We start from the raw sequence: 72,089 nt of genomic DNA on the forward strand, positions 1-72,089 counted from the left end.
AAAACCTATTAACCATACAGCCTCCACCATTCATATATGCATGTAGTGATAGCTTTACATTGTTCATTACTCTCTTGTGTTACAATTGCCAGCATATTCCATGTGCTGACCCGTTTCGGGCTGCAACGTATCATGTTGCGGACTTTTCAGATGACGAGTAAGGAGCCTTAGGTCGTGGTCTTTCACTCAGTGATGCCGGTGGAGTTGATGGACTCACTTTATCTTCCAAGCCTTCCACTGTTATCGTATTAGATGGCCTTAAGCCATATTTATTGTAATAAGTTATCTTTTGAGACATTCGATGTAATAAGTGTGTGATTGCTACTCTGTTATAAATCCTCAAGTACTGTGCGTGTCAGCATTACCGATCCAGGGATGACACTGATGCATAGAGATCAGGCTGTTTGAGGTCTGGTCGCTACAAGATGGTGTCAGAGCACACGCTGACTATAGGACACGACCACTAGCTAAAGCCCTAGATCACTACTCTCTTCTCATTTCTGACTTCTCTCCATTTTCTACTCTTTAGGATGGCGGACGCAAGGAACAAGTTTGCACAACCGGATGAAGAAACACCCTTTGGACGACACTTGAAGGAAGTCACTAGGTACCTGAACATCGGAATACCAAGCTTCACCGGGACTTACAACGCCACTTTACCAGAAGAGGAGCGCTGGATGATTCAAATTCAAGTTCCAGGAAGGACATTTTCGCCAGTCACTGAGCCCATAGAGTTTTCCTTTGATGCACCAACCTGGAGTCTAGGAAAGAGTATGGCAGCTCACATCACCATGGGACGCATTGGAGAAGTTTATCATAAGGATCTCAAGGATACTATCTACCAGATTTGTGGGCGCCGAGATGAGCAATGGGAGATGATTAGCACCAGGAAGGATAGATCAATTGCAGCTTTCATCCAGGAGTTAAACCAGCATATTCGCCGCCAGGAGAACCAGATGTGCGCAGGCATGATAGATCTGAAGAAGGCGATGACAAGGATCACAGAGCTTGAGGAAGAACTCAAGGCAACTCACGAAGATTACGAGGAGGAAATTGTTGTACTAGTGGAGAAGAATGACGATCTGGAAAGGAAGCTAGGAGTATTCATGGGAGACCCCGCGCCAGGAGGAGAAGATGATGAACCCAAGGAGATTCGTTCTGAGGACTACATCATCATCAATGACACCGACTCGGACCCCGACGATAGTGATGATGATTATGAAGACGAAGTTGGAGCAGATATCATGGAGTCTTCGACCGATAAATATATTTAGTTGACCACCAAAACAATAGTAGTAGTCTACCATGTATATAGTATAGTCCGAGCACTTTGTAACGACAAGTTCTAGACCGATTGTATGCCCTTGCTTGATTGATTAAGTGATATGATTGTGTTTGTCTCATGTGCATATGGGTAGTGTTTTCTCACTAGACCTCATTCTATTCTATTCTCTTCCCTCTAAACCCTCAGATGCCTCCGAGACGTGACCCTGGATTTACCTTTCCACCAGAGCTCACTCAGTTGATCCAGCAGCAGAATACCCTAATGCAGTTGTTAGTTCAGAACCAAGGCAACAACAACCCACCACCACCACCAGGTTACAACTTAGCCCGTTTTCTGAGGTTGCAGCCGCCGGTGTTTTCCAGTAGCACCGAGCCGATAGTGGCAGATGATTGGCTCCGCAGGATTGGAAGGGAGTTAACCACTACAGGATGCACAAATGCTGAGAGGGTGCGTTTTGCCGCGCACCAATTGGATGGACCAGCAGCCTCATGGTGGGAGAATTACATTGTCACCTATCCTATAGCCATTGTTACATGGGACCAGCTCCAGCAGGCTTTTCGCACCGCCCATGTATCAGCAGGAGCTATGGCCATAAAGAAGCGTGAGTTTCGCAACTTACGCCAAGGAGGACACACAGTTAGCCATTATGTGGATGACTTTAGCAAGCTAGCCCGTTATGCCCCAGATGATGTTGCTACGGATGCGGCTAAGCAGGAGAAGTTGTTGGAGGGATTGAATGATGAGCTGAGCATGCAGTTGATGGTAGCAACCTTTAATAACTATCAACAGTTGGTAGATAGAGCTCTCATGATTGAAGGGAAGCAGCAGCAGATTGATAACCACAAGAGGCAGTATGGACAAGGGAAGCATAATTCAGGAGCTCAACAGAGACCCCGTTTCACCCTGAACTCGAGAGGACTTGTGCATAACCGTGGAGGCCACACTCACAATGGAGGAAGTTCACACAACCATAGTGGCTCCAAGAATGGTAATGGAGGAAGCAACGGACAGAACCGTTCCAACCCATCAACGCCCGCCAAGAAAGATCTAAGCCACGTTACTTGCTACAAGTGCCATAAGACCGGACATTACCCAATGAATGTCCTGAAGCTAAGAATGGAAACGACAATGGAAGCTCTGGGAAGAAGCCCAACCCTTTCAACAGGGGACAAGTGAACCACGTTAATGTGGAGGAGATTGAAGCCCAGCCAGATGTAGTAATAGGTAAGTTTTTGGTTAAGTCTTTTACTGTAGTCGCACTTTTCGATACTGGTGCATCGCATTCATACATATCAAGGGGATTTGTGGATAAGTATATATAAACTGCCCACCAAAGTTCTTAGTACACCTATGTTAGTGAGCTCGCCAGGAGCAGAGTATATGGCAAGCCAAGGATGTTTTTAGATACCGTTGGCCATAGGTAGCCACGTTTTCCCCTCAGACCTGATAATTCTGGAGTCGCAAGGTTTGGAGGTGATTCTGGGTATGGATTGGCTATCGATGTATGGAGGAAACATCGATTGTGCTAGTAAGTCAATTTTGCTCACCGCCCCAGAAGGAAGAAGGATCAAGTATGTATCCCGGCATTTGCCGATTAGGACACAAGTAAATTCCTTAACAGGAGTTGTACAGGAGGAAGTACCGGTGGTAAAGGATTTCCCGGATGTATTTCCAGAAGAGTTGCCAGGCATGCCATCGGATAGAGACATAGAGTTTTTGATAGAGCTTTTGCCAGGCACAGGGCCAATATCTAAGAGACCGTATAGGATGCCCGCACAGGATTTAGAGGAAATTAAGAAACAGATTAAGGAGTTATTGGATAAAGGATATATTCGCCCAAGTTCGTCACCTTGGGGATCACCAGTACTTCTAGTGGAGAAGAAGGATGGATTGTTAAGGATGGTTGTTGATTATCGTGGATTGAATGAAGTAACGATCAAGAACAAGTACCCACTGCCGATGATCAATGATTTGTTTGATCAGCTGCAAGGAGCTAAGGTGTTTTCCAAGATCGATCTGCGATCAGGTTACCACCAGTTGAAGATTCGAGAGCAGGATATACCTAAGACAACCTTTACCACAAGGTACGGGCTATATGAGTATACCGTTATGTCATTTGGCTTGACTAACGCACCTGCTTATTTTATGAACATGATGAACAAGGTGTTTATGGAGTTTCTGGATAAGTTCGTCGTAGTGTTCATAGATGATATTTTGGTCTACTCGGAAAATGAAGAGGAGCATAAGGAGCACTTGCGTTTGGTACTTGGGAAGCTCAGAGAACATCAGCTATACGCCAAGTTCAGCAAGTGTGAGTTTTAGTTGAAGGAAGTTGGATTCCTTGGACATGTTATATCTGAAGAAGGAATAGTAGTAGACCCCAACAAAGTCGTCACTGTGACAAATTGGGAGGCACCCACGTTCGTTGGAGAGATCCGGAGTTTTCTTGGACTCGCAGGATACTACCGGAGGTTCATTGAGAATTTCTCGAAGATTGCAAAGCCTATGACGGAGTTGTTAAAGAAGGACACCAAATTCAAATGGACTGAGGAATGTGAGGCCAGTTTTCAGGAACTGAAGAAATGTTTGGTTACATCACCAGTGTTGATTCTGCCAGATCAACGCAAGGATTATGAAGTGTATTGCGACACCTCTCGTCAAGGACTTGGAGCAGTGCTTATGCAGGAAGGAAGAGTTGTTTCATATGCCTCACGACAGCTTAAAACCCATGAGTTAAATTATGCTATGCATGATTTGGAGTTAGTAGCCGTAGTGCATGCATTGAAGACTTGGAGACATTTTCTCATCGGAAACCATTGTGAGGTATACACGAATCACAAGAGTTTGAAGTATATCTTCACACAGAAGGAGTTGAATCTCGGGCAGAGGAGATGGTTGGAACTCATTAAGGATTATGACATGAAGTTGCACTATCATCCCGAAAAGGCTAACGTAGTAGCCGATGCGTTTGAGCCGCAAGAGTCATGTCAATACACTCATGACCGGAGAGTTACCCAAGGAGTTAGCAGAAGGCCTTCGTGAGCTACGTTTGGAGATAGTTCTGAGAGGTTATGTAGCAGCTTTGGAGATTCAGTCTACTTTGATGGATAAGATCAGAGAAGCACAGAAGACGACAAGGAGATCACCGAGATAAAGGAAAGGATGAGCAAAGGAAAAGCCAAGGGATTTCGGGAGGATGAACACGATACCTTATGGTTTGAGGACCGCGTATATGTTCCAAATGATCAGGAGATCAGGAAGCTGATTTTGCAGGAGGCCCATTGTCGGTGTCAAAACCGGCGGATCTCGGGTAGGGGGTCCCGAACTGTGCGTCTAGGCGGATGGTAACAGGAGGCAGGGGACACAATGTTTTACCCAGGTTCGGGCCCTCTTGATGGAGGTAAAACCCTACGTCCTGCTTGATTAATATTGATGATATGGGTAGTACAAGAGTAGATCTACCATGAGATCAAGGAGGCTAAACCCTAGAAGCCAGCCTATGGTATGATTGTTATTCGTCCTACGGACTAAAACCCTCCGGTTTATATAGACACCGGAGAGGGCTAGGGTTACACAGAGTCGGTTACAAATGGTAGGAGAACTACATATCTGTATCGCCAAGCTTGCCTTCCACGCCAAGGAAAGTCCCTTCTGGACACGGGACGAAGTCTTCAATCTTGTATCTTCATAGTCCAGGAGTCCGGCCGAAGGTATAGTCCGGCTATCCGGACACCCCCTAATCCAGGACTCCCTCAGTAGCCCCTGAACCAGGCTTCAATGACGACGAGTCCGGCGCGCATATTGTCTTCGGCATTGCAAGGCGGGTTCCTCCTCCAATTACTTCATAGAAGATTTTGAACACAAAGGCAGTGTCCGGCTCTGCAAAATAAGTTTCCACATATTGCCATAGAGAGAATAATATTTACACAAATCTAATCTGCTGACGTATTCCGTAGCATGACATCACACCACGACCAAGTCTTTATTTGAATCGTTTTATGGTCCCACCTCAGCGTGTTTAGCGAGGCAGTTTCCTTGGCATGCCTTGTCAAAGCAGAGACCGTGTCCCCTTATTCCGGGATTCTCATCAATACGGGCGTGGGTAACCCAACCGTACCTGTTGGTATGTTTTCTCGATCAAAGGCGAGTCCCAAACAGTCACGGGGAGGGCCCTTGGTATTCAACCTATTATAAAGAGACCAAGGCCTTACTCCTTTCTTTCAATCTCAAACGAGTTCGCGCTTCGCCTCGAGTTCCAACACCCAAGGCTCCAGATTTCAGGCGCTTCGGACCTTCGACAATGTCCGGTTCCGACCTTCGAGGCTGATGGATGCCCTCCTCCGTCATGGAGGAGGACATGCTGAAGTTGAGAGAGGCCAGGTTCTTGACCGGTGAAATCTCGCATAGGCTGCCTGCTCAAGGGCAGGTCATTCCCACTCCCAAGCCTGGTCAGAGTGTGGTGTTCATGTCTCACTTCCTTCGGGGGCTAGGATTCCCGACTGATCCCTTTGTGAGGGGGCTCATGTTTTATTATGGGCTGGAATTTCACGACTTAGCTCCAGAGTCCATCCTCCATATTTCCTCATTCATCGTCGTGTGTGAAGCCTTCCTCTGTATTACTCCTCACTTCGGACTATGTGTAACACCCTCGATGGGACTATATCTCCCACGTGTCCAGGCACGACTTAGAGGCATAATCGCATTGAAGGCATATGTCGCAAGTCAGGCAATCATCACAAACATCCCATGTAATATAGATGAATAAAAGGGATAACATAGTTGGCTTACACTCGCCACGTCAATCAAGTACATAAATAACATACATCATCCAAACACTCATGGCCCGACTACGGCGCCAAAATGAAAGATAACCCAACAAGCGACATGGTCCCGATCACCCCCAACAGGGCACCACTACTGATCATCAAGAAAAGAAACATAGTATCGCTGAGAGTCCTCGTCGAACTCCCACTTGAGCTCGAGCGCGTCACCTGGAGCGGAATCATCCGGACCTGCATCTGGTGTAATAGTAATCTGTGAGCCATAGGGACTCGGCAATCTCACACCCTCGCGATCAAGACTATTTAAGCTTATAGGTAAGGCAAGGTAAATATATATGTGGAGCTGTAGCAAGCGACTAGCATATATGGTGGATAACTTATTCGCAAAAGAGAGCGAGAAGAGGAGGCAAAGCGCGAGCGAGAAACTAGAGGACAACCTACGCAAGCATTACTCCAACACCGTGTCCACTTCCCGGACTCCGCCGAGAAGAGGCCATCACGGTGACACACTCGGTTGATTCATTTTAATTAAGTTAAGGTTCAAGTTATCTACAACCGGACATTAACAAATTCCCATCTGCCCATAACCGCGGGCACGGCTTTCGAGAGTTCAAATCCCTGCAGGGGAGTCCCAACTTAGCCCATGACAAGCTCTCACGGTCAACGACGGAATAGACCTGCTCCCGAGACGTTCCGATCAGACTCGGTACCTCAGTTCTTCAAGACACTTCGACAGGTTAAAACAAGACCATCAACACCGCCCGAATGTGCCGACAAATCCCGATAGGAGCTGCACATATCTCGTTCTCAGGGCACACTCAGATGAGCCAGACGTCGGGTAGGCCAGCCCAGAGTTGCCCCTGGTAGCCCCGGACATCGCTCGGTTGGACCAACACTCGGAGGAGCACTGGCCCGGGGAGGTTTAAAATAAGATTACCCTCGGGCTCCGGAAACCCAAGGGAAAAAGAGGCTAGGTGGCAAATGGTAAAACCAAGGTTGGGCATTGCTGGAAAAGCTTTAATCAAGACGAACTATCAAGGGGTTCCCATTATAACCCAACCGCGTAAGGAACGCAAAATCCGGGAACATAACACCGATATGACGGAAACTAGGGCGGCAAGAGTGGAACAAAACACTAGGCGAGAGGCCGAGCCTTCCACCCTTTACCAAGTGTATAGATGCATTAAGATAACATGGCAATATAATGATATCCCAACAAGTAAATAAATGTTCCAACAAGGAACAGCCTCCAATCTTCACCTGCAACTAGCAACGCTATAAGAGGGGCTGAGCAAAGCGGTAACATAGCCAATCAACGCTTTGCTAGGAAATGGTGAGTTAGAGGTTTGACATGGCAATTTGGGAGGCTGACAAGCAAATGGTAGGCATCATAGCATTGGCATAGCAAAAGAGCGAGCAAACTAGCATATCAAAGATAGTAGTGATTTCAAGGGTATGATCATCTTGCCTGCAAAGCTGTCAGAGTTGGCTGGATCCTCGAAAGCAAACTCAACAGGCTCCTCGTTAGCGAACTCATCTCCCGGCTCTACCCAAACAAGACAAACAATGAAACGGAACACAATCAACCACGTGCAAGGATCAAACAATATGATGCAATGATGATGTGCTATGCGGGATGCGATGCGGGATGCATATGCAAGACGTGACAGGGAATGCATGAACCTGGCCTCAACTTGGGAATCCAAGTGTGCCACTGGAAAGATGAGATGAAATCTCTTGAAAACGATATAAAGAACGCCGGAATCAGAGTGACGGTTTGGAAATGGCAAGTGATTCAAATATGACACCGGTCTGCGATTTACAGCAAGTAGCCATCTAAATGCAATGAGATGAACATGCTACAGCACCCAAACATGACAACAAAATACATGGCAGGGATGAATTCAAGATGCTTAACAAAAGTCTAGCACTGAGCTACGGCCAATTCATCCATTAACAGGTTCAAACAAGCATGGCAAAAATGCATATGGCAAACAGATCTCAGACTTAGTGAAATTAACACTTGTCTGGAATTTCAGACCAAGTATACCACTTTGGAGCAACAAAACAACATGCTACAGGACCTGAACATGGCAAAGTAAAACATGGCATGGAGCTACTCAAATAGCTTAACAAAAGTCCCTTAGTGGCCTTGAGCCAAAAGGGATCAGAAAATATACTAACAAGCATGGCAACATAGCAAAATCATAATCAGTTTTCAGACTTAGTGAAAACTGGCACATGCTAAAACTTATCCCAAGTAGGCATGTTTACGAGCTTGATGCACTCACTACGGTGCAAGTCATGAAAAGCCAAGCATACATCTATCAAGAACACACAAAATGCAAGCTATACATGGCAAGAACAATAGCATAGCATGCACGGATTAACTACAACATCATCGGCAAAATTGCAAACAAGTTGACAATCTGCCCAGATTCACAAAGTAGCAAAAGTAGAGCTCGATTGACTCAAGCTAGGGTTCTCCATAATTGCAAACAAAGACATGAATGTATAGAGCATCACAAGATTAATAAAACATCCTTACTGATCATCCTCAAAAGAGGCACGGATCTCTCGGAAACAACAAGAACATATGACAACATGAGATAAACAGCTCAAGGACTTAGTGGAAATGCTAAGTCCCTGAAAACAGAATTAGCAAGTGCACCACTATGCAAGCTTGCACAAGACACCACACACATCACAAAAATACATGGGTTGCACCTCTAGAAAGATGACAAAACCCTTAACAAAACATATGTAGAGCATCAGGGCATATCATGCACACATTAATCATGGCAAAAATGACAAAAGTCTAAATGGAGTAGCAGATCTGACAATTATCTCAAGTAGCCCTCTTCTAACAGCATTCCGGGCATCAAGATGAACTCAAATAAAAATGATGCAATGGAACAAAATGATGTACTCTGTGAGACGAACATTTTGATATGCTATATGCATGAATCGGAGCTATGGATGCAAAGTTACAGGGCTATGAACAGAAGCACTTGGATTTGCAATTCCGAGGACTTGGAAGAAATTTACCCCGCGCGGATCTAGGGTTTGACCCGGCGCGCGAACCGAGGCGGCCGGAGCACTGTAGACGCCGGAGTTGAGGAGGATCTCGCCGGAACTCGTCGGGGAGGAGGCCGGAGCTCGCTGGAGGAGCTGGCCGGCCGGATCTGTTGACGGCGGTGGCTGGTGGAGGCCTAGGGCGGCGCGGGCGAGGCTGGCGCGGCGGCCGGAGCTGTGGTGGCCGCGGGGAGAAGCAAGGCAGCGGCGCAGGCGGTCGGGCGGAGGAGGGAGAAGACCCGGGCGGCGGCAGGAGCGACTGGGCCACGGGGGCCCGGCTCGAGCCTGGCGGGCCCGCGCGGGTGGCGGCGCGGCGAAGTGGGCACACCCCCACGTGGCGGCGCGCGATTGGGCGGCTGTGGCGGCGCAGGCATGTCCGGTTAGGCAGCGGACATGTCCGGCGGCGGCGGGGAGATTTTTTTTAGGGTTAGGGGGGAGAGGATCCGCGAATTTGGAATGGGGGGTGTATATATAGGCATAGGAGGAGCTAGGAGAGTCCAAACGAGGTGCGGTTTTAGGCCACACGATCGTGATCGAACGCTCTAGATGATGGAGCAGAGATAGGTGGGTTTTGGGCCAAATTGGAGGGGTGTTGGGCTGCAACACACACGAGGCCTTTTCGGTCCCTCGGTTAACCGTTGGAGTATCAAACGAAGTCCAAATGATACGAAACTTGACAAGCGGTCTACCAGTAGTAAACCAAGGCCGCTTGGCAAGTCTCGGTTCAATCCGGAAATGTTTAATCCCCACACACGAAAGAAAGGTAGAAATGGCCACCGGAGGAGAACGAAGCGCCGGAATGCAAAACGGACAATGGGGAAAATGCTCGAATGCATGAGATGAACACATATGCAAATGTGATGCACATGATGACATGATATGAGATGCATGACAACGGTAACAACACACGGAGACAAAAACCCGAACCCGAGAAAATAAAATAACTTAACGCCGGAAACGGCAAGAGTTGGAGTACAAATTGGGAAAGTTACATCCGGGGTGTTACACTATGGCTCAAGACCTTCAAAGTAGAGTCGAAGATGATCGAGGGACGGCACGCGGAGTGCGGAGGTGCTTTTATAAGCAAGAATGCTGGTGCTCCATGGCCCGAGGGCTCTTTTCCAGGGGAGTCCAGCTTATGGCAACGAGAGTGGTTTTATGTCACAGCTCCCAGGAGCACCAAGTGGGTGGAGCTGCCTACTTTCCGCTCGGGTCCCCCGCCACGCCAGGCGTCATGGGTCAATAAGGGGCTGGACTGGGGGCCGGCAAAGGACGTGCCCCTGTTGCAGGGCCGCATCCGAGATCTCCTAGAAAGAGACATCAGTCTGGTCGTGGTGAAGCAGGTTATGTTAATTCGCCGAGTTCTGCCCTGCAAACATCGCCCCCTCCGCCTGTGGGAGTTCAACCCGGAGGGACCACGAGTTCTCCAACATTTTCTTGGCATGACGCCCGTGGAGATGTACAAATTGTTCTTCGGACCACAAGTAGTGTGTCCGAATTCTACGAAGGACGTAGGTCTGAGCTGCAATCGTCCGAATACTCAAGTAAGTAGCCTTGTGCCCGGACTCGCTATCCATATATTTATCATAAAATTGCCCCTAAAAGAGCTGTCCTTTAAATAGGAGTGGATAGCGAAAGCAAAGCTAATCAGGTGTCCGGCCCCCTCCCCGAGACCACGCCGGGTCCCGTGCTAGTCAGGATGTTGGAGGTTGTGCCTTCAAAGGAAAGCGAGGGAGGGGACAAGGAAGCTACAGCCTCCTCGAAGGAGGTTGTCCGGAAGGGAGGAATCAAAAATTCCTCTCCTCGGGGGAAGAAGAGGACCGCCTCTGAAGACCCGGAGACCATGGCCTCAAAGCGGGGGAAGAAATCTTCGCCAGAGGGTCCTGTGCTGGGGGATACTTCGGCCGAATTATGCCCTCAAGGGGATCAGCCCTCCACCAGCCGTAAGTAGGGAGGAGTTTTCCTTTTAAGGAACGAGAGAAATCCTTGCTTTATATCTTAGAAAAGTAATCGAAAATTTACCTTGTAGCTCGGACCTTAGCCCTTCTCAGCAGAGCTCGTCTTCGGGGGATCTTCTTCCGGAGATGATGGAGAGCGGAACGCCTCCCCCTGCCGTATCACCTCGCGAGGCGGGTGACCCTGAGGTATCGTCGCGGAGGGTTTATCCGAATCCGGCAGGGCCGGAAGGCAGTCATATGGCCCCCCAAAGTCCTCCGCGTCCGGCCTTCGTAAAGGGCCATCGGACGAGTCCGGCGCCGTCTGGTGTGCGGTCGGAGGAGCTGAAGGATCTGCTAGGGCGAGCATCTATCTCAGAGGAGCACCGTGCATTGATGGGTACGGTGATTGAGAGGATTTCATCCGCGGAGAGCGGATTGCATGAGGCCGTCAGGAGTTTACTGACAGGTTTTGAGGTACGCGAAATAATGTACCCTTTTTGGACAGTTGCACATAAATAAGATGCGCCCTGTGTAGATAGTAGCCCCTGAGACTCTGTGCGTTGTCAAAAGTGATGGCGCGCGGAGGATCATAATCCCAGGTCTAATATGCCTCCTTCATACGTAGGTGGCGAAGTGTCTGGTGGCAAGCCGGACTGATGAATTTGCCGAGCTAAAGCGGCAACTTGACGTGGCAGATGCTGACATCGCGCTTGTCAACAAGCGGCTTGACGAGGCGCAAGGTATGTAATTCCTCCGGCGGCACCTGGTAAGAGGAGCTTTATGCCAGTATCTTACAATGTGTGCACTTGATGCAGATGGTGCTGCCGCCATGGAGAATCTTCGGGCGGAACTTGCCCGAGCCAAGGAGCAAGCCAGGAAAAGTGATGCAGCTACCGGAAAGGCAATTGAAGAGCTGAAAGCCGAACAGGCTGCTCACTGCCGAAGCAAGAAGGAAATGGCCGAGATGGCCGTGAAGCTGAAGAACGCCACTGACCGTTACAAGCTTCTCGAAAAAGAAGATCGGGTGGAACAGACGGACCTGGAGAAGGCTGTTGCCGATGCCAAGGATGCTCGCTCTGCGATGAGGTCTATGAAGGTGGAGCTGCGTCAGGCCGGAGAGATCGCGGCTGGAAAGCCCTTTATGCTGCGGAGGAAGTTTTGTGATCCTAAACATGCTCCGTTAGACCAGATGTGGAGTACAGCGGACACCTATCTGGATTTGGCAACGAGTGTCGCGGATGCGGCCGAACACTTCCGAGATCAAGAAGATCGCGAAGTGGAAAAGCTCTTTTGGTCGCAGTTCCACAATCCAGAGCATCCACTGTCATTAGCCGATCGTTTGGCCGAATGGGCCAAGCTAAATAGGTTGTCCGGACTCGCCATGAAGTATGTCATGAGTCATCTGTGGCCAGAGAGGCCAGGGCCGAAAAGTTATTTCAACTTGGTGCAACAGTTCCTTGGTGCGGCGCCGCATATTAATGCGATGAAGAGGTCAGCGTGCATAGAGGGTGCGCGGATGGCTCTTGCCCATGTGAAAACATACTGGGCGGAAATGGAGGCCACCGCTGTTGCATCCCCAGACTCGGATGGAAGCCGAGTACCCGCCGAGCACTATTTTCAGGAAGTTCTACAAGGGGATCGTTTAATAGAGACGCAGTGCTCGAAGGATACTATATTAGAATAGTATATATTATTGTAAAACAGTATTTTGATAAATTGTAGAAGCTTTTTATACTTGTTCCTGCAAGTATTATAATACCTCCTGTGCGGCCGTTTAACATATATGTATATATAATCTGAAAGATGGCAGTCGTCGGCTTCAGCCCCCAACCACATAATGCGGGGGTGTTCGCAGAAGGCGCATTTTCACACTTGATCCAACGTCTTGGTCCTAGAAAGGAGGTGATAGCGCAGCGAACTAGGCAATCGGACTATGATGCTTTATCACTTTCACTTAGCCATAGGAGTTTGACAGTGAGGCTACTTATATAGCCCCTGGTGGCACCTGCGCTCGCCCAAACTCGGGGCGCGTATGTGCCTGGCTGGGAAGCAACCCTTCGTTAATGCGGAGGAATCCTAAAGATTCCGGTAAGTCATCGAGTGGTTGACTAGTCTCACGCTATATCATGACAGTCAGTTTTCGGCTTTCTCTACTGAGGTGCTCGCCTGGCCGAACCGGGGCACAATGGCAGTAGTTCTCCTGGTGCCGCCTTAGCCGATAGAGCGGAACGTAAGGTAGCAAAACATAGGAGCCGGGCAAACCCAACATGTGACCAAAGACATGATTCGGAGCTGATGCATATAAGGCCAAACTCACGACGCTGAACACTCCCTAAGGTATTCGGTCTTTATGAGGGCGGGCGGGATAACGCCCTTAGTAATAAGCCCCTGGTGTCCAGGTACGCGCAAAAACTCTGACGTGGCCACATGCCAAAACGCCAGCCTCCTCCTTGGTTATACCAAGAAACCAGGGGATGCGTATCAACAAGAGACCGTAAAAAAGGTTTACGCAGGGTCTTAATCTGAAAAGAATCCTTGGAACGGGTCCCTACTGCACGTCTGCACCTGTGTCTCCGTTGTGCCGTATCCTGGACGGGCGTAGCACAGTGTTCATCTGTAAAAGAGAGGAACTTAGTTAAAGAAAGATTGTGCCGAACATGAGTTATACTAAATAAACGAAGTATAAATCAAAATGGGTAAAATTGAGCTTTATTGTCTCTTGTTTTATATGCGCGGAGCCCCTAGTACAGGGGCATACGACTATTAAGCCTTTATCAATTGTATGTTTATGCTGGACTCGTCTAGCCGTTCCGTGGTCTTGACGACCTGTTTAGGTGCTTTGGCTGGTGAAGCCGCTTTATTGTGGGGCTGTCAAGGCAGCCGCACTGTCTTCCGCACGGGGGGAACACTCAATGTTTTCCCTTTAATGAGATGATGCCTCGTGGACCGGGCATCTTAAGCGTGAGAGATGCATAATGCGGTATTGCGTTAAAGCGGGCGAAAGCTTCGCGTCCCAGCAGTGCTTGATAGCTACTTGAGAATGGGGCGATGTGGAAAGTTAGCTGTTCGCGACGGAAGTTATCGGGGGAGCCGAACATAACTTCTAGCTGGAGAGAACCCATGCAACGGGCATCCGGGCCTCGCGTTACCCCTTGAAAGGAGGTTTTGCTATGGCGAATTTTTGTTGGGTCTATCCCCATGTTGCGGATTGTGTCCTGGTATAACAGGTTTAGACCACTGCCGCCGTCCATCAGGACGTTTGTAAAGTGGAGTCCGTCGATTATTGGATCTAATACCAAGGCAGTCCAGCCTGCGTTCCGGATACTTCTAGAGTAATCCTGATGGTCGAAGGTGATCGGTTTAACAACCACTGGCGAGACTCCTTTGGGATAGGCCGTATGGCGCGTATTTCTGTTGGCGCCATTCTGTTCGTCACGTGAAGTAAGTTTACTGTTTTGACTTATTGTGGCAAATCCTTTTGTTTCCTTGTGCTCTATTTGTGGGGTTCATCGTCGTCCTCACTTGGTGTGTCGAGCCCCTTGTGTTCGGCGTTGAGTTTGCCGGATTGCTTGAAAACCCAACAATCTCTGTGGGTATGGTTCGCAGGCTTCCCAGGAGTACTGTGTATTTGACATATCTTGTCCAAGATTTTGTTTAAGTTGGATAGCTCGTCCCTGTTATCCTTGAGGGGCGGCTTTCTCTGATTCTGCCGCGAGCTTTTGAATCCGGCGTTGACCGCCGTGCTCTTTGGGCTGTTTCTCTTATTTCGACGTTGGTCCTTGTTGCGTCGGGGTTTTCCGTTTCCATCCCTAACTACGGATGTACTTGGGTCACTGGTGCTACATCTTGCCAACCAGCTGTCCTCTCCTGCGCAAAAGCGGGTCATGAGGCTTGTTAATGCGTCCATTGTTCATGGCTTTTCTTGGCCGAGGTGTCTGACGAGCCATTCGTCTCGAACGTTATGCTTAAAAGCTGCTAGGGCTTCGGCGTCCGGACAGTCGACTATCTGATTCTTTTTAGTAAGAAATCTATTCCGGAATTTCCGGGCTGACTCTCCGGGCTGTTGAGTTATGTGACTGAGATCGTCTGCATCCGGAGGGCGGACATAGGTCCCTTGAAAATTTGCCCGGAAAGCATCCTCAAGCTCTTCCCAACTTCCAATGGTGTTTTCGGGAAGGCTTTTGAGCCAATGCCGGGCTGGCCCTTTAAGCTTGAGGGGTAAGTATTTTCTGGCGTGGAGGTCATCTCCTTTGGCCATGTGTATGTGGAGGATATAATCCTCGATCCAGACCCCAGGGTCTGTTGTTCTGTCGTACGCCTCTATGTTTACGGGCTTGAATCCCGCTGGAAATTCATGGTCCAGCACCTCATCGGTGAGACATAGGGGGTGTGCGGCACCCCTGTATTTGGGTGTGCCATGATGTTCGGATATTTGTTGTGTTACATTGCTTACTAGATCTTGCTTTCTTGGCCCGTAGATAGATCTGGCTGGGCCATCTTTTTGATGCGGATCCTTTGGTGGATCGCGTGCCGGCTTGTGTGCGTCGCCGGTTGCCGCTCCATGCTGGCCATGCGGTCGTCTATCTGACCGGGTGGCTTTCCTATTTTTTGACTGTGGGGGCTCTAAGGCCTCCTCATCAAATTCAGGCAGTAGCTTTCGCTTTGGATAGCTTTTTGTGCGGCGACTGCCGCCATATTTGTCCGCGGTGCTGCGTACTTTGCTCCATCTAATTCTGAGTGCATCTTCCACAGTTTTGAGCTTCCGCTTCTGCTTTTTCAGGCTACGCGCAGTAGCGACGAGCCCTTCATGGAGGTTCTTCTGCTCCATAAGCTTATCCGGCGTAAGGTCGTACGGACTGTTGTTTTCGTCGGGGACGGGGTGTTCGGTTTGTTTATCCAAGTTGCCCTGTTCGGACGGTTGCTCGAAGGCATGTTCGTTGTCCGCTGGCTCGTCCTGCTCTATGGCTGGGTCTGTATGGCTGCTGTCTCTGTCGAGGCGGGGCTTGAGCGGCGCTTACGTCACCGCTTTGATTGCTTTTCGAGTGAACGATCCCTCGTTGCATCCCTGTGTTCCTCGTCGTCGCTTCCTTTGGGTGTGTCCACCATGTATACATCATGAGATGAGGTGGATGTCCAGTGCCTTATAGGCGTTGGTTCATGTTCATCTCCCACATCATCGTCCATACCGTCGATGTCTTCGGAGTCGAAGTCAAGCATGTCGTTTAAATTATCGACAGTGGTTACGAAGTGGGTGGTGGTGGGGTTTGAATTTCTTCATCATCCGCATCCCAACCTTGTTGACCATAGTCCGGCCAGGGCTCTCCTGATAAAGAGAGAGACTTTAGTGAATTCAGAATATCGCCGAAGGGCGAGTGCTGAAAGATGTCCGCGGCGGTGAACTCCATGATCGGCGACCAATCAGGTTCGATCGGTAGGGGCGCGAAGGGCTCGGAGTCTAGAGAGGAGTCCGGCTCCTTGGAGTCACGGGCTTCGCAGAGAATAGGGCTAGTGTTCGGCTCGATCGCCGTAGAGATTGCAGCCCCCAAGGCGGTGTCCAACCACCCATCCTCGATTGGCGCAGTTGGCTCTGAATTAAGGGTCGGAGCTGATGCGGGTGCGGCCTCCAGGGCACTGTTCGACAGTAGAGCTAGATCATGCCCATCATGACAGTGCGGCGGGCTCGACTGCGGCTCGAATCCGTCGAAGATCAAGTCTCCGCGGAGGTCCGCTGTGTCGTTTAAACTTCCAAATCTGACCTGACGGCCAGGGGCGTAGCTTTCGATCTGCTCCAGATGGCCAAGCGAATTGGCCCGCAGTGCAAAGCCGCCAAATACGAAGATCTGTCCGGGGAGAAAAGTCTCACCCTGGGTCGCATCATCGTTGATGACCGGAGGAGCCATCGGGCCTAAAAGTGACGACACAGAGGAACTCTCAATGGAAGCACCAATGTCGGTGTCAAAACCGGCGGCTCTCGGGTAGGGGGTACCGAACTGTGCGTCTAGGCGGATGGTAACAGGAGGCAGGGGACACAATGTTTTACCCAGGTTTGGGCCCTCTTGATGGAGGTAAAACCCTACATCCTGCTTGATTAATATTGATGATATGGATAGTACAAGAGTAGATCTACCACGAGATCAAGGAGGCTAAACCCTAGAAGCTAGCCTATGGTATGATTGTTATTCGTCCTACAGACTAAAACCCTCTAGTTTATATAGACACAGGAGAGGGCTAGGGTTACACAGAGTCGGTTACAATGGTAGGAGATCTACATATCCGTATCGCCAAGCTTGCCTTCCATGCCAAGGAAAGTCCCTTTCGGACACGGGACGAAGTCTTCAATCTTGTATCTTCATAGTCCAGGAGTCCGGCCGAAGGTATAGTCCGGCTATCCGAACACCCCCTAATCCAGGACTCCCTCACCCATGACTCACCATATTCGATTCACCCAGGAAATACCAAGATGTACTTGGATCTGAAAGATAGATTCTGGTGGACCAGAATGAAGAAGGATATTGCAGAGTATGTAGCAGTTTGTGATGTATGTCAGAGAGTGAAGGCAGAACATCAGAAGCTAGCAGGATTGCTGCAACCACTGTCGATACCCGAATGGAAGTGGGATAAGCTAGGCATGGATTTTATCACGGGATTACCCAGGACTCGTTCAGGCTATGAATCGATATGGGTTTTAGTCGATCGCTTGACGAAAGTAGCTCATTTCATCCCAGTGAAGACCACTTACACCAGTGCTAAGTTGGCAAAGATATACATGACCAGGATCGTATGTTTGCATGGAGTTCCGAGAACAATTGTATCAGATAGAGGAACCCAGTTTACCTCAAAGTTTTGGAATCAGTTGCATGAAACTTTGGGAACCAGACTGGAGTTCAGTACAACTTTTCACCCACAAACAAATGGACTGACCGAGAGAGTCAACCAAATTCTAGAGGATATGCTGAGAGCTTGTGCACTAGATTATGGATCTAGTTGGGATGACAACTTGCCCTATGCAGAGTTCTCATACAACAACAGTTACCAAGCCAGTTTGAAGATGACCCCTTTCGAAGCATTGTACGGAAGGAGGTGCAGAACACCATTGTTATGGGATGAAGTTGGAGACCGACAGTTGTTTGGACCAGATTTGATTAAAGAATCAAAAGAGGAAGTTAAACTGATTCGCGATAGACTCAAGGTAGCCCAGTCCAGGCAGAAGAGCTATGCGGATTCTAAACGCAAGGAGACAGCTTACGAAGTTGGACACAGAGTGTATCTTCGGGTATCACCACTCCGAGGAGTTAAGCGCTTTGGAGTTAAGGGAAAGTTAGCACCACGATTTGTGGGACCATACAAGGTTTTGGAACGTATGAGAGAAGTTGCTTACAAGTTGGAATTGCCCAAATGATTGACAGGAGTTTACGATGTGTTCCACGTTTCTCAGCTGAAGAAGTGCCACGCGGAGATGGCCGATATTCCTCTGAAAGATACAGTGCCACTGGAAGCGATATAGTTGGGAAGCGACTTGACTTACGAGGAGAAGCCAGTCAAGATTCTCAAGTTTGCCAGCCGGGTTACACGCAGCAAAGTTACCAAGTTCTGTAAAGTTCAGTGGAGCCACCATACCGAGGATGAAGCCACCTGGGAACAAGAAGAAGACGAGAAGAAGACCTACGCAAGGACCATCCACACCTATTTTCTAGCCAACCCGAATCTCGAGGGCGAGAGTCATCTTAAGGGGTGTAGGTTTGTAACATCCCAAATTTTCAATTTGGAATGTTATGCTTTAGATCATCATTGCATATCATATTTTATTGCATTTTGGCGTGATCCTAGAAATTCTACGCAACTCAAGGACCTACCGAGAGAGTTGGGGATTTCATTATTTTCATATTTGCGTTTTCGCGAATTTTGAAAAGAGGATCTTTTGATTTTAATTATTTTCTCTTCGAATATTTCTTTTATAAAAATAAAGAGTGAGGATAAAATGACTTCCTCAAAATAGAGAAATATCGAAGATTTTATATTAAAATCAAATAAGATTTTTATTCGGAGTTTTATTGATATTTTATTGGAATTAGGAAAAAAGGTGTTTTTCAAAATTGCATTTTAGGGCCAAATAAATGTTCACCTTGTCCGGCTTATTTTAGAGGACGGGGAAAATTTATTTCGGAATTTTTGGAGTCCATTCAGTATTTCTTTTCTTTCTTTTTCTGCATGTCAGAATGTTTATTAAAAAAAAGTCAAACCGACACCGGGCCGTACCCGAGCGGGACTCCGCCAGGGGAGGCTTTATAAGCCGCGCCGGTCGAGCCCGAGGCCCATCAGCCTGAGCCCCGAAACCCTAGCCGTCGCGCCGCTGCCGCCGCACCGCGCCGCCCCGCCGTCGCCGCCGGACCTCGCCGGACCACCGCCGGACCCGAGGTAGCCGCCTCGGTTTTCGCGAGAAAACTGTTTGGTTTTTTTTCGAAACCCTAGATCCCTTTTTTTATTTTAGATCCGGTTCAGTTTATTTTCGTTTTAGTTATTTAGCGAACGCCTGTTTTTACGTTCGTTTTAACGAACGGTTTTCACTGTTTAGCCGCAGACAGCGAACGTTCGTTCGTTAGCCTGTTCGTCAGTTTTCTTTTTCTCGGATTTTCCGCGATTATTTTTCGATCGCGATTTCTGATCCGATTTTCATTTTAGTATAACTTTTCGCTCGTTTATCGGAATCAGGCGATTCAAGCGCCTAGAGTTTCGTCTCGAAACCCTCTTTCCGTTTAATCAACTTAAACAAGTTTTTGCTACTGTAAAATTTGACTTTAGTGCAGATTAGTAAACGAAGCTTGTTTCTTTCGCAGTTTGAGTTTTGTTGCTCCATTTGATTTGATTTTTTTTGCATACCAGAGTTCTTAAGTTGAAATTTATGGTTAGACTTCTTATTTGAATTTTACTCGTGCCCTTGCTTGATTGCTTATTGTATGCTTGTTTGATTGCGATAGAGTACCCGGAGTGCGAAGCGTGCTACATCGAGTCTCTAGGTTTCCCGGATCATCAGCAAGGCAAGTAACACTTTGATCATACCTTTTTACTATCCAGTTTTATTGCATTAGATCAATCCTGAAACACTTTCATGGTTAGGATCTGAAAAATTGTGGGTTGGGAAGTAGATGAGGTAGTACCTATTCACCTGCTTCATTATCAAACCCTGGGAGTTATTTCTACGTTGCTTATATTGCTATGCTATGCTAGTAGCCGTGGTTTGGGTTTGAGTGTATTCCATGACAGATTGTGAGATTGTTTACTTAATGGTTCAACTTAAGGTGGCAAACTTTAATACACATCTGGGTGGATTGAGGCACCTGGGGAACCCAGTGATTGCCTGTATTTTTGAAAATCCCGGGGTACCGTGTGATTTTCCTATGGACTGCCACCCAGGCTCAAAGGGATCATAAGATTATTCATGCTGGAAACTTCCGTGTGCAGCCACATGCCATTATGGGCTCTGGTATAATTGATTAAGTCGTGTGAACTCTTACAGTGATAGACTAGAAGATGTAGGGGATGTAGGTGTACCGGTCTACCCATCGTAAGGTGCTAACGCTTCTGAAAGATTGTGTCTCGGTCATCCGTTTCTCAAACACCTTGTAGTGCGAGAAATCCAATGGAGGAGATCGAGTCTTGCGAGGTAAAGTGCACAAACCTCTGCAGAGTGTACAAACTAATCATGGTTAGCCGTGTCCCCGGATATGAACATCTTGAGTATCTAGTTTTTGGATTATCATGTGGATCTCATCACTCTAAATTAATTTTGTTGGGTTAATGATTAATTTTAATTGGGATTGAGAGTTTACCTTCTCAATGTTTTCAACCAACTTTGTAGTTAAATAAAATATATCCCTTTGCAGTAGGGAAAAATTGGCTTTTCGCAAAACCTATTAATCATACAGCCTCCACCAGCCATATATGCATGTAGTGATAGCTTTACATTGTTCATTACTCTCTTGTGTTACAATTGCCAGCATATTCCATGTGCTGACCTGTTTCGGGCTGCAACGTATCATGTTGCAGACTTGTCAGACAACGAGTAAGGAGCCTTAGGTCGTGGTCTTTCACTCGGTGATGCCGTTGGAGTTGATGGACTCACTTTATCATCCAAGCCTTCCGCTGTTATCATATTAGATGGCCTTAAGCCATATTTATTGTAATAAGTTCTCTTTTGAGACATTCGATGTAATAAGTGTGTGATTGCTACTTTATTATAAATCCTTAAATACTGTGTGTGTCAGCATTACCGATCCAGGGATGACACTGATGCACAAAGATCAGACTGTTTGAGGTCTGGTCGCTACAATAAGGCACAACACAACATAAAAACACTAAAAAAATCATTCCGATCTAAACGATGATAATATGAAGTTCTTATAAGTAGTTTGACATATGTTTAATTGATTACTTATGCATGCTTACTCAAAGTCCTACTATTTTATAGATGGTGCATTATATTAAGGTAAAGTCTTGGTTGCTTCAATTTGTTGGCTGGAATGAACCAAAAGCTGATTTTTTTTTTCTACTCAAAATGCATCATACCGTGCTAATTTAATATTATAATTGTCAGATGCGGTGAAAGGTACATGCGTCACAGGTTTTGGCATACACTTTTCAGTTTTATATTTATTGTTATTGCAACACGCTCGTTCTGTTGGCTGCTAGTTTGAAATGAAAGGTGCATGAAGGCCCAAAAGCTAGCAAATGATTTGGCTCTCGTAGTGCGACTACAAATAGTAAGACATGATAATTATTGGCAAAGCAGTGACTTGCAAGCTTAACATGATAATCTGAGCCGGCATTTCGCAAAGCACAATAACTAGGAAACTCAATCATCCATTAATGTTATTATCGCTACAAGGAACACATGGCAACCATATATAAACTCAATGAAGATATAGAGTCACATTATACTCGATGATATCTCCCTTGGACGGGTTCACAGAGTTGATGCAGTTAATGCATACGGTCCTGAGCAAGCCGTATCCTTTGGCCATTCGAAATGCACCACGGCCTCCAATAACGGGGAGCTCTCTGCTTGGTTTACTGAATTGATTTCTTGAGAACATCACGAACGAGCTGCCTTTGAACGGACCATCTGTCATCTCACAATCAATAGTTTCCAATATCGTGTACCCATCTTTCCCCGTTTCAACGTACATACCCTGTGCATTCCCAATCACCTTAGAAGTACTCGCAGGCCCCTCGGTGAGCACGTCATCAAACACGTAGACGGAGCTAAAGGGCACTAAGCCATGAGCATGAGCCGTGGCATTCTTGTTTTCGGCGACAAGGACCGAGGATGGATCATTCACACTATGGGTGTTGTGAAGGTAGAAGCGGATGTTTGTCACCTTCTCGCTTCCACTAACCGGATAAGCATTGCATTGGAGAGATATAAGGAGGACGGTGAGGAGTAAGAATCGAATTCTCATCTTGTGTTCTTGTGGTTTTTGGATTGTGAATTGAACATGATCGGTGAGAAGGTTTGGTCTGTGTATTTATAGTTGGGGAGAGCATATCATTTCGTATTCTTTATATGGGAAAAAATTAATGAATATAGATAGGAGGATATCTTTTGGTATAAGATATGTACACATAATTAATGATTATACTTAAGTACTGCCTATCTTTGGAAAGAAATTAATATGAGCCATCTATAGAATATTTGGTGAAATGACGATAATATATTTTATCATGAATCTAATGCTACTAATTTGATGGCATAAATGTTGGTCTATTATTGTGTAAATGCGATCAAACATAAAAAAGTTTGACTTTCCAACAAAATTGGAAGTACACTGTTTCAAGGACGAAGGGAGTAGCCTACTTGAAGCCAGGACATTCCAAGCCAGTGGGCATCACCTTGGTTGGCCGTATGTGGCTCGACCACAGGACAGAAATGGGCCCAAACAGGATGTGGCATCCAGGTGGCACATTTGGTGGCTGAGGCTTAGTACATCCAGACTCCACCACAACGACATGCTAAGATGAGATGCATGGAAAAAGATCAATCAAACCATTCAACCATGCATGTCAAAACTATTACACTACTCCCTCCGTCTGGAAATACTCGTCAAAGAAATGGATGTATGTAGACATGTTTTAGTTTTAGATACATCCATTTTTATCCATATCGGCGACAAGTAATTCCGGACGGAGGGAGTACTTGTATTCCACAAATATCTTACATATATTCAATAATCAAATATCCATGTTTCAACTTCATCAAAATATATAACAAATAATTTCCACAACAACATGCGGAGTATCATCTAGTTCGTTTTATGTCGTCGTTTGTTGTCTTGGTGTTGAGATTCACATTGAGGTGGCAAAAAATCGAGATTGAATGACAATTAGCAAACATAAGTACATCTAAGACATCCTGGAAAAGCTAAGCCAACTCAAAGTATCTATAACCCCTTCTCAAAGTTTTCTTTTTGAGAAGTTAACCTAGAACTAGCCATTCTTCTAGTCCTTAAATACAACTCAACCCGCTCAATTTTGAGGAGTGCCTTAAACTTAACTTTTCAAAACGCCGTGACTTCTTCAACTACATTGACCCTCAGCCCATGTCCCTAACCATTCGTGGTCGCGCCACCGCGAGTTTCATTTCCTCTCGAGCTCTGGTGGCATGTGCGACCTCTAGCCGCCGACCCATGCGAGGTTTCCATCGAAACGGCCAAAATGTTTTTTATTTTACTTTTCTTTATAGTGATGTCGAAATGTATCTGTAAATTAACTCCATAATTTTTTAGGAGTTAAAAATTTAGGATAGTAGGCTATTTAGATGAAAGGGAAAAAGAAATAGTGAGGCATACTAGCCGACAAAAGAAGCTAGCAGACAAAGAGCAAAGTCTGCTCTGCTCATCATCAGTTGTCCACTAGAGTATAAACAAAAAGTAAAGGTTGTCCCTTTGCGTGCCCTCTTGTATCTCTAGTAGAATTCTAGATCCATCAACTCAAGTAGCGCTTGATCCAGCCGAGCAGGGGATCCATGGAGCATCTGCCGGACGAGTGCGAGCTGGAGGAGCTGGAGGTGTCCACTGTAGACCTCGAGGCGGAGGAGCCGAGGCTGATGGAGCAGCTGGCGGCAGCGTGCCGGGACCCGGGCGTGTTCCGGCTGGTCAACCATGGCGTCCCCAGCGGCCTCACCGCCCGCCTGTTCGGGCTGGCGCGCGGGCTGCTGGAGCTGGACGCGGCCAACAAGTCCCGGCTGCCGGGCTACTTCTGTGGCACGCCGGCGCTGGCGGCGCTGCCCGTCAAACAGCTCAACTGGCTCGAGGGGCTGCACGTCGAGGCCGACGACACCGGCGACCGTTGTCATTCTTGTCCAGATGGTGCTGACGGTGAAGCAGGCGGCACTGCCTTGGCGGAGTTCATGGAGGCGGTGAGCGGGGAGTACGTGGCGCACATGGCGCGCATCGCCCGGAAGCTGTTCGACGCCCTGGCCAGCGGCGAGCTGGGCCTGGATGAAGAGCAGCGCGCGTCGTACCTGACGGAGCGTGGCAGCATCTTCCGGGCGTACCGCTACCCGGCTACTGCGCCAGGGCGGCGGCAGCTGGGGATGGAGGCGCACACGGACAGCTCGGTGCTCTCGATCCTGAACCAGGACATGGTGGGCGGCCTGCAGGTTTTCCATGGTGGTAGGTGGTGTTTTGTCCGTCCGGTGGAGGGCGCGCTGGTGGTGAACGTGGGCGACATGCTGCAGGCGATGAGCCGGGCGCGTACCGGAGCCCGGACCACCGGGTGGTGGCGCCGGCCTGGACGGAGGTGGACAGGATGTCGCTCTGCTACTTCGCGTTCCCGCAGGAGGACGCCGTCATCGTCGGCGCGGCGTCAGCTTGTCGTCAGGAGGAGGTGTACAGGGGGTTCAGCTACCGTGAGTTCCGGGAGCAGGTGCAGGCGGACGTGAAGGCCACCGGCTCCAAGGTCGGCCTGGCCCGATTCCGCGTCGCCGTCGCCCAATCATAAGCATTCATTTTTTCTTCTTCTTCTTGTCATTTTGTACTCCTATATGTTTGTAGCGGGCCGAGAAAACTTTAATCCAAATTCATTGCCAAGCCTTTGGAATAATATAAAGGAATCATCTACTGAACTGGTGGTTATATATCATACCAAATCATCTACTAAACTGGTGGTTATATATCATACCAAATTCTAAAGGAATAATATAAAGGAATCATGTTCTTAACTTTAATCCAAATACATTAATAACACCAGGGGAATAATCCTATAATCTAGCTTCAAATAATACCATCCATTGAATTTAGTTACATTTTTACTAACCGAAACAGTACAAGTGAAGATAGAAGGGAAACCGTTATTTCTGAATTTAGACATATTTACATGCTATACTTTATCTGAATATAAAGAGAGGAAATATACAACATGAGATGGAGTAGTGGAGTGAAGCGCCCGCATCAGCAGTCAATCTATGGTAGGCAAGTGAATGATGCGGTGCCATGATTGCTATTTACTGGTGACGAAGGGAAGCGGCGGATAAACAAAGGAGATGCCCCTGGCCGCCGTGCCTCTCCCCTGGGAGCCCTCCCGTTTGACGCTCGCGGTGTCAAACAGTCGAGGAATTGCACAGGGCGCTCCTCGTAATCTTGCACGCAAACAGGGCTCCAAATAGTTGAGAATTCGCACAGGGTAACTTGTTAGTATATCAAAAAAGAAACTAATGATGCTACACCAACTCTGCCCTGCTGTAGCAAACATGCAAGCTTACACTAGTGCAAATGTTATTCACATATTACTCTGCGATTCACATGAAAAATATAGAGACAAGGCCCTAAACATGCCTGATATAGACGTCCAGTAAGTAAAATAGCTAGTCACACACACACAAAAATCAGAGAAGAAACTTTAGGTAAAATCCCTAGAGTTGATGGGAAAGGCCTCACAAAGCATTGAAAGTTGCAAATTTAGCAGAGCATATAGAACCATGCTTTATATTGTCTGAGAGAACATAGCAGCCATACGTCTTTTAAGAAATATCAGTCAGATTATAAACAGAGTACCTTGCTAGTTGCAAAGCCTCCTTCAGTACCATCTTCATACATTATTTAGTAAGGATCCCTAACTCAAATTATCCTAACAGAACAGCTCATAATTGTATGCATAATATGCACATAAATTAGAAAAAAAAAATCAATATTAGAGATGAGTAACATGTCCTAATATAATAAGGTGGATTGGCATGTACGGAAAACAAACATGTGTTGTCCCTCCAAGACATCTCTGCACGCAACATTTTTGGTTCTTTTTCCAGTGGGATGAATAAACTAGGTGTAGACATGCAGAAATTATTATCACATTCCAACCGTCGGCATGTAAAAATACAAAGCAATAACTCATTGGCAATAACAAGTACAGCCTTGATCCTAAGCCCATAGTTATTTAGCACCAACAACAATTTATTAAGAAAGAAAAACACCCAGTAGAACGCACCTGAGTTGACCAGAACATGTTGTTTTTTTATTAGAATGACATTTTAACTTGAAGGAGGTAATAATACGCACCATCTACAACAGACAGTGCTGGGGCTACCAACTTATAAGCATAACACTAACCGTCACGTTCAATTTAATTTTTAAGCTCAGACCGTATCTTGAAAACGCGAAGTGCTTTTGCTCAATACTTGGTGCTACCATTGATTTTGCTCCCACTTATGTCTCGGGTGTTGACTAAGGGAGTTACTGGAAAATAGGCCAGTCTTTGATTTTGTCTATCTTTACACTGCAGATCAACATCTCAGTTTAGTCAAATTCTTCCTTTTGAAGTCATGGGATAAGCTGAGCAGATCATTCCAATTAATTTCCTTTTCTGAGAATCTATTCATTAACATTAGAGATGACAACTACTTCTGATTGCATTTTGAAAAATCAAAGGTAAAGGACTCAAAGCAGTTTTGATTAGATTGGAAGAGTTTATTTGACAACCTGCAGAAGACTACATAATCTGAAACGTAAATATATATCAGTGCAACAGGAGACAGCTGAAACAAAGAATCTAATATGTGCGTAGTTAGCCTAATAGTTGATAATTCATAGATTATTTGTATCAATTGGAGAACGGGGAACTAAAACTGCTACTTGAAATTAATGTATGAGTCTCTAGCACTAACATTGTTCGGAATTATCATCTAAACAATTACTAATTGTATAGAGAGTATAACTAAAACTATTGAAGATTTATCTAATCAAAATTTATTTCAAAGCCTTAAGCCACACAGGAGATCGAATTCGAAAGCACACGTAGCTTCTAGGTAGAGCGCAAAGCTGGTGTACTGCAGGGATTCAGGACGCTGTAGGAGATGCACACATGACACCACCCCTGTTGGTTCCCCTCGCTCCTGTATTTGCATGATATATATATGGTCATGAGCAGTGCTGGTAGATGGACACCAAAAGTACCAATTTTTCTTGATCAAACGTTAGGGATTAATGCAATCTATAGAGAGGCTTCTGTGACTGCTTGAACGGGCTGTACAATAGGGCAAAGATTTCAGGATAATTGATCACTTGCCTACACTGTGAGGACATGAGTGACAGGCCATGAACTCCAACAGACAAGAGAGTAGGTGGTGTAAACAGCAGAGCGTCCGTACCTTGGATGGATCGGCCTAGGCCTTCTTTAGAGCTCAGCGCCGAAGTTCCTGGTGATTGGAGTGATCCCCACCGGTAGCTGGATATTGCTATTGCAACGAACAAGATCAGGTTCAGTTCAGGAAAAAGAACGGAAGAAAGAAAAACAGGACTGGGATTCGATCCTTGCGCTGATTTTCTTACCCCTCGAGTTTGTGGGGATGGACGATGTTGCCGATGTCGCCGAGCACCCGCCTGTTTCCTCCTGCAATGGCACTGCGGCACCTGGACATCATCAAAGAGAAACATGAGTAAAGATGAACGGCGACAATCCAGGGACGAACAGATGAACCAGTGACCCAACGATTGCGCCGGCCAAGAGGAAGTGCAGGCGGCATGCTATGGGAACGACGACGGTGGACCATGCGATGACCCACGGCGAACGACGCGGGAGGAGGAGGAGGGGGCGACTGGGGTCGTGCGGGCGGGACGAGGAAGGAGGCGTTGGCATACCTGCGACAGCAGAGGAGGGGAAGCAGGTGCGCGACGGGCGGCGGCTCCGTGGCTCCGGCTCTCTTGCGGCGAAGGGCGGCGACCTGCGGCATCTCTCCCCCGGCGCGCGACGGGCGGCGGCTCCGGCTCTCCCACGGCGAAGGGCGCGATGGGCGGCAACTTGCCGACGGCTCCCGCAGCGAAGGGTGGCGACCTGTGGCGGCTAATGGCTGCGAGAGGAGGAGCGGGGCGGCGAACGACGCGGGAGGAGGAGGAGGGGGCGACTGGGGGTCGTGCGGGCGGGACGATGGAGGAGGAGGGGGCGACTGGGGGTCGTGCGAGCGGGGCGACATGTCGTGCGAACGGGCAGGGTGGGTTAGCGATTGATCGTGGCTTGTTGCGTGGTTGGTATAGCGTTAAACACAAAATGATTAAGGGCCATTAGATTTTGATGATGGATGGATGTGATTGTTTGGATCTACCCCTCTCTTCCTTTTATAGTGGTAGTAGATAGATAGTAGATAATGGCATGGTGAATAATTAAAGCGTAAAACGCGTTTAGTATCTGGAGGGATGTAGACCATCAGATTGCAGGTTTCGATGGATAGGATGATTTAGTTCTCCGTCTTTTTTTCTTTTATAGTGGTAGTAGATAGTAGATGAATATGGAGCCAGTGCCAGACGACGGCTGCGGTCGGTGTAGTCGGATTGTGGCGGCGGGTTTGCTGACCCTGCCGATGGCGGCCGTGTCCATGTGCGTGCCGGGCCCTGACGCACCGCCACGACCCATGTTGCTCTTGTTCGCCAGGATCCTCTGCGTTCTTTCCCCATGCGCCATCTTCATCGTCCTGCTCACAGTCATCGTCACGGAACATGGCCGGCGACCAACGGACCAACTGGCCAAAGCCGACCACCCCAACGGACGGCCCAAAGTCGTCGTCGTCGTCGTCGTCGTCATGGATCCAGATCCGGAACCAAAGCGAGAGATGGCCGGCGGCAAAATTGACTGCGGCCGGTGGTTGGCCATCTTCCTCCTGGGTCTGGTGACGCTGTCGATGGTGGCCTTGACCATCCGCCTGCCGGGCCCTCAGGATCCAGTGTTGGACTTGATCATGAGGATCGTGTGCATCGCCGCAGCCTGCAGTTTCTTCATGCTCATGGTCGCGGTACTCGTCACGGAGCTACCACCTTCCCCTCCAAGTCCACGGACCCACCTTTAGCAGGCTTCTTCTTCTTCTTCTTCTTCTTCTTCTTCTTCTTCCTCTTTGATTCATTTTATTCATTTATTTATTTATAGATTGATTTTCTGGCCCATCCATACGCGTATGCACATGATGACATATTTTCTTCCTCATGTTTCCTACTCTCCAAAATTATACTAGTATGCACGCTGCGCAACACAAAATAACTACACAGAATTGAGACAATGAACACACGCCGTGCGGAGATTTTGGGAAAAGTTTACCAATTAAAAAAGTAACGAATTTTGAGAAGTTCACAAATTTTAAAATAGTTTGTGGATTCAAAGAAAATCATAAGTTTGATTTTTTCTGAATTTAATAAATGTTCATAAATTTTAAATAATGTTCAACGATTGAAATAACTTGACGAATTTGAAAACAATTCATGGATTTGAAAAACCTTCACGGGCTTAAAAAAAGTTCATAGATTTTGTGGATTTGAAAATTGGTCATGGATTTGAAAAGAATTTGAGAAAAATTCACTAATTCTGTGGATTTGAAAAACTTTAACAAAGTTGATTTTTTTAACTAATTCCATGGATTTTTCACGAAAATGAGAACATTTCATTCATGTAAACTGAAAACAAAAAGGAAATGAAAATAAATAAAAAATAAAGAAAAACCAAAAATAAGAAGGAAAAAACACCAAAAACCACCAAAACCGGACAAAAAAAAACACCAGTGAACAAAAGAACGCCCAAAAAAAAACCCAGCCTAAAACCAGTGGGAGGTGAGATATTGGGCCGCAGCCCACTTAGATGGAGTGCAATATATCTGGCACAATATCTAGAGGGAGGTTAGTCGCTTACAACAGTAATGGATTGTCAAATCACAAGGCCCTGCCTTTCAGCAGTAATGAGCCGTCGGCCGTCAAATCACAAAGGTCCTTTTTTTTTGAAAGTAAATCACAAAGGTCCTCGCCTCTCGTGAAGCCGACCAAGCAAGACTGCCCCGCCCTCTAGCCTTTTAAAAATTGTATGCTTTTGTATAGTAGTAGTATCGATGAATTGCACCATGGAGCAAAACTAACAAGACTAGCAAGTTGCCCGTGCGTTGCGATGGAACAAATGTTATGATCTCAAGTGATAACGGTGGTAGAGATCAAGCATAACAAAATATTTTAAAATGATGACAAATACATGAAAGAGTAGACATTTAAACTTGGTTCATAAATAAGATGTGTTACATAAATTAACATGAAAACATAACTCGCTTCTGCAAATTCTGCTAGGCCTCCTTTGGTTCATAGGATAGAAATTTTATAGGAATAGAAAAACATAGAAAGTGAGATGACACGCATCTCAATTCCTATAAAGAAAGAGACGCCATTTGATGCATATGATAGGAATTTTTCCATTGAGTCCAGGCTAATATTTTTTTTTCTCCAAAATGTGAAGGATTGATTCCTATCCTACATAGGAATAGAAATCTATTCCTATAAACCAAAGGGCTTCAAACAAATATTTCCTTTGCAAATCCTATCCTGTAGAGTTCCTACTAAATTCCTACAACCAAAGGAGGCCTTAATGCCTTCTTTCACAATGCATAACACAACTTCTATGTGAGTATATCCTTAACACAATATCCCAATACTTTTTTTTTCTGTGCTAGATCGACAAAGAGGCTTGCTGTGTGACAAACACCCCCATCCATTTATTAATGGGAAGTGAACCCAAACTATATGATCTTTCATGCTTAAAGAAAATCCATTGGTTACAAAAAATAGGATGATAAGTCAAGTGACAATCAGATAATACTTGGAACACATTGAGAGTCCGAGCAACATAGTTGCTAACCAAGATTAGCAACAAAAAATAGGATGATAAGTCAAGTGAAGATTTAAAACGTCAAAAAATTATGAATGCCCAGAAGGTGCAAACTTGCGACGAAAACTATCCATTAAATTTTTTGCAGGACCTAACAATGAACTGAGCACAAATTTGGGGTACGAAATTTCCCATTATTGTAATGTACATATATTCGACTGACTATATACTTGAAAAAACAATGTGAATGAAGTACAAACTAGTCTGTTTTAGAGGTCCCAATCTATTTAGATAAGTAAAAAAGACTCACTAAGAAACAACTTACAAATTTTCACTACATTAGTGAAGCCGGAGGAGCCCCTGCTCGCGAAGCCGGCGCCAGGCTGATCCCGTGGCCGTGGGAGGAGATTCCGCCACAGGGTCTCGTTCGGGGCTGCTTGCACTGGCGTTCACTGCTCGTGAACCGCGCGGGGGAAGGGCAGGTGAGCATTGGCCGTGGTCCAGCGCAGCTCCTCCGCGGGGACCGTCATGGCGGAGAAGGCAGGGGTGGCACCGGCGCGCGCCTACCCGCCGCACCTCCGTGCTCTTCTCTGCCTCTGCGATCGCGTCTTCTGAATTTCTTTGCCTCCGCGTCTTCTGAATTTCTCTGATGCAGTCGCTTTGCTTGTGTATTTTGGTACAGGGGTAAAACATGTCATTTTGCTGGTTTCTGGAGCTTGTCGGAAAAAGCTAAAACGACTTATAATACGGAACGGAGGGAGTACATACATCTAAAGCGAATATGAGTCCTACTGTTTGCACGGAACACATAACTCCCTATAAACTTTACTTGAAATGTTTTCGAGTGCTATGCCTAATCAAATTAACTGAACCGAAGTGAACAGGTGATTTATTCAGGTAATGCACAATGCTAAGTGGGCCTCTAGGATTTATTAGGAATTTCTGAAATAGTTATTGGGCTGCCCAAAATAGACTAAATTCCAGCAAGAATGACCCAAGCTGAATTACCTAGCTAACAAACTAATAAATGATACAACAAGGAAGACAAGGGTACCTTTATTCATTGAGTGTGGGATCTGAGAACTTCACTACTTCACAACACACTTGTCCATTCTTCATCACGCTGCTCTACTTATCTTGATGTCATGTACAAAAATCCGGCAAAGATCACAATGAAAAAACGGTCTGCATATTTGCATAGCAAATCTACTAACAACCTGAAGGGATGGAGTGCAACAAATTTCACCAAGGATGAAGTACAGATTTCTGCAAAGAGTCAATTCTAAATGCGCCTTGTGCATTCCCAAGCACCTTGGACGTAATCGCAGTTCCAAACATGTCACAAAGAATACATGATCATAGATAGAAATCTACCTCACTAAAGAATACATGCAAGTAGGCAGCGACCAACGCTGCGCTGGATGAAACCACCGGATCCTCTAAGGAGATGAAACCACCGGATCCTCTACCAACGCTGCGCTGGGCGGCGACCTTTTCCACCGCCGGGATAGATGGTTCGCCGGAGTGGCAAAGTGGCTCACTATTCCTAGATCGACCTGGCCTGTGTTTCCTCCGGAACGGCGACGGAAAGATCGTCGAGGGGCGGCATCTCCGATCAGGTGAGAGGATCAAGAGCGGAGATGAGGTGGTGCTTCTCGGCTGCGTCGTGCGTGTCGGCGTTCGCGTCTTTCTGGATCGGCGGCGGCTGACGCTAGCTCCGGGTGCCCTTTCGCCGGCCTCGCGGTCACCCTCCTTGTCTTCCTCCTCGCCATGCTCCGGATCAAGATTTCAAGCCTTAGCTGACGTCGGGGAGGAGACGGGTGAGGTCTCGGCTGCCGGGCGCTTAGCAAATGAGGTGGTGGACGCTGTCCTCTCCAGGGATGATGTTCACGGATGCGATGATACCCCGGAGGGTTCCTGGTCAATGGTGCGGCCCAGGAAGAAGAAGTCGGACGCAGAGCTACTGCAGGAGTTCTGGAATGACGTGGGATACCCCACACCGGCGTCCAGGGTGTGGGAGAAGGGCAGCGGCAGCTCATCCGGCAAGGAACAATCAGATTCTCCTCACGATTCTTTGTTGCCGTGCAGGAATGAGACTACTGCTGGTTCGGGAACAATGTAGACATGACCGAGACATGTCTCCGGTCAATAACCAATAGCGGAACCTGGATGCTCATATTGGCTCCCACATATTCTACGAAGATCTTTATCGGTCAGACCGCATAACAACATACGTTGTTCCCTTTGTCATCGGTATGTTAGTTGCCTGAGATTCGATCGTCGGTATCTCAATACCTAGTTCAATCTTGTTACCGGCAAGTCTCTTTACTCGTTCCGTAATACATCATCCCGCAACTAACTCATTAGTTGCAATGCTTGCAAGGCTTAAGTGATGTGCATTATCGAGAGGGCCCAGAGATACCTCTCCGACAATCGGAGTGACAAATCCTAATCTCGAAATACGCCAACCCAACATATACCTTTGGAGACACCTGTAGAGCTCCTTTATAATCACCCAGTTATGTTGTGACGTTTGGTAGCACACAAAGTGTTCCTCCGGCAAACGGGAGTTGCATAATCTCATAGTCATAGGAACATGTATAAGTCATGAAGAAAGCAATAGCAACATACTAAACAATCGTGTGCTAAGCTAACGGAATGGGTCAAGTCAATCACATCATTCTCCTAATGATGTGATCCAGTTAATCAAATGACAACTCATGTCTATGGCTAGGAAACTTAACCATCTTTGATCAACGAGCTAGTCAAGTAGAGGCATACTAGTGACATACTGTTTGTCTATGTATTCACACATGTATTATGTTTCCGGTTAATACATTTCTAGCATGAATAATAAACATTTATCATGATATAAGGAAATAAATAATAACTTTATAATTGTCTCTAGGGCATATTTCCTTCACACTTGTCCTAAATTTCTGCTTCTGTTCATTTGAGGCACAATTTCTGCTAATATAATTTTTTGGATTGAAACAAAGAGGACAACAGAGTTGAAAACATTTATGCTTGAACATCTTCAATACATTTGATCACTGCATTTGTTCAGTACTTAACTAGAAACTCTGACAGTGCATACAGAACTGCATTTCTCCAGTACTTAACTACAAACTTAACTGCATTTCTCCAGTACCTAACATAGAAACTTAGCATAGAAACTTAACTGCATCTCTCCAGTACCTAACATAGAAACTCTGAGTGCATAATGAACTAGACACTTTACTAGAAACTTAACTCCAGTTCATTTCTCTGTCTTCACTTCTGCATGTCCTTCATCTTCTTGATGCGGTCGGAGTGGCGAATGTCGACGCGGATGTAAGTCTCCGCCTCGATTGGCATGCTCCTGTCGCCGAGCTGTGGGATCGCCGGCGCCACCACGTACACGTCGTCGTCGGCAGGCGCCACCTCCCCCTCGTTGTCGTCCTCCACATCCACCACCACCTGCTCCTGCTCGCTGTCCTCCACATCCAGCACCACCTGCTCCTGCTCGCTATCCTCCACATCCAGCACCACCTCCTCCTGCTCGCTGTCCTCCTCCACATCTTCACTGCACTCTCCGTCGCTGTCAGAGTGCACAATAACCTGCTTCACTGCAGCTGGTACAGCGACCACGACGCCGACGAGACCTTCAACTGGAGGTGGAGGGGGGCGACGGCGGGAGCGGTAGTCGTACCACCTGGCACGCTGACGCGGATCTGGTGACTTCTCCGCCTCATTCATAGCCCAAAGGAAAACAGAGATAGCTGGAATGGGACGGCCGTTGGGGAACATTGTCTTCTTCTCAACATCAGTTGCCACATCGATGAGGCCCCTAGCATGGTCCACGCACATCTGCAAGCTCGGAAATCTGTTGCAGATCTCCTCCACATCGGCCCTTTTCTCTGAATCACCCTTGCAGAACCTGCTCACAGTTTCCTCCCACCGCTCTTGAGCACGGCGAACATCTCTTGCAGTCTTCTTCTTGGGCGCCATCGCCGGCGTCGAGAAGCGATGGGAGTAGTGGGTGAGAGGCGAAGGGAGTGGATGAGAATGGGGAACGACTGGGCGAGTGGATGAGAATGGGTGGGCGATTGGTGTCTGGGCGAGCGCTGGCTTTAAATGGGTGGGTGGGTGGCTGTCAAAGCGGTGGGTGCTGAAAGTTCAGACAAAAGTTCAGTTAACTTCAGACAACGATTCAGAAAAATTCAGACAAAAGTTCAGTTAACTTCAGACACAAGTTCAGACTTCCTCTTTTGAAATTTTAAACTCAAATACAATTGTTCACTCCAGCTTACATAGGTGGTTGACTAAGACACTGCATCCTACATAGTACATCACATCTTAAAAGCCATGATAACAACACACACAATGCAGGAAAAGTTGTACATCAACTTGCTTCTCTGAAATTCCTTCGCAAGAACATCCATTTGTTGAGCATGCGATGCTTTCAAATCCAGCACATAAACATCAGCATCACCAATGCTGCACTTGGCATCCATGAGAGCATGCTCCAGCTGTGATTTCTCGGTCTTGAGCTTCCTAACCTCTGTCTTCAGCCGATTCACAACATCTCGCAGATCACCTAGTAGCATACCGACAAACTGATCCAGGGGATCATCATGCCACTTGAAGTACCGACAGTCATATCCCTATTCAACAATTTGTGCAATTTCGTCAAGAGAATTGCACAAAGACTATAACTTTGCTGCTCAAGAAAACAACAAACAGAAACGGCGGGCACAGATCGACGGGTACTAGAGACTGGCTGCAGTTGTAGTATCGATGACTGGGGTTGGCAATGCTCCACGAAATCCACCTCGGAGCCTTGATGTTGCAATGGCACAACTTCTCAGGCGAGTACGCCATCGGTGGCTCCCGATATGGCACCGGCGACTGCCCTGAGAAGGCCATTGATTGCGGCGACCGATGACTGATTGACGAGCTAGCAGACGCCATGGACGGCGGCGAGGGGGCGGCGAGGGGGACGGCGACACAGTGCTACGCGGCGAGGGGGCGGTGACAGACCTAGGGATTGCAATTAAGAATTGGGAAAAGTTGCATATGTCCAGTCAGCAAGGAGACTAGTCAAAACCACCGAAATCTGGTCCAAAACCACCATGGGGGAGAATTGATCCGGTTTTGGAGAGTTTAGGGGTTGATTGATCCGGTTTTAGACTGTGGGGGGAAATCGGTCCATCAGACATGATTTGAGGGGGAAAACCATACTTTCCTCCCTCAAAAATAAATGAATCAAAGTCCCTTTAGGGCTCCTTTGATTCGAAGGAATTCTATAGGATTTCTGGAGGATTGAAATCCTTAAGAATTTTTTCTATGTTGGTTCTTTGATTCATAGGATTGGATCCCATAGGAATTTTTCCTATGGAATCTTTTGTACTACATTTCATAGGAAATCTAACATCCACTCTAATCTTTTTTTACAATTCCTTTGCTTTTCCTGTGCCATCAAACACTCCATGCTAATTCTGTAGGATTTATGTGTGCATGCCACTCTAACCCTATACTTTTCCTATTCCTACGATTTGAAAATCCTGCGAATCAAAGAGGGCCTTATTGTCAGCCTTGGTTCCGTACTAGGTACGAGTTGCTTGCTTGCGGCACAGTCCAATTGACGCACGCACAGGCACGATCGGATCCAGAGCGATGGCCGGCGGCGGCATCGAGAGCGGCGGCCTTGGCCTTAGGGAGGCAGACGACTGCGAACGGTGCATGGGGATCGTCTTCCTGGGTCTGGTGACGCTGCCGATGGCGGTCTTGTCCATCTGGCTGCCGGGCCCCGACCCTCCGATGTTGGACTTGGCCATGAGGATCATGTGCGTCGCCGGCCCCTGCATCCTCTTCACCCTCCTCACCACAATAATCGTCACGGAACGGGGCCGGCGACGGACCGACGGACGGGCCAAAGTCGACCGCCCCAATGGACAGGCCAAAGTCGTCGTCGCCGTCGTGGTGGTGGTGGTGGATCCAGAGCCAGAGCCAGAGCGAGCGACCGCGGCCGGTGCACGGCACTCGTCTTCCTAGATAGCTAGGTTTGATGACGCTGTCCATGTCCATCTGCGCTGACGTACGCTCCCACACGACGACCCATGCATGTTGATCTTCATGCTCATGATCCTTCTACTTCAATGGTTGTGAGTGCCTAGCCTGGAGTAGCATATGCTTCTTCTTCTTTGATGCGATTGATTGATTTATAGATGGAGTTTCTGTCCCCTATATATGTGTATGCACATGATGAGACATTTTGTTCCCGATTCCTACTCTCTCTCTCTCTCTCAAAAAAGAAAAAAAATGCAGTGTAAGAGCAAATAACCATCTCTTAAGTTTCCAGCTAGCTAAAAATCATCTGATCCTAATAATATTGAATTAAATCATTTGAGTACATAAGTTGAGGGAGTTTTATGTGGTAATTTTATAAAGCGCAACAAGTCAATAACTAGAAAACTCAACCATCCATTATATTAGGGATCATCATAAGGACCCAAAATACATAAACTCATTTAATGGTGCCAGAGAGTCACGTTGTACTCTATGACATCTCCACTGGCAGGGTTCACAGAGTTGAGACAGTGAACGCACACCGTTCGGAGCATGCCGTACCCTTCGGCCATTCGGAACGCACCACGACCTCCGATGACGGGGAGCTCCCTGGTTGATCTCAACGGGTTTCTCGAGAACAATACAAACGAGCTGCCATTGAATGGGCCAGTTGTGATCTCAACATCGATGGCCATCAAAATCGTGTACCCATCTTTTGCTGTGCCGACGTACATGCCCTGTGCATTCCCAAGCACCTTAGACGTGATCGAGGGCCCCTCAGTGATCACATTGTCAAACACGTAGACAGAGCTAAAGGCCACGATACCACGAGCATGGGCCGTGGCATTGGCGTTTTGTGCAACAAGGACCGAGGAGGAATCCTTATCGGCATGGATGTTGTGGAAGTAGAAGAGGATGTTGGTCTCCTTATCTCTTACAAGCGGGGAGGCAACGGAAGCCTTGCACTGGAGAGAGAGAACAAGGATGGTGAGGATCAAGAATGGAATTCTCATCTTGAGTTCTTGTGGCTTCTGAAAATTTGTTTGCGATTGAGAATGTGTTCGGTGAGAAGGTTTCGTGTGTGTATTTGTAGCTGATGAAGAGGAGGATATTGTTTGGTATTCTCTACATGGAAATAAATAACGACGTGCATTTATAGCTGGAGATGAGGATATCTTTTAGTAGTATTTGTATACTATACATGGAAGTAAATAACGACCTGCACTTATTGCTGGAGATGAGGATATCTTTTAGTGTTTGTATATAGGGAAATAAATAATGGCGTGTATTTATAGATGAAGAGGAGGATATATTTTGGTATTCAATATACGGTAATAAATTACGGCGTATATTTATGGCTGAAGAGGAGGATATATTTGGATATGGAAATTAGTTTTGTCTACGCAATTTTTTTTGGAAATTAGTTTTTTTTAGGCAACGTCACTAGCTTTATTAATTCGTCACAATGTTTACAGGGACGGAAATTAGTTTGTTTAGGCTAGGATACGGAAATCAGTAGGAGCACGCCGGGTTAGTCGGAAATTGTAGAGGCCGAATCCCTTTCTTATCTTCTATCAGGTTTGGCATGGGCCTTACATGCCATACGTACTGACTGCAGTCCAGTCCAGCCCAATTGGCAAACGCGTGAATACGATGGAGAGAGTCAGCGGCCGGCATACCTCCGTCGGTCGATCCAAGTACTAGTTTGATTTTTTTTCATGGTAATATGTATCTCATTCATATCAAAAAAACAAAATACAAGCCACGTAAAAACCGACATGACAAAATTAAAAAAATAATAAAATATATCTGAGCTTGACACCAACGTCCGTCACCTGCCTCAGACACTATCACAATAGCCACCAAAGAAAAGAATAACGAGTTTGATTTGACTGTCCAACCTGTCAAACAACAAAAGGTTTGATCCACCGAATGACCCCTTTAGAATGAACTGCAACGTAACCTGATCGTGGCCTTGTGCATCTCGTCCGTCTTCCTGATGGTACGTAGTCTAAACGCTCTTATATTAGTTTACAGAGGGAGTACATTACATACGCGTTGGACTTGGACCCCGATTTGGTTCATCCACTTGGTCTTGGGGAAGCAGGTGCGGGATTGGGACCGGCAACTAACTGGACTACTTGCTCCTCCGACGGGGTCCAATCGGATTCCAACACGTATCTCCGACTCTCCCTACTATTTATAAATATATAATCGAACGGTTCTAGATCGAACAGCACAAACAAACTTGTGTACTAGCAAAAAAGCGACCATGGCACAGTCGCTGGAGACGCCGTCGTCCACGGAGGACCTCACGCAGCGCCTACCCGCCGACGTGCTGCGCCGCCTCCAGACCATGTCGCCGCACAAGGGGAGGCTGAGGGGACTGTTGCCATATGCTAGACAATTTTCCATCCTCACAATGTTATAGCGCGTACTGACGTGTGTGATGAGATAAACTGGAGGTTGAAGTGTGACATCAACCTTGGCACTCTTCTAGCGGATTTCTCTTGCGAACATCATGACATTATTCACTCGGGACAGAGATGCACCCTACTTGGGATTAGTGCTTGTTCTTGAGGCACAAGTGTGATATATTTGTATAGGGAAATGATGATGATGTTATAAATCAATTTATTTTCCTTTCACTTATTAAGGTATAATATATATATGGTGTATGCATTTGACAAGGAAACAAATTAGCCATTGATTGATTGATGGCACATTTGGGAGACAGAGAAACTCTGTGGTTCAAGCAAACTTATGTTCATTCCTTGTTTTTTTTATCAGCACATACACCACTTGTCCAAAGTCCGCACAGGTGTAATAACAGATAGATTATAAAAGGAGCAGTTTTAACATGCTCCCTCTTACCCCCTCTTTTCACATGAGAGGTAAGAGAAAAATATGTAGTCATGTGATTTATAAACCCGAGTGATATTTTATCGGGATGGTGTGAATAGGTTTTTCATGCCTCGGCCAAGTGAGACACCTATTAGCACGCACGGATCTTGGTGCACACCGGAAGACTAGGAAATGTTGATGCATATATATGTGGTGAAAATAGGAATAATTCTGAAAGATAAATTTGGATTGGAATATACTGCTACAGACCAAGCAGCCTATCACTGACGGGGTGAAAACAAACGAATAAACAAGGTGCAGCTGCCTTGCACTTGAAGCTTTGATTTTCTTTTGCTTTCAGTACATACATACATACATACATGCAGATACAATAGTCAGAGTTGTTGAACAAGCAAACCAAGCAAGCAAGGTATGAAGATGGATGGAATTCATACAGTACAAGAGGAGTATCTATCTATCTGAATCTGAAATCAAACATCCTTCAGTTGGGACTTTTGAAGCAATTAGCTGGAGCATGAATTCAATACATACATACGGGAGGGAAAGAGAAGTCAATCATGTGAAGGAAGGAAGGAAGGCGGGTTTTAGTTGGTTGAATTTTCTAGACCAACTCTCTGGAGGGACGAATGGACCTTTCTTTTTCTTTGATTTGGTTTTGTGTGACCTTAGCAGGCACTTGACGAAGACAACTTACTACTTTTCTTTCTTTCTTTCTTGTTCCTTGTATCGATCTCTTGTACAACTCAGAGACTTTTCTTTCTTTCTTTCTTGTTTCTTGTATCGATCTCTTGTATAATAATATTGAAATCAAAATGTTATAGAATTTACTAATACTCTTGTGTTGTGCGTGCGTGCCTGGTGGCGGCGAGAGGCCAAATCAACAAAATATCCGCCGGCCCAATCTTTGTTTCTTCTGCTTCTTCTTCTTCTTGTTCCATTCATCAGTTGGCTCCTCATCGGTTGGTTCTCTTGAGCTGCTGCTTTACTTTCTTCCTCTGCACTATCTTGAAGCTTCTCCTCAATCAAATCAAATCAAATCAAATCAAATCTCTCCATATCTTAATCCTATCTAGCAAGAATTCAACTCCATCCATCCTCCTCCTCACTTGTCATCTCTCTCTCTCTCACAATCAAAAGAAAAAGAAAAAGACAATCAAAAGAGGAGAGGGCAATCCAACCATCTGTCCGTCTCTCGGACTCTGAGTTAGCCGCCGCACGCACGTACGATTAGTAGTAGGCCTCCTAGGAGGGCTAGCTAACAAGGTATGTATGTACCATCGTCTAAATGATTGATTTGATTCACATCTGCTGCCTTTTAATTAATTTCCTCTAGCTTCCTTTGGAAACTTGCTACACTAGTATGTACTGACTGCTTTGATTGATTGCTTGATTGATGCATATATGAGCGATTTCCCCCTCTACTTAATATCGATCGATCCATCATATGCAATTCATTCTAAACAAGGGGCCTTTTCCTTTCCTCTTTTTTCTTTTCTTTTAAGAATATATACTAGTATAAGCTAGACCTGGGCTATCTGCAACAAGCTAAAACTCAACTTCTTTTTTCTTTCCGATTTAACTTTCAATCATATAGTCCCATTCTTCTTTCATTCAGACTCTTGTACAAATTAAAAGGGGCATATCCTTGTGCAACTAGATGCCTGGACTTACTTTTTCTACGACGATATATTAGATTGTTGCTTTGTACTGTACTTGCAGCATCCAACATTATTGGTATTACTTAGTGGTGGCAATTTCATAACCTTTCTCTTTAATTTGTGTGCAGCAAATCCTAACCAAATGGGAAGATCAAGCACCCTAGCTACTGCAAGTGGATTATTTATCAGCATCTTTTTGGCTTCGTCCAGTCTTTATCTGAACATCTAGCTCTACGAAAAAGAAGCAACATTATACTTACTGGTTCAATCAGAGGGTGAAAAAAGTTATCTTCAGTTGCGATACTGCAAACAGAGCATCATACGGCACCTGTTATTTCATATATATCCTCCAAGTCTGCCCGTCCGTCTGTCGAAACATGGTTGCAGGTGGTGGCACTCACAAGAGGCCTGCTGCTGACATAATGCACCAAGAGGAGCCTGCAAACACAGATGCAAAAAATGATCATCACATAGCCATCTATTTCATCGACTCACCCCAACAAACTCAAAGACAAGTCCTGGGTGACAAGACCAATGGCCAGGAGGATTACTCCTTTCAGCACCACCTGCAAACACCAAGCTCGCCGCCCTGCTACTCCACCGACCACATGCTCCGCGCTGCTGCTGACCAAAGACACTACAATACCAACAATGGCTCCCCTTCTTCTTCTTCTTCTTCTTCTTCTTCTTCTTCTTCTTCTTCTTCTTCTTCTTCTTCTTCTTCTTCTTCTTCTTCTTCTTCTTCTTCTTCTTCTTCTTCTTCTTCGCAGCAGCAGCAGCAGCAGCAGCATGAACACTCTTCCCGCCCACCACGAAGAAGACAGTCCAGAACAAGGCGACGCTTGGCGGCAGCGGTGCCGTTCGTGAGGAAGATCAAGTGGGGACCACTGTGGGATAAGTCCAAGGAGTGGATCAAGAACCCCATGAACATGGCCCTCTTCGTGTGGATCGTCGCCGTCGGCGTCTCTGGCGCCATCCTCTTCATGGTGATGACCGGGATGCTCAACGCCGTCCTGCGGACCAAGTCGCACAAGGACACGTGGTTCGAGGTCAACAACCAGATATTGAATGCATTGTTCACCCTCATGTGCCTCTACAACCATCCCAGAAGGTTCTACCACCTGGCGCTGCTGTGCCGGTGGCGGGCCGGCGACATGGCCGCGCTCCGGGAGGTCTACTGCAAGGGCGGCACCGTCAAGCCCAACGAGAGGAGGCACATGATGGTTGTGATCCTGCTGCTCCACCTCAACTGCTTGGCGCAGTACGCGCTCTGCGGCCTCAACCTTGGGCTCTCCAGGACCCGCCGGCCTCCCGTGGGCGTCGGCCTCACCGTGTCAGTCGCCATCTGCGCGCCCGCCGTCGCCAGCATGTACAACAACCTCAGCCCCCTGGGCAAAGACTACGAGGTCCAGGCCGCCGACGACGAGGAGCAGGAGTCTTCTTCTTCGGGCTCGCGGCAGCGGCTCCAGCACAAGACCGTGGAGAGGAGGTACTCCTTCTCCCCCTCTCCGCCGCAGCGACAAGGACTAGAAATGGCCGCTGTTGTCGTCGCCGTCGGCGCGGAAGAAGATGGTATGTTATCGCCGGAGTGGTCCGGCGGGCTGGTGGCGGACCTGTGGGAGGACATCTCGCTGGCGTACCTGTCCCTGTTCTGCAGCTGCTGCGTGTTCGGGTGGAACGCGGGGCGTCTGGGGTTCGGCAACGCGTACGTGCACGCGGCGACCTTCATCCTGCTGTGCCTGGCGCCCTTCTTCATCTTCACCCTGGCGGCCATCAACATCGACAACGAGGCGGCCAGGCTGGCGCTCAGCCTTGGCGGCACCCTGCTCTGCGTCCTTGGCCTGCTGTACGGCGGGTTCTGGAGGATCCAGATGCGCCGGAGGTTTGGGCTCCCCGGCAGTGGGTTCTGTTGCGGCAGGCCGGACGTGACGGACTGCTTCCAGTGGCTCTTCTGCTGCCCCTGCTCCCTCGCCCAGGAGGTCAGGACCGCCGACGCCTACGACATTGTGCAGCACAGGATGGTGTCTCGCCGCCGACCCGGAGACGGCGACGACCAAGAAGAAGATGCCAGCAGTAGCTCCCGGGTCCAGATGCAGCAGCCACTGAGGTTTGCAGGCGTTTTCGCTTCAGATGGTGGGGTGACCAACACCAACACCATAGTTTTAAATAGCGCGCTAAGCATCTTAGCGGCGGACCTCTTTCAAATGCTATAGCGTGCTATAGCGGAGCTATAGCGCGCTATTTAGAATGTTTGTTAATTTGTTTGGATCAAAGTCTCTTAGCGCAAGACCTTTTATAAACGCTATAGCGTGCTATAGCGGAGCTATAGCGGGCTATTTAAAACAGTGACCAACACCAACACCAATTCAGATACGAGTACGAGTACAATACCCCCTGCTGTCCCTGTTGGCATACTGAAACAGTAGGTAAGATGTATGCATGGTTAGATCAGTAGGCTTAATTGTACATCTTTTTTCACAGCAATCCATTGTACGTACACCAATCTAGCATTCTATAGCAGGCTTAATTAGTATTCTATAGTAGTTATGAATTATGATCCACTTCTCCCTGCTGAATTTTGAGAAATGATGAAAATTTACTTCTTCTTATTTGCATTGTTGCACATGTCAACAAGTGAGCACACATGGAGATGCAGTTTGTTAGCAGAGCATCAGAAAACGAATATGTCTATGCCCAACTGGTTAGACGCACAACTCCAATCCCTGTCGTTGCTACTTTAAGTGGATGTGTGCCCTTGCATGTGTATGGTACTTCTCCCTCTCTCTTCCACTGCACACACTGACACATGCATGTCTTACATCAACACATGCATGCCTACTTTATCTTCCCTCTGTCCTCTAACTCCATCACTTTTTTTTTTGACAATTTATATGGCTCATATCTTTAAAACCAACATTGCATTTTTGATCTTTTTAACATATTTGAACTCGTGACGCCAAGCCCTTTAGGACAAGACCAGTCGTGGATACATTTGAAACACATTTTGGTTTCAAACAGTGAAGAACTTTCTGAATAGTTGGTTTGCACTTTGTAAGAAATATGAAAAAAACTTTGCTAGAATTTTTATCTAAATCCAAAGAACTTTGTTAACATGGTCTCCGAACTTTGCCATAAAAATTAGAAGAACTTTGTATATACAGCATGATTTTTGCTTTGTGGTGCGTTAAAAAAAAGGAAGCTTCGGAATATTAATTTTTATGTCAGATTTTAATTAGTATCCACGTAGTTTACGGGCACAACTAAAAGGAATTGCAGTCTACCATGCCGTCCCAAAACCTGATGAATGCAGCGACTTGTGACAAAAAATAAAATACTATACCATACATTGCATGGCTGACATAGTGATGGCCCACATCGATTGGATATCACATAAGATGAGCGGCAGGGATTCGCGTTGCGCACGCGAGGCGTTAGGAAAAATCCACGTTCCAGGGCATTTTTCTTGTTAGGCAACAAATATCAGGGCAGAGTTTTGTTAGCAGGCACAGTAAAAGTAAAAAAAAAAGCGCCCACCGTGGCGGGTGCTCGAACCCACGACCACAAGGTTAAGAGCCTTGTGCAAAATTTTTTTTGCATTTTTTTTGCATGAAAACTTTCGATCTATTCATCAACTATCAAGATAGTACAAAGAACACTAGAAGTAAAAATTACATCCAGGTTCGTAGACCACCTAGCGATGACTACAGTCACTGGAGCGAACCGAAGGCGCGCCGCCGTCATCGCCCCTCCCTCGTCAGAGCCGGGCAAACATTGTTGTAGTAGACAGTCGGGGAGTCGTCGTGCTAAGGCCCCACAGGACCAGCGCACCAGAACAGCAACCGCCGCCCATGAAAAGAAGCATGGACCGGAAGGATCCAACCTGCACACACAGACGTAGACGAGCGAAGACCGGATCCAGTCGGATCCACCGAAGACAAACGCCGACCGGATCCCATGAGATCCGCCGGAGACAAACCTCCACACGCCTTCCGACGATGCTTGAAACATCACCAGAACGGGGGCTAAGCGGGGAGGACCTTATTCCATCTTCAAGAAGCCGTCACCGCCTCATCTTCTTGAGTATGGCACAAACTCTAACAAAACTCAGAAAAGCATCTAAAAACGGAGCCCTCCCGCCGGCAAGGGCCGGGATCCACCGTGCCTCCATGATCCGAGGACCATAGAAGATAAGGCGGACCGGCGGCGCCGGCGAGAGGCAAGGAAACCCTAGATGCATACGATTTGTTGGGTTATACAACTTTAAAATCGACGTGGTCAAGAAATGAAAAGGTCCCTGTGCACTGCCCATTAATATTTTAGATTGTGTGGTTGGTCATTTTACACCACGGTTAACTAATAGTAAAAACTTTTTTTGCGAGAAACTAATAGTAAAAACTGACCAACACAGAAGAGTAAGGAAATCAGCTGGACAGAGGGCATCGTGTGTTCTCGTGCAGCTGTCATTTTGTGATTCTGAAATCATCTGCATCAACTGCATATAGTACATCTCAACTTGTATCTCTCAGAGATCTAACCCATCAACTGCTATTATTATCATTAGATTAGACAATGGATGGTTGAGTGTATACGGACATTATCCTGTTCAGTTTTCCTTTTCAATAAACTTCGATATTGCTCTCGCCTTTAACCGTTGGAGACCTCCAAGTAGCCTTGAGAGACCCCCTACCAGCGGCTAGGGTTAGGAAAAACTAGGAGTTATCATAAAGATAAAGAGTATATCGACTATAAATTAATCAATCACTAACAAGTCAACAACACACGTTGAATTTCAATAAAAAAAACACACGTTGAATTATGATTTGAGAAGATGTTGGTGCCATTTTAGCTACCCTTCCGGGTGGGACAAACTCTGGTTGCACCTGTAATTGCATCGAGAATGCCAGAATTTTGTGCATTTAGAAAGCGGTTCCGTATCGGCAACCAGATCGATCTCTTCGACATCTTGGCCATGAACAGAGCACACCCCCTCCCCCTCCAATCCTTGCGCCACATCTCCGGCAGACAAGCCAGCCATTCACCGCTTACGGTCAACCAATTTGAGAACGCAAGACAAGCCAAGCCAAGCCAAGCCGGCCGTCAGGACGCCGGAGCTTGGGCAGCTGATGGATGGCGCCATTGCCTGAAGCACTTGTTGGCTCTCTGCTAACTGACTGTATGGATGCTCGCTGGTGTGCACACAGCCGGCTAACCATGGTGGCTTATCATGGTGTGAGATCGTTTGATATTTTGTAGGGGCCGATAGCCGCTTGCCCTCGCTTCGCTGAAACAGGACATGGCCGCCCCGCCGGCGGCAATACTTGCTTCATCGTAGTACTTGGTAGCAGCCTGACCACGCCCCGCGAGATACACTGGCGGACTTTCTTTTTTATGGTAATACATGTCTCATTCATATCATCATAAAGATCAAAGTACAAGTCATGTAAGGACCGACATAACAAAAGCTGAAAAGATAACAGAACATCTTCAGGTTTGACACCAACGCCCGTCATCTGCCTCCGGCGCCCCTATAGCAGCCACCGAAGAAAAGAATGGCGGATCACCTCCTCACCCAAGCTCGACGCGGCTCCATCGTTGATATGCAGCTTTGTGGACCTTCAAGGTGGCTCATCAAAAGTGAAGCCCTTGTCGTTGAATGAATCAGACCGGGGCAACACCCCGGACACGCCATCGAACTCCAGATCTGACACCCCACCACGACTAAGACATCGAAGGAGGAAACCATACCTTCCATCCACGAACCATGAACCCATCACACGTTTCATCTTCCAGATGTTGTCGATGCAGACCACAATCTGCATCCGCTCCTAGACTACCTCCCAAGCTCCACGCCGACGCTGGAGCAAACACCGTTGCAACGACAGGTCCACCACGAGGATGCCGCCGCTGCTACACCATCCTTACTTGAACAAACTGGTTTCCAAATCTATCCCCAACCATAGGACCGATGGCCTTGTCAGGGAAGGATCCGAAGAATCTTTATTCAGTGCTGTCATCATCATCATTGCCGAAGCCAAGACGATGAACAACCTAAAAACCTAGACTACGAGAGAGTAAAAACGATCCACACGCGTGGATCCGGCGACCCCCCTCACCACCGACGACCGAGGTCGCCGACGAAGGGAGTCGCCGGAGGACGGCGCTAGAAGATTGGACTCTCCTGGCGGCAACTAGGGTTCCAGCCACCAGGAGCGAGAGACGTCCACTGGCTGGCAGACTTTTCTTCCCCATGGGCGTTTCCACTAGCCGCCGCCACCATACATACACGCGTATTCCCATCTTATCCTGTCCCTGTATACCAAATTCAATAATTGTTGTCCCAAATCCCAAAACGCAGTTGGACGGCCCAGATAACAGGATCACCCGGACCTGCGAGCCAAAACGCTCCTCCCACACTTGTGAGATGCCCTTTTTGGCTAAGATACTTATTACGCAACAGAGTTTGCCAAACGTCATCCACCCTAATTAGTTTGAACAATCACTTACTAAGTAAGGCATTATTCTTGACTTGAAGGTCATGAATACCAAGATCACCTTGGTCATTGGGCCTATAAACCATTATCCATTTGGCTAGCATGTACTTTGTCTTTTCACTAGCTACTTGCCAAAAGAATCCAAATTTGAAATAGTTCATCCTTTGCAAAAACCCTTTAGGGAATTAGGAAAAAGAAAGCACACAGAGAACTATATTTGTGAGGTAAAGTCGATCCAGACCAGCCATACTCCAACATAGAGTAACTTGCCTCGCCAACTGCTCAATCGTTTCTCTAAGCGCTCCTCTACATGTTATCCGTCTGCATTAGTGAGACGCCGATAATGTACCGAAATTCTCAAATATTTAATCAAAATTAGCCTTGCACACAACCAAACAGTCCAGTGTAATCAGCACGCTGGCTTCTCCAAACCTGAATTCCCAAATATTGAATCAGAAACATCAATTTTGTTTTGATTGCTTAATGTTCTCACTTGTGGCTTGACACTTCGTTTCCGATTGGCTACTGTTGACCACGCCCCAAAGAGGCCAAATGCGTTGTCAGTGTCACATGGGCGTCCACCATAATGCACAATACTCATCAGTGGGTAGTAGTCGTGGACGAGACTTGCCTGCTCCCCCGTCGTGTCCCCATCCATGCTCCCGTCTACGTGGCTTGATTTAATTGGAACAAAATAAGGTCCGGCCCCACCCCTTTAAAATCAGGAGGGAGATGATTAGATTAGAAAGAAAAAAGAAAAAAAAAGACAGCCGTAGGATGAAGTGGGAGCACGGATGGGAGCACAGGGAGGGAGCAGGCAAGCCGGATCCAGTAGTCGTTTAGTGTAGCATCGCTAAGACGCCACAAACTAATCCTCCCCTAACTGGTTGTCGACGCAATGTCTAGGTATTCATTTACAAGGAAAATTTATTCAGATGCAACGCACATGGACCACTAGTTATAGAGACGTCAATTTCTGTATCTATGTGTTCATAATATCATCCTTTTTCAGCAGTTAGGACAATTCGAAATGACAAAATTATCTTAGGCAACATATCTTGGATAAATGGAGCTTTGTTAAACATTTCAGGATATACTCTACGGCATGTCAGAGGAACAGAGTAATGCCAGCTACTACCTTCGTCTGGTTTCCTGAATTGTTTGTCGTAGAAATTGATAAAAATAGATGTTTTAAAATTAAAATACGTCCAGATACATCCAAGGGCGGAGCCAGGATTTAGACATGAGAGGGGCGAGAAAGATAACAATCGTTTGAGAGACACAACACAAGAATATAGTCCCTAAAGTAGAATTGATATGATTGTGTTGCAACATATGTCTGGTAATATATTAAAAGCTACATTTCTACCAGTTGCATATCAACAGGATTGGGGTTGGAATTATCATATATCTACAACCGGTTGTTTCTCAGGTGGATTTGTATTTTCGGTAACTTTTGAGTTAGAAGCAATGGCCTTAAAAAACAAATATGTTAGGCTGGAGAAAAAACGAATATGTTTTTGTTGTATCATTTCTCTTCATCCTTCAGTGACTGAGACATAATGTTTGAAACGTTAAACGAGGAGTAAATTTAGAATCATAGATTGTAATTTTACCGCCACTGTCTTCAACGGAATTGTATTAATTCACAAAAGATTATTATTTACCAGTGACGTACCTAGATTCTTTGTAAAAATAAGTAGCAACAACACCATCCAAGTCAACCTGAATGGATGGGATCCGTTCGGGGCTTGGTGTGAGAGAGAAAGAAACATTGGGGAAGAGATGGATTTGACAAGAGGGTACCCCCTTTCCCAGTACGACAATGTTCGGTTAAACCTCTCTTGAGAGGTTTGAAGGGAATTGAGGAGGGGGATTTAATCCTCCACAATTCACTTTAATCCCTGTCAAACCTCTTGGAACCAAACAGGTCAGGCCCTGTTCGTTTAATCCCCTTGCCACAGGGATTGGAGGGGATTGGGGGTTTGAGGTGGATTTTGACTTGCCTCTCCAAACCCTGTCTAACGGAACAAGACCTCAAAGATTTTTAGCCACCACCTACTTACATCGTAATTGATCTGTTGCCATACTTTATTTTGCACTTTGATTTTTTGCCCTCTGTCTGATGGGTCCCATGTAAAATGACTGGAATATCCCTGCCCTATAGATTGATGATCCTGCACGCAATCTCACCGGCAACAACGCCAGGAGACGGTGGTCGGTGGCGGCCCCAGCAGGCCGGCACCCGCCATCCCCGGCCAAGCCCCGCTCTGCCCCTCCCTCCCTTGATCTACGCCATGGCCACCGGCCCACAACCACGAGTCATGACCACGCACGTGCTGGGCGGACACCAGAACGCGCACCGGCAGACCTCCATTGCCTCGTCGCCGACAAGGTAATGATGGAGAGAGCCGTTGTTGCCGCCGTATGCACGTTGCTGCTCCTCTGCTTCTTCTCCATGGGCCGAAGCGCCGCTCCCCTCTCAACTCCAGCGAGCACAAGCAGCAGCACGCGGCGCTGGCTAGCATGTACGCGCTGTACGTACACAAGCTAGCCAAGGTAAGCTAACAACAGGCTGCTTGATGGATTCTTTGGAAGACAAGCACGTACACAGCTTAATTGATTCCGGCGAGTTACACCACACGCCGGCAACACACGCGGAAACATATCGAATCCATCGATACATACACGCGGGCGCGGACAGACCAGAGGAGAGTGGCGCCCCACATCACCGGCGGCATCTGGTACTCCGGCAGCGCAGCCGCGGACAGACTGGAGCATAGCGCCGCAAGGAGGGAGGGGAGGCGGCCATCAGCAGAGGCGACGGCGACAGCGCAGGAGGGGCGGCGGCGGTGAACGAGTTCATCCCCCCGTCCGATCTGATTTCAATGGGTGAATCGGCTGGATGTACCGGTCAAACTAGTACGAAGGGTATTTTGGCCCACTGTTTTACGTATATATTATGTCAATCTTTTGCAACCATTGTTTTTGTGTGAACAAGCGGTAAAAGATCAAAGTGCAAAATATAAGTGGCAGTAGATCATTTACAATGTAAGGAGTGGCAAATTATCAAAGTATAAAGTAAAGTGGTAAAATTAATATGTAGGGTTGTTTGATCCGTAGTTGTTTGGTACGCAACTCCTAGTTTGGATCCATGCTTAGTCTCTCATGGTTCATGATGTGATGAATTGCATTACGTTTACTACGTAAGTATGTCGAATTAATTATTCGAAAATATTCTTATGGCTGACATTCAGTAAGCTGTTAACCCGTGTTTAAGATCGAGAAACCGAACATAAATTGCTTACTTTATAAAACCCTGAAATTGCTTACTGAATTACAGAACATAAAGTATTCGAAATGAAGGATCGAGAGATTACATTTACGCCGAGAATAGAGAAAGAATACTCTGTTTTGAGTACATCAACAACGGAAGTCTTGAAAAATATATTACAGGTACACTCTATATATGAAACTTTTCTCTCTCTTTTAAACTTCTACTCTTCAATAACAGGGCCACAGATTATAAGGGACTGACAAACAATTATACTATCATTTTTTATGTCTAACAGCGCACAAATAAATGTTGAAAGACCTCATGCTCTTCTTCCTTTTTGTTTTGCATATGAATTAAGAGGGCTTCAATGGGACACTCGCTATTTCATAATAAAGGGAATATGCGACGGTCTGCAGTATCTTCATGTGGAAAAACAAATTATTCATATGGATCTGAAGCCGGCAAACATACTAATAGATCATAATATGGTAGCCAAAATAACTGATTTTGGCTTATCAAGAATGGAGGAAAATGCACAAACCAAAAGTACAACCCGTGTTTCATCACCGTAAGCAATTTCCAAAACAACAAAGCTTCTTTTACCTTCGTTACAATTCATTTTCTATGTTCTATAATTAATACATTCTCATGCAGAGGATACACCGCTCCAGAATACATAGACAAAGGCAAAATGTCAGTCAAGTATGATGTGTATAGCTTGGGAATCATAATAATCGAACTGGTGACAGGACATAGGAGTACTCCCGATAGTAATAATGTAAGAGTTTTTCATATTGTAGGTGGCCTGTTTTTACAGATTTAGCAAAATTATTTCTGTTGCATACTGTTAGAAGGTTTGGTATGCCTATGGCTCGATGCAAAGATTAAACATACTCTTTCGATTAAGAAGGGTAATACAGTCGCATGTTTATGGATATTTAGCTTCATGACAATCCACAAAATTCCGCACGTGACACAACAAGCACCAGTTTTGTGCCGCTAATTTTTCTTCCTCATGCTTCCTGTAAAGTGGGTATTCCCAGAGCTTAGACAAGGTACCCCCAGTCCGAAACCTTGTTACTTTATTCATCTTGTGACATGTCTAATCTGTGCCCAATTACAGATCCAATGTCGACTAACTTGGTCAACAACCGAATATACTCTTTCAAGTGTTTAAAATCCATTAATTTAATCAAAGGGGAAATAAGCTAAGTAGTGATTAAGCACCCCATAAGTGTTTTAGCGGAATAGGAATTTGCATCTCTAATGCGCTTCTGCTTAATTTGCATTACACGCATCGGATGGATATTGAATTTTTCATGGTGCCACGGTTTAAAAGAGATCTAAAAACATGATGTGTACATACCTGTTGGCATAATGATGTCTTGATTCCAGAACCGTGCCGACATGGTTTGTCTACCCTATGCTTATACAAATCATGGGAACTAGATATTTGGTCACTATATCAGCTTCCCGCACCGGCCGCAGGTTCGCCCGATGAGGCTCCTGTCCGCCAGATCCAGCGGCCTGGTTTTCGGCGTCGCCGGAGCTGGAGGGCCCCTGCTCGCCGTTGACCTCAGCTGCCCCCTCCACCGGCAGCAGCTGACGGGTGGCCCCTTCTTCTAGTTTAACAGACAAGTTAACGGTGACAAGTTTTTTTTGCCACATCAGCACTTACAGTGGGTCCTATCCGTCAGAAATGATGTCAACATGTGTTTAGTGACAGATCAACGTCTTTTGAAAACTGTCACCCCAATGGTGTTGGTTTTTTGAAAAAAAATTCCGAATGGTGGTGGTTTTGTGAATTAGGGTCCGCAATTGTGGTGGTTTTTTGCAATTTACTCAAAGAAGGCCTATAAGTTTTCTAAAAAAAATCAAGTAATGTAAAGTTTGACCAAGTTTTCAGAAGAAGAAAAAACCATCAACAACTATATCACACTAAAATATATGTCATGATGTATTGTACATATTAATGTTTTCTTTCTAAAATCAAAGTACTTTGTGTGGACATGCATTGTATCTGAATGTGTCAAAGACAACGAACTTAGTGATTCCATGGCTGAACAAGAGGGCAAAGAGCTGCCGATTGTTATTGACAAGGTTAGTTAACTATTTTTCTTGAGGAGAAATTCATGATTATTTACTGGGTTTTATATAAAAACCGAGAAAGTCCACCTTTGCTTTTCCCATGTTTTTTTTAGTTTGAAATGAATAATCCATCATTCGTAAAAAAATTTGGTAAATTGTCCATCATTCGTCAAAAAAATTGGTGAAACATGATTAATTTTAGTTCAAATGAAAACTGAGAGCAAAAAAAAGGAGAAACAATATGGAAACAACTCTACATATCCATCCCTAATACGTCAACCACTCCCACCCCTAAGAGGATACTACTCTTGCAATCAACGCTTTGCAACCAGCTCCCAAAGGTATTTGCAACACAACACAGGTGGATAAAGGCACATCGTTTACTGACCATACAGAACACGCAAACTTTTACTAGAAAAACTAAATGTTCAATATTCTTGTCATGATGACAAAACCGACACTTTGTACTATTTTTTGCATAAAGATAACTAAGTTAGTGCTTTAATTTTATTACAAACACAGGTGCTTCTCGGATGTTACATCCTACCAGGTGCTGCGGATTTCATTGAATAAACGGCATATGGTTGCCAACATGCTATTTTCACTATAATTTCACTTTGAACTTGTAGATTTGCAACATTACGTAAATTCTTATAATTACTTCATGCATGTTTCTAATTAGCTATATAGAAAATCCTAAATTTCAAAAGGCAATGTTTTTCTTGTTGATACCATCATCAAACTAACAACACTTGTATCTTTCTTTAGCTCTAGTGAACCATCGACAAAGCCCACACGGAAAGGTCACGGGAAGTCATGAAGATCAAAGCCAAGCAATCGGCCACACGCAATGGAGGCAATGCAGCAATGAATGGTACTATTCATACGTTGTTGTGTTGATAGTATCATTCATTGTGAAGATAGTAAGATTTACGTTGTTGTGTTGTGACCCACTTGTGATTTCTGATTAAACTTTAATTTCATACTACTAACGTCTCTCTCTCCCCCTCCCTCCCTTAAATAAGGGGGAGGCCTAAGTAGTAAATGATCACGGAATCCATCTCTCTGTGATGATTGATGCGCCACAAACCCACTTGTGCAACTTTATTTATTCTGCATGGAAGTCGTGTTTGTTTCTCATTGCATGGAGAAACGAATTGACGAAGATTTTTTTCTCATTGCATGGAAGTCATGTTTGTTTTGCAGATAAACTCACTACATTGCATGGAAGTTGGATCCCGCTGAGCTCTACATGCCCCACTTGCCAAACAAGGAAATGAAGTTCATAGTAAACGTAGTCAACACTACAGATTTCTACGTTGCTTTCAATGTATATATCATCCGCAGGAATGCAGCGCGGGACAAAAGACCTGCAGTTGGAGCATCGAAAGGAATCCTGGCACCACGATCCACTAAAAGACAAATACTACATTGGATAATTGATGAGACGGAGGAGCCCGTAGAAGATTTCTTTGTGTGGAGCCGTGTTGTGACTGAGGGTGTCGATAGCAGAGACATCACTGGTTACATGGTTGAGGAAGAGAGTAAGAAACTGCTCTTTATTGTTAATAATAAGGTGAGTTCCTAATTACGCGGTCAATTTAAATCAGTAAAAGCGATGATTTACGTTGTTGTTGTGTTGTTTCTTGGCATGGCAGGAAAGCCCGGCATGTAGGTCAAAGGAGCTGATCCAGTTTGAGCCGCCAGAGCTGAGCCTCCCCTTGATGATGATGCCAAACAAGCCGTTGCTGTTTTCAGTTAATATAGTCAACAGTACAGACTACTATGTTGGTTTTGATAGACAAAACCTGCAAACAAATGTGGCCTGGTACTTCATAAAACCTGCGGGTGGAATTATGCCACCACGGTCCACTCAGAGAATCGTTGTAAAAAGGGTACCGAAGAAAAAGGAGGAGCTGCTTAGTGAGTGCCAAGACGATAAGTTCCTTCTATGGAGCTGCTTAGTGAGTGAAGGTGCCAAAGCCAGCGACCTGTTAAATTCGTGAACTTTTTATTAAATTCATAAACTTTGTTTTCAAATTCATGATTTTTTTCCATATCCAGGAACTCTTTTCAACTTTTACAAAAGTTTTATAAAATCCTGTAATTTTTTCAAATTCATAAACATCCTTTTTCAAATTGATAAAAAAATTCAAATTGGCGAATGCTTGGCCGGCCCAACAGGCACCTAACGGAAGCGATGTTGTCGCCCTATTGGGCAAGGCCTAGGCGTATTTTTTTTCTATCATAATTTTTTGTTTTGTCCTGTCCCGTTAATTTATTTTCCTTTTTGAAATTTATTATTCATTTTAAACTTGTTTTAAAATTTGATATATTTTTGCAACACCAAAAAAGATTATTGTTTTCTAATATCTTTTTAGAAATTCTAAAAGTGTTCCCATTTTTCAAATTTTCTCATAAATTTAATAAATGTTTGTGTTTTGAAAATGTTGATAAGTTTTAAAAAGAAGTATGTGGTTTGCAATTTGTGTATAACAGAAATATTTGGGAACTTATTAATAATTTTGGAAAAAGCGTTCATGTTTACAAAATTTTCATACACAATTTGAATTTCCAAAATTGTTGACAAATTTGAAGAAATAATTCAGATGTAGGAAAATGTTCATGTTGATTGATAATGACAGAAATGGCAAATACAAAAGCCTTACCCTACCAGCCTATCTGTGCCAGCACCTTTGAACATGATGTGTTTCTTGACATGCATGAAATAATACCAAATTTTGACAGCATGTGGGCATGCTCATACAAGGCCTCCATGCTCATGTCCACCGTCGCTTTCGCCCTCTCTCCTAGAGGGTGTCGCCGCTGAAGGGGACACCGCGTTGCATGTGGTGGCCACCAATGGAGATGGCGCCATATACGTGCGATGTAGAATTTATTTCCTAAATTCAAAATTCTCAAAAACAGTTTAGAATTAAAAAAAATCAAATTATAGAAAATGTTCAGAATTCAAAATTTTGCTGCTATTTTAAAAAAAGAAACATGAAAATAGTTTCCCATTTTTTGGAAAATTTATTGTTTTGAAAAATTGTTCGAGATTTCTAAAAGGCAAATGACAATTAAAAAGTGCTCCAAATTCGAAAATATCTTGTTTCAAAAGATACACATTTTTGAAAAATGTTATGAATTTTCAACGTATGTTTCCGTTCTAAAAAATGTTCACAAATTCAAATGATGTTCATGTTTTTATAAAAAATGTTGGTTTTTTCAAAAAAGTGTTTGTGAAATTTAAAAAATGTTCCTGTTTAAGAAAAAATTCACATTTTTCTAAAATTGTACATAATTTTCAAAAAATTGTCCAGGATTTAAAAAATGTTCATGTTTCGTACAATATTTAGAAACTTCATACCTTTAAATCTCCTCGATTGAAAGGAAAAGTAGATTGAATAATTCGTGGACCTTCTCTAGTGTACGATGACGTAACAAAACTCTTAAATACCCTCGATCAATGAATAGAAAAAAAATAGTGGATTGATTACTTCACACCCGGCAAAACCGAGAAGTAAAATGTTCCTTTTTCACGTGCACACAGGTTTTTTCTTGCACATATAATTCTCATTAACTTTAAATGCATACTAATTTTTCTCCCGTTACAACTTACAACGCATATGGGCATATGTGCTAGTAAAGAAATAAACTGAAGGAACAAAAATTGTGTGCATTGGGGCGTCGACTCCTTTGGCAGCGGCGGCCATGGGCACGTACGTGGGCATTGCCAGCCAGGGTTTCAATCGCATGGCTTGTCCGAGGTTGCCGATTTGGACCAGGATCCTTCGGCTAGGCCCCCGCAAAACTTCCACCATGAACTTGGACTGATCGGCGGGTGTGGCATGGTTTGTGGCCAAATCCACTATGTGCGAGGGTCCGGCCATGGGTCATGCGCAATTGGCCAGACTGCACAGTGATGCTTAGGATTCACGTGGTGGCAGTCAGTGGTGAGGCTCTCCGTCGTCGGTGTTGGTCCATGATGACCACTCCGTCATGCGGCAACAACCTCGCCATAGATTGCGTTGGCCACCGAAAGATCTTTGCGAGGGTTACTCTCTCTAGATCCGGTGGTTGCCTTCGACGGGGAGATGCATTCTATTGACGATGACTTGACACAGAGTGTATAGTTGTGCAGCAGCGGTGGTCGGTTTCTAGTCCAGAGCATGCGGCTGCTAGGAACGCAGGAAAGTGGTGGCGATAACACACGATTGACTCCGATGGTGGTGCTCCTCGAGTACCCAGTCTCAAGCTATGGGGGTGAAAACCTAGGTCTGAGCCGAGTTGGTTGTACCTTGCAATGCGATGTTTTTGTGTCATTACCTTGTTGAAGGAATTGCTCGAATATGTGCGGGCTAGTTCTTCATGGTGAAAACCTAGACTCTGGCTTCTAGTGGTCAGATCTGTTGAAGAATCCCGTTGTCCTTGTGATGTCTTCAGATGGTTGATGCGGATTTGATTGCTTCAGTTTTTATTTTATTTTTCCATGCTTAGGCATAGCTTTGGCTTATATGACTGTGCTATCTACCGACAGGTTGTGTGTGTGTGTGTGCGCGCGCGTGTGTGTAGGTATTGATGTTGGGTGTGTGCATCCTGACAATGCATAGGGCAGATGTGCTCCTTTTAGTTGTATCTGCTTCATGCTTCATTTTAAGTAATAAAGTCCACCCTTTGTTGAAAAGAAAAAATATGCGGGGCACATCCTAACCAAACGATATATGGGAATTTTCTAGATAAATTTTCACGGCGACATGGCTAATGTAACTATTTACAGTACATACTAAGATTGTATCGAGCAATATTTTGGGTATCCACGACGTGCTAGTTCTTTTAATCTTGGCATAAGGGCTCTTTTGAAAACATCTGTTTGGACATAGAAGTAGTAAATGTTCAGTAATACTTATCTAAAATTTGCTATGTTACATACAAATATAATTCTTCATTCTGCAGTTAGATTTAAGATTAAAAGCTGAATCATTTTTGTGATATCATCCTTGGTGTGTGGCAAATGAACTGTGCTAAATATCAAGTCCTACTTTAAATCGTCATACCATCTTCCTGTGGCGTGGCTAATTATCCATAATAAGTTTCATAGTGGTTTGATTATATATTTTTGATAGAATTAAGGAGGCAAAAAAAGAAAAATAATAAGTGGTGATTACTTTTGGTGTTTGGCAGCCATGACAGAAATGCTACTGGAATGGAACATTGGCCTTACAGCACAAAAGGACCGGAATGGGAGCACCCCCCTTCACTTTGCAACATCAATTCTACATGCAAGAGGTGTACACTTCTGGATCTTCCACCATTGGTATACATGGTTTCATGGTTTTTGGCATTCAAGCATGCCATTCTATCATGTGCTGCAAGTTATCTTCCATCCTTGGTTCCCATGGAATCATAGTACTTGGCACTCAGGCATGCCGTTTGATCCAGTGCTGCAAGCTAACCCAACTCCAATGTATCAGGCAGATGGTCAGGGACTATTCCCTATACACATTGCTGCTTCCATAGGTGTGAACAAAGCCATTGTCAAACTTTTAGACAAGTGCCCCAAAATTGCTGGTGTGCGCAATATGAAGGGAAGAACTTTCCTTCATGTCGCTATCGAAAAGAAGAAATGGAACATAGTCGCACTTGCTTGCCAAACTCAGTCGTTATCATGGATTTTGAACATGCAAGACAATGAAGGAAACACTGTGCTACACCTAAGTGTAATGCTTGGGCATCAGGACATCTTCTTTTTGCTCCTGGAGAATCCTGAAGTGCGGTTAAATCTAACAAATAAAAAGGGGGAAACTCCTCTAGATCTATCGCAGAGTAAGATTCGCGCTGGATGTTTTTGTGCATGGGTAATGTACTTCCTTTCCTTTCATTTCATGCTTATTTTTCTCCCACAAAGGCAAATGTAGTAGCGCTAGTTCATATGGATGACACGAATTTCATATTTGCTTTTGCAGAACCCCAGATTTGTGATGAATGCTGCCTTAATATATTGTCGCGCTAAACATGGCAATCGCCGATTGGATCACTTTGAAGAACAGTACATTCAAGCAGAGGATGAAGAGAAAGAGTCAGACAAACTGACAGCTTCGACTCAAACATTAGGCATTGGGTCAGTGCTAATGGCAACTGTGGCGTTTACTGCAACATTCACTCCACCAGGGGATTACAGTGACAATGGCACACCGAATCTTTCTAGGAGGTATGTTTTTTATGCATTCATCGCGGCCAACTCGCTGGCATTCGGGTGCTCTGGTTTAACTACTATCAACCTCATGTACTCTGGGACAGCTATCGTCAACGTGCCTTTGCGCAGCAAACACTTTGACGTAGCTGTGGTCTTCGTGTTTTGTTCGGTCACGAGCTTGGCTACAGCCTTTGTGCTAGGCCTATGTGGTGTTGGACCCATTTGCCCATATGACTTCAGTTGCAGTGTGTGTAGTGGCTTCTCTTTTTGTGTCTGTGTGGATACATAGACCCCCTGCGAGGCCAAGCTGTAGCTAGAGCTTTATTTCATAGAATGGGTTATCCAGCACTGGTGATATCCGCACGCATTCTCATCATCCGGACAGCGATGGTGTACTTGTGAGAGGTTCCCATGATATATAGCAGAATCCTCCTACCTTCAAAGCTCAATGAGCGCTTGTTGGTTAACTATTTTTATTTGTTAGCGTTGCAACATTTTTTGTCCTACTACCATCAGAGCAGCATGGTAAGTTGCTTGCATTGAGCCCAGAAAAGGATGGGGAGAAAGGAACAACTGCTTGCACTATTTCTATTTTTTGTTAACTATTTTGAAATATAAAAAACAATTGTGCTCCTACTAGCACACAATTGGACTTGTCTTAATTTTTTTCTTCATTCAAATCCTCGGCCTTGTTGAATTGAAACAGTTGCATTCCTTTTTTGCAGACAAGCAGCTTATGCTCTTCAGACGAGTTGATCAGTTTGATCCTCCACAGCTCCCGTTCACCTTTGTTCCCAACATGAGGGTGTCCATGTTGCGCTTGCTTAAAATTGTCAATGTTACACATCACATTTTCGGTTTCAGCGCATGGCCTCATGAAGACAATTCTGCGTCCTACACAATCAAACCGGATGCAGGGATCCTGCAACCACAGTCCACGCAAGCAATCAAGGTAAGAAGGACCCCAAGGAAAACGGACACGGAAGACATACAGTGCAAAGACAAGATTTTTGTGTGGAATGGAATTGTGACTCAAGGTGTCAAAGTTAGCGATGTCGGTACGTACTGGAAGAATGAAGATAAAGAGTTGCCCATTGTTCTAACAAAGGTGAGTTTCCTAATTAATTGGTACAGAAAGATACAACTATTACGGTAGTAATTGACACAGCTAATAACTATGGGCTTCCTATATATGTTGACAGCCACAGACTGGAGAAAGCAGTTCAAGGTAGGATCATGGTCGAATCTATTGGACGTAAAGGCTTCACAAGGTAATTAATGCATGCTTATTTCTCATTATACCTTTTTTACTTGGCTATAAAAACATTCCTTGTGGCTTTGTAGTCTGAGCATTTTGTTAAAATTCTTGAACTGTGTTGCTAGTCTCCAAGCTGTTCCTTTCTGTATCTCGAGAGCGAGCTGCAAAAAGGAAGTGCATAATCTCCAGGCTCTGTGTGGTGTAAGTCAGTAGACATTGTTTTTGTGGGGTAATGGAAAATGGCGAAAAAAATACTATGTAAGACAATTGCTTGCCCGCAACTACTATATTTTAGATGCACAAATAAAAGGACATTGGAATGGTAATATCAATTTTAAGAATAGTGGTCTGTGCCAAAAAAAAATCAAAAATAGAAGTGCATATTTCAACCCTCAACTTTTGCCCTAGTCTAATTTACAACCCCGAACTCCAATACCATCTAAATTACAACCCCCAACTCTCAAAACCGGCCAGGATTCAACCCTCCCCTCTCTGTTGACAGGTTTTGACCTGGTTGACCGGTTTTGACCAGTCAACAGGTCCAGTCAGCATGCCACATCAGCAAAAAATGCAAAATTTGCAAGGAAACAACCTGTAAAATCGAAGAAAATCCAGGAAAAGAAATAAGAAATCCAATTTCCAAAAAACACGGAAAATAAAAAACAAATTTCCAAAAAAAAATCCAGAAAAAACCCAAAAACTCAAATTCCAAAAAAAATCATTTTTATTTTCCCTAGCTTTTTTCGCGAACAATTTTTTCGGAATTTTGCCTTTTTATATTTTTTCCCTGATCTTATAGATTTTTATTTACTTTTCCTTGAAATTTTGAAACAAAATCTGACGTGACATGCTGATTGGACCCGTTGACTAGTCAAAACTGGTCACCCCAGGTCAAAACCGGTCAACAGGGAGGGGAGGGTTGAATCCTGACCGGTTTTAAGACTTGGGGGTTGTAATTTAGACGGTATTAAAGTTCAGGGTTGTAAAATAGACTAGGGCAAGAGTTCAGGGTTGAAATATGCACTTTTCTCAAAAAAAAAATGTACCCATGGCTCACTATCAGGCACCTGAACTTTATGCACACTTAGCGGCACCGGATATTTTGGATTGTTTCCTCCAATAGATACTGCAACTGCTTGGTGCCATAAAAGGCATGTTTGGGGCTATGCCCATGAATCTCACATATATAGTTTGTATATGGGAAAATGTTTAAATTAACAGATGTGTTTTACAAGTGTAGAAATATTAAATGGTCTTTAGTAAATTATAGGGAAGGGCTGGCAAAGCAATTGTGATTGACCTGTTTGTTCGCTTTTAGCTCAACTATCTTTTTTTAGATTATTTTTATTAGCTCAACTGTCATGTATACTAGTTTTTGGCTTTTAAATTTCTAACTTAGAGCATGTTTATCTATGTAGGTCCATCATGTGTTTGTAACAGTAAAAAGAATCCTGGATATGGACATGACAAAATCAAAATGTCTGCTGTAAAAAAAGGAAAAAGGCGGCAATGAGCTTGAGGACGAGGGACGCCTGCGTGAAGCCTGCCTTGCTCGTCATGGATGGAATCATTTAATTGTTATAAATAGAAACATGATACAATAATATCAAATTGTGACCATAGCTTGAACTACGACTCTTCTGTTTCTGGTAATTTGTACGTAGTGACATAACTTGTAGCTTGTGCGTCGGCATGTTCACCCATGCCTAGACGTCATTTGTACTATTCATTCAGGTGGATTCAACACCATCATGCGATTTGTTGAACTATTAATCAAGTTAAGTAGTAGATCTTAAAAAAAATTAGAGGGTATGGGTGAACATGATGGTGTTGAATCCACCTGAATGAATAGTACAATAGTCAACGGGTCCAATCAGCATGCCACCGTGCATGTCTAGCTGACTCAACCATTCGAATGGGCCTGTGTTGTCTGTGCTGTGTAAGTATGGGCCTGCAAGGTAAATGAAATGCCGCCCGAGCATTCCAGCGCATTCTTTTTCTTTTCTTTTCTTTTCTTTCCAAAAAAAAGAAAAGAAAAGGAGTCGGAGGGGAGGAAAGGGATCGATGAATCCACACTAACTCTCCTCCGGTTCTCCATCCATCTAAGTTGTCCGGTTCTGTGATTGTCCTCCTTGCTCTTGCTGTAATTTTAATTTACACTCACTCATTAGACGGATGCAAAAAATGATCACCCAACAAAGAGAAAGAGGGGTTCTGGGTGACAAAACAAATGGCCAGGATTACTCCTTCCAGCAACACCAAGCTCTTCTCGCCCAGAACAATGATAACTCCTTGGGGTGCTGATGTATCAAAGACTCTTCTTCTTCTTCTTCTTCTTCTTCTTCTTCTTCTTTGCAGAAGCAGCAGCAGCAGCAGCAGCATGAACGCTCTTCTCGCCCACCACGACGGCGCGGTGCCCTTCGTGAGGAAGATCAAGTGGGGACCACTGTGGGACAGGTCCAAGGAGTGGATCAGGAACCCCATGAACATGGTCCTCTTCGTGTGGATCGTCGCCATCCCCAATCAAAAGGGGAGAGCAGAGCAGAGGCCAACCCCATCCATCCATCTGAGTTAGCCGCCCGCCTGCAGGAAGAGTAGGCCTCCTAGCTAGCTCACAAGGTTTGTTTGCGTTTGATTGATTAATTCATATCTCTCCTGACTCCCCATCTGTGCGATCCCCTTTCTTCTTCTTGTTCTGTTTGCAAACTTGCTACTAGTATATATTATCAATCGGTACATAATTAGATTCATAATCGTTGCTAGCAGTATTACCTAGTACTATAACTTGTTAACATGGTAGTATGCATCAATCAGTACATAATCAGATAACCTGCAATTAGCTAGTTGCAAAGGGGCCTTTAATTTTTCCCTTTCTTTTTGTAGAATTTAATCTAGATATAAGCTACTACTCTACTGATTGTGCAACTAAAATGCCCTTGCTGTTTTTCTTCTTCTCATTTTTAGTTAACAATCTGCTTGCACTATCCAGGATCACTATTAACCGGCGATTTCATAACCTTGTTTCGTGTGTGCAGAAAATCCAACCAACATTATGTGAACAGGACAAAAGTTCATCAATTTGAAAATAAAGTTTTCGAATTTAAGAAAATGTTCACGAATTTAAACGGAAAAAGGTTCAGGTAGGGTGTTCAGGTTGGCCGGAAGGTTTCGTCTCAAAGTACCTTTTTTCGACATCGTTCAAATGGACCAATTGTTTTCTACGGCCTTGTATCACCATTCCAAGGCATCATGGCAAGTTTTTTGTGATTTTGACAATTCTGTATTTTCAAATAATGTTGGTGCTTTCAGAATTTATTTGAAATTTAGAGAATAATCTTATATTCGAACTTTTTCTACACAACAAGAAAAAATGTTCACGGAAATTCAAAATAAATTGGTTTCAATTTTTTGTTCTTATTTTATGATTTTTGCTAGAAAATTTCAAAATAAATGTTGATGGAAATGATCATCCTACCCTTTATTACGAAGGGGTACAGAGAGAAGGAGATGGCCATCCTACCCTTTATTAAAAGTGTAAAAAAAATGAATGAAACAAAACGGTTCACAGAACACGCACGGGCATGTTTTCTAGTAGTTCTTCTAACTAGTGGACCGAGAAATTAAACACGACCAAAGAATTAATTTTGCAGGCATGGACTTCATAAGGAGCATAAATAAATGTAATGTGAGAGAAATACCCTAATGTATAGGGCGCTAATAAGCGCCGGTGCGCCGGCCCAAACTTTCGGCCGGTCCACTGCTAACCGCCCGATCTACATAACATGAACAGTCGGATCTCAGTGTCATCTTCCTCCCTTTCCATATCTTCCTTCTCAGTCCCACACGCATGGGGAAAACAAGAAAAAGGCAGGGGCGCCATCGATCCCTGCCGGGCAGCGCCGGCTCCCCATTGTCGCCGCTAGCCGCTCGCCGCCGGTAGCAGCCCTCGTACCCCCTGGTGTGCCCTCGTGCAGCAAATCGCGCTGCTGGATCCAACAAAAAATGGGGGCAAAAATCACCGTGCCCGCAGCCGTCCACTGCTGCAACCCTCCACCCATCAGAGGTGTCGCGGCTGTCACCGGGATGCTGCGAGGGCGGAGACCATGCGGAGATGCTCCAACGCTGACAACGGCGGGCGACGTGACCCTGCAGCATCGTCTTGCTGCGACCGGCAAGGCATTTTGCTGGAACCAGCGACACCAATTGCTGGAACCGGCACGTCAGGGAGCTGGAACGCGGAGTGGGGCGTGGAGCTACAACCTCATGCGCCCGGAGTTGCAACCGCCCACAAAAAAAGCTACTACCTGCAACCCAAAAAGCTACACCGGCAGATTGATTTGCTACCACTGACGACGCGAGACAGCTGCAAGCGTCGAGCAGGAAGCTGCAACCCGCCTGCAAAAAAGCTACTACGGGCAATGGAAAAAGCTACTACCGATGGACATTTTTGCTACAATGGGCGACGCTGAAATTTGTGGCCGGTGAAGGTAGACGACTACAACCAAGGGAAGATACAAACCGCAGAGAAAAATGCTACAACCAGCATATGGAACAGCTACAACGCACCACGAGCTGGGATGGTCAGTGCGGAGAACTGCGATGGTCACCATGGCGTTTGGGGCCATGGTTTCGACAAGCTGCGACAGTCACTACGCTGAGCTAGAATGGTGGCTGTGATTTGCTGCATCAGCGGTGACGAGCCGGCGAGCTTCGATGCCGGTGTCTCCGCTCATCCATGGTGGGTGGTCAGCAGGGGCTTGGTTGCGGCTGCGTCGTCGGTGGTAGCACTGGTTCAGGCGAGCTGAAGAAAAATGCGTTGCTACAAGGAAGAAGAAGGAACGGACATGGCTACTTGACTAAGAGATAAGGCTGTGTTAAAAAAAGATAGATGTGTGGGCCTAGCCTGTGTGAACGAGAGCGCGCGACCGGCGCAGCGTTTCCGCCGGTGCCCCGGCTGGAAACGTTTACCTAATGTATATGTTACCTTGGCTACGAAGAGCAGCAGCATGCAATGCATTTTGCCCATCCGGTCCAGAATACGAGAGATAGCTAGCCACCGCTCTTGTGATACAGTGTGTGTGCAATGTCGGGGCGATCATGCAAGACGGCGAGGTACAAGGGCGAAGTGCCGCCGTCCTTGGGAAAACAAGCCAATTCCGAGTCGGCCGCCATTAGCAGCTCAACGATGTGGTCGCTCCCGATGCGGACAGCCTCATGCAGGGCCGTCTGTTTGCACCCATTCTCCGTCCTCACAAGCTCCCTGAGCCGGTCTCCGGCACCGTCGTCATCGCCTTGAGCTAGGGCGACGAGGTGGGAGACCATGGAAGATCTCCGGGCCCTGGCGGCGCAGTGGAGGGGAGTGTCGCCGTGGCTGTTGACCTTGTAGAGGAGGTGGCTGGCCTTTCCGTGGACGAAGGTGGCGCTGCGCAGGTATCTGGCGACTGGCGCCATCTCCATTGGTGTCCCCTTCAGCGGTGACGCCCTCTAGGAGCGAGGGCGAGAGTGACGCTGGATTGGAAGCCTGCAGCGACGTCGCCATGCCAACGCCATCCTCGTCGTCGGTGCCCCCATGCTGGAGCAAGTCAAGGAATGCTGGAGTTGGCACCCCGTCTGCCCACACGGCCGGACCTTCGCCTTCCCCGTCCAGAAGAAGGCGCAGTGCTACCGGGGAACCAGAGAATGAGGCTGCAAGCAACAGTGGATCCATGGCCGTCATTGCCATTGGTGTTCTCCCAAGAGGGACTAGTGCATCTGCCATTCTGCATGCATGCTCAGCTGCCTAAGCCTGTAGCCTTGTAGTACGTACGATATATGTGCCTGCTGGCAAATATAGTTGGGAACTTTCATCATCACCCAAAGCAAATTATTCCCTGTCCCTGGTTCGTACTACATCTACACTTTGGATATCTTTCGTCCAATCGCTCGCGATAGGCGCCATGCAGGATGTGCAAATTATTCTGCTGGCAAATACTCCTAGTAATTAGTTACTTTCATCATTACGCAAAAACAAAAGGATAACTTCATCATCACGCAAAGCAAATTATTCCCTGCTCCGTACTACATTTGTGCAAGTGCCAAGATGCACTCTGGATGCTACTTTTTCTTTCGTTCCATGACAGCCATAGGTGCCGTACGTCACTACTAGAATCTGGTTTTGTGCTGAATTCCAGATCGAACTTCACTGAGTTCATTCTATCGGGAACTCGGCAAACTTTTGTCTGCCTAGTTTCATTCAAAATTGGACTCGGCGGAGCTGTGACTTTGTCTGGTTCCAACGAAAAACGACTCAACGAACAAAAACAACTCAACAGAATCTGAAATTCGCAGAATTCCAGACAGAAAAAACTCGATGAAGTATGACATGTGGGGCCTGCGGTAGAGCTGGCGAGGGAGCCATGCGACGGTGTTTCTTTGCTGAGTTTCGGCCCAACAGAGACTCGGTAAACATTTTATATTATATATTTTTTAAATACGAATGCCATGGCCCATGGGTCTTGCTTTGCCGAGTTCCCAACATAATGAACTCGTCAAAGATAGCTAGTGGTTTAGTCCCACTCGCCGCGCTAGGTGAGCGCCGTCCAGCTTAAATAGCCGTGTCGCCGGACTGCGGTAAGCTTCTCTGTTGTTGCATTAGGTCTATCAATTCTCGTTGTGTGAATGAGGTAGCTTGACACTAGATTGCATTCCATCAACTGATGATTGTTCATCGAGTGACAAATTCATCTCATAAACGTACATTGATAGCCCTAGTAAATTGAAAAATATTTTTAAATTTTCATCATATTTAACATAAATTGTTACAATTTTCTGTTTTTCTCATTTCTCTTTGACGGCAGCTTGGCTTTTTTTCTTGAATCATTTCATCAAGCTTCGTAGGTCTATACTGCCCGCCTGGGTTGCTTTTTTTTGCCGGGCCTTCCGCCTGGTAGTTTGAGCGGGGTTTGAGGCGCCCGACTGTAGATGTTCTAAGAGGATGTGTGAAAACAAATGATTATTGTGAGTGTGAGAGAAAATAGAGAATAAACGATGAGACAATATAGAAGATAGCATTCTAATTTTGTATAGATATAGTATATATGTGTGTAAAGTTTATATAGAAAAAAAATAAAGAAAATGAAAGAAAAACATGGAGGTCGAGCAACGAAGAATGGAGAGGACCAATTGGATGATAAGAATGACAAAAGCTGAAGAAAAGCAGTAGGGTCAGTGCGGGACCTCAACTGCATGCAGCACGCATATCAACACTTTACTCACGGCCAGGATATCAGCTATGTACATACGAAACCCGGCGGAGAAAACCGTGTCCAGCCAGTCTGTTGATGATAAGAATGAAAAAACCTGAAGAAAATGATCGACTTCAGAGATACAATTCTTTTAGCTAAGGACAAGGAGGTAGCACCTTTCGCAAGCCTTAGGCATCCCCCTCCTTAGGTTAAGGGTAATGACTTCAAATATGGCCAGCTCCTATAGTGTGACGGGCGATGTGTACAAGGCCCGGGAACGGGTTGACCGCCGTATGGCTGACCGGTATTACTAGCGATTCCTGCTTGTTAGATTGTATATCTATACGTGAACCCGTTGTACACATCTGTAATTGTATTGTACCCTTTGGTAGTCCTATATAATGAGATAGCCACACCCCGTTTAGGGTGTCGAGCAGTTTCCCAAACTCTATGTCTTACATGGTATCAGATTAGGGTTTTGATGTCTTCCACTGCCCCTCACGCCGCCGCCGCCTCGGCCCCTGCCACCGCCGACTCCTCGGCCTCTGCCATCGCTGATGCCGCGTCGGCCCCAACGCTCACTTCCTCGTCGCCTTTCATGGCCTCCCACCCGCTAGCTACGCCCTGGCGGCAGCCGCCCGCAGCCTCCCCGACCGGGTCGAGCGGGAAGGGCGACCTGCCCCCGCCGATCCCATCTGGCGGGTTCTCCTCAGCCGTTGCCGCTGGGCCGTCGGGGTTCCGCGGCCCTGCACCTCCGTATGGTGCCCCTACCACACCACTCGGCGCCGCGCCTCCGTCGTCGCTGCTCTATGGAGCCCCTTGGTTTGGCGCCCCTACCTCAACCCTCGGCACCGCGCCTCCATCCTCGTCCGCCTGGCCGCTGCCCTATGGCACGTCGCCGGCGTCTGGCTGCACTGGGGCGTCACATCCCCAGCCCTACGGTGTGCAGCTGCCTGCGCTGCTTCACGGGGCTGCGCCATCTGTGCCCCTCGGAGCTCCGGCTGGCTCGGGTGTTGGCTCCGCCCCTGCAGGCGCCTACTCCGCATCTCCGTACGCTGGTGCGCAACTGGCGCTCGCCCCCAACCCGGAGACGGACCCGATGATGGGCTGCTACGCGCCACCGGATAATTATTTGTCCTGGCAGGCTCAGGTGCTACCCCTCCTTCGCAGCCAGTACCTGGAGGGGTACGTCGACGGCTCCATCCCGTGCCCGCCGCCGTATCATCCGGCGCACCATGTGTGGTTGGCTCAGGATCAGGCGATTCTCTCCGCTATCCAGTCATCGCTCACTCCGAGCGTGTCGTCGCTGGTCATCTTCGCCGCGACATCCCGAGATGCTTGGTCGGCACTTCACAGCAGCTTCGCCTCGCAGTCTACGACGCGTGCTCATGCCATACGCACTGAGTTGGGGGAGAGTAAACTTGATGGTCTCTCTATCACCGTGTACTTTAACAAGATGTCGGGTCTCGCGGACACAATGGCCTCAATTGGTCAGCCTCTTGGAGATGAGGAGTTTAGCACCCACGTGCTCAATGGTCTTGATGATGATTATGACAATCTCGTCGAGAATATTCATGGTCGTGAGGCGCCACTTCCGCCACGAGAGCTATATGCACGTCTTCTTGGTCGTGAGCAGCGCATTAAAGCGCGTCGTGCCTCCCCGAGCTTCATCTCTGCCAACGCCGCGACCCGCGGTAAGCCGCAGAAGCCGTCACCATCGCCTGGCAGGAAACCGACAGCCTCATCCTCGCAGGCCCACGCTACCCCGCCCTCCATCACTGGCGGCACTCGTCCGGTGGCTTGCTGCCCTTGCTGTGGTGCTCAGCAGGCCTGCCAGCTGTGTGGCCTTGAGCATCACATTGCCTCTCAGTGCCATCGACGCTACAAGCAAGATTTCCTCGGCCTGGGTAATAATGGCAAGGGGAATGAAAAAACAGGCTGCCGCGGTGACGAGTCATGATCATGGGCGCACCCCGTCCTACTCCATCGATCCTACGTGGTATATGGACACGGGAGCCACGAACCACCTCACCAACGAGATGGCCAAGCTTTCCACCAAGGAACCATATCGCGGTCATGATCAGGTGCACACAGCCAATGGAGCAGGTATGCACATCTCCCATGTTGGTCAGGCCTCACTCCTCACACATAACTTTCGCAAACTGCATCTTTCTAATGTTCTTCGTGTTCCCACTGCTACACGTAGTTTGTTGTCTATTCCTCAACTAACTCATGATAATAATGTCCTTGCTGAGTTTCACCCTTTTCGTTTCTTTATCAAGGATCGGGACACGAGGGCCGTTCTTCTTAGTGGTCGTCTTCGCCATGGCTTATATGCACTTGACGCGCCACCTACATCTCCTATGCACTCTTCTCCTCAGGCGTTCAGCGGTGTTCGTGTGTCGTCTACACATTGGCATGCACGCCTGGGTCACCCTGCTGCTCCTATAGTTCGTCATGTGCTACATCGTCATGAACTACCAGTTGGGTCCAATAAAACTGCTGAAACAATTTGTGATGCCTGTTAGCAGGGCAAGAGTCACCAACTTCCGTTTTCAGAGTCTAGTCGTGTTGTGAACCATCCTCTTGAGCTTGTGTTTTCTGATGTATGGGGTCATGCCCAAACATCCGTTAGTGGCCATAATTATTATGTCAGTTTCATTGATGCTTATAGCCGGTTTACTTGGCTTTATCTTATTAAGAGAAAATCTGATGTGTTCGATGTTTTCATTCAGTTTCAAGCACATGTTGAGCGTCTCCTTAAGAAAAAAATTATTCATGTCCAATCCGACTGGGGGGGGGGGGTGAATATCACAACCTCAACACTTTTTTCAACAGGCTTGGGATCTTGCACCGTGTGTCTTGTCCTCATACACATCAGCAGAATGGCACCGCCGAACGTAAGCATCGTCATCTTGTAGAAACTGGTCTTACTTTGCTAGCTCATGCCTCCGTTCCGTTTCGGTTTTGGAGTGATGCCTTCTCCACCGCTTGTTTCTTGATAAACAGGCTACCCTCACGACTTCTGAATATGAAAACTCCTCTTGAACTCTTGCTCAACAAAATTCCAGATTACACTTTTCTCAAAGTGTTTGGGTGTGCATGTTGGCCCCATTTGCGTCCATACAACAAATGTAAGTTAGAGTTTCGGTCTAAAAAGTGTGTGTTTCTTGGGTGTAGTTCCCTTCACAAAGGATACAAATGCCTACATGTTCCCACCAATCGCGTCTACATTTCTCGTAACGTCGTTTTTGATGAGAATGTTTTCCCTTTTCATGCACTTCCGAATAACTCTAAAACTCCTATGCCACCTGTCCACTCTTCCGTACCTGTGCCTGATCAATTTGTGGATGTTGCAAATGCACCTGTGTTGCTTCCTAATCATGCTGCAGGTATTGGACGTGGTGCTCATCTTGAGCTACTTGATGAACAGGTGCTGGATGATGATGATCCGGAGCGGGATGTGGATATGCATGTCCCATGCAGATCGGGTGCAGCCGCCCTGCGGGTGCCGCCCTCGCCCTCACCCGACCCGCGGGCGCCGCCCTCACCCGCCTCGCCAGAACCGCCCTCGCCCGCCTCGCGGGCATCGCTCGCACCTGGCCTGGCTGGGTCGTCTACAGTGACACCTGGCCCAGCCGTTGGGCCTTCTGCGCCGGCTGGGCTGGCCTCACCCAGTCCAACGCCGGATCTGGCTCGGCCGGCCACGCCTGGCCTGACGCCGCTGCTCTCTCTAGAGCCAGGCGGCCCTGACGCTGACTCGGGCGCTGGCTCGCCGGCTGAGGCCTCGCC

The 72,089-nt window shown here is 46.2% G+C and overlaps 1 protein-coding gene and 1 pseudogene across 1 annotated transcript; both read left to right on the forward strand.

Annotated features, from left to right (window-relative positions):
• Positions 1–24,028: 24,028 nt before the first annotated feature.
• On the forward strand, positions 24,029–25,192 carry LOC123059734 (gibberellin 2-beta-dioxygenase 5-like; annotated as a pseudogene).
• Positions 25,193–40,832: 15,640 nt separating this feature from the next.
• LOC123059735 (uncharacterized) lies at positions 40,833–44,727 on the forward strand. Its single transcript, XM_044482219.1, has 2 exons — positions 40,833–41,369; positions 41,893–44,727. The coding sequence occupies exon 2, from the start codon at positions 42,142–42,144 to the stop codon at positions 43,975–43,977; it is 1,836 nt and encodes a 611-aa protein (XP_044338154.1). The 5' UTR covers positions 40,833–41,369; positions 41,893–42,141; the 3' UTR covers positions 43,978–44,727.
• Positions 44,728–72,089: the final 27,362 nt, after the last annotated feature.

Source organism: Triticum aestivum, chromosome 3A (genome assembly GCF_018294505.1).
Source record: "Triticum aestivum cultivar Chinese Spring chromosome 3A, IWGSC CS RefSeq v2.1, whole genome shotgun sequence".
In the NCBI taxonomy this organism is placed as follows: Eukaryota; Viridiplantae; Streptophyta; class Magnoliopsida; order Poales; family Poaceae; genus Triticum; species Triticum aestivum.

Excerpts from the sequence above, each read along its gene's own strand:
- LOC123059735 (XM_044482219.1), top strand. The coding sequence starts at position 42,142 with ATGGTTGCAGGTGGTGGCACTCACAAGAGGCCTGCTGCTGACATAATG.